This window comes from Vigna angularis, chromosome 6 (genome assembly GCF_016808095.1).
Source record: "Vigna angularis cultivar LongXiaoDou No.4 chromosome 6, ASM1680809v1, whole genome shotgun sequence".
Taxonomy (NCBI): Eukaryota; Viridiplantae; Streptophyta; class Magnoliopsida; order Fabales; family Fabaceae; genus Vigna; species Vigna angularis.
This window is the reverse complement of record NC_068975.1, coordinates 19,613,066-19,685,154: the sequence shown is the minus strand read 5'-3', so window position 1 is coordinate 19,685,154 and position 72,089 is coordinate 19,613,066. Positions and strand designations below refer to the sequence as shown.

The 72,089-nt window shown below is 36.6% G+C and overlaps 4 protein-coding genes across 6 annotated transcripts; 1 reads left to right on the top strand and 3 right to left on the bottom strand.

The window, feature by feature from the left end:
• Positions 1–25,486: 25,486 nt before the first annotated feature.
• On the top strand, positions 25,487–37,146 carry LOC108341243 (disease resistance protein RPM1). Of its 3 annotated transcripts, none has more exons than XR_008249797.1 (5): positions 25,487–26,045; positions 26,560–26,678; positions 33,949–36,134; positions 36,297–36,423; positions 36,668–37,146. XR_008249797.1 is itself a non-coding variant. In XM_052878786.1 (4 exons), exons 1-3 carry the CDS (start codon positions 25,609–25,611, stop codon positions 36,105–36,107), a joined length of 2,715 nt encoding a protein of 904 aa, XP_052734746.1. In that variant the 5' UTR covers positions 25,487–25,608; the 3' UTR covers positions 36,108–36,134; positions 36,297–37,146. The 3 variants fall into 3 exon arrangements, 1 of the variants encoding a protein (XP_052734746.1); XR_001833296.2 differs by having other exon boundaries at positions 36,673–37,144; XM_052878786.1 differs by having other exon boundaries at positions 36,297–37,146.
• A 7,425-nt stretch (positions 37,147–44,571) lies between these two features.
• Positions 44,572–49,317, bottom strand: LOC108341433 (uncharacterized). The gene is made up of 3 exons (XM_052879585.1): positions 48,191–49,317; positions 45,828–48,016; positions 44,572–45,773 (listed from the first exon to the last, which is right to left on the bottom strand). The coding sequence occupies exons 1-3, from the start codon at positions 49,315–49,317 to the stop codon at positions 44,572–44,574; spliced, it is 4,518 nt and encodes a 1,505-aa protein (XP_052735545.1).
• A 9-nt stretch (positions 49,318–49,326) lies between these two features.
• On the bottom strand, positions 49,327–59,696 carry LOC128197529 (uncharacterized). Its single transcript, XM_052879584.1, has 2 exons — positions 59,071–59,696; positions 49,327–50,077 (listed from the first exon to the last, which is right to left on the bottom strand). Exons 1-2 carry the CDS (start codon positions 59,694–59,696, stop codon positions 49,327–49,329), a joined length of 1,377 nt encoding a protein of 458 aa, XP_052735544.1.
• A 51-nt stretch (positions 59,697–59,747) lies between these two features.
• Positions 59,748–60,581, bottom strand: LOC128197528 (uncharacterized). The gene has a single exon (XM_052879583.1). It carries the CDS (start codon positions 60,579–60,581, stop codon positions 59,748–59,750), a length of 834 nt encoding a protein of 277 aa, XP_052735543.1.
• Between the last annotated feature and the right edge of the window lie 11,508 nt (positions 60,582–72,089).

Genomic DNA, 72,089 nt, shown 5'->3' with positions numbered 1-72,089 from the left:
CCGGATTGACCAATAGATTTATTTTATTTTTCATCATGAGGGTCAAATAAAAATTAAAAAAAAAAGTAAAAAAACAAATAATAAAAAATAAAAATGAAAATAAAAAATAAAAGAGCGTTCGTCCTCTGACGTTCGGCTCCTTCCCCTCCGTGCAAAACCGTTCGTCCATGACAACCATCCCAACTACACTTCCATTTCACCCGTGACTACCTCCAACAGCCTATCATCTTCATCTTACACTTCTATCATCTTCAACACCTCTGACCATTCTCCATCACCTCCAACATCCATCTCTTCATCCCTACGCCCACTGCTACTAGTAACTGCCCATCCTTCATATTCACACACAGCCAACATCATCACCTTCATCTCCAACACACCTCCGACCACCGTGAACCACTAAACCTGCAAGAAATCTAAGAAACAACCCAACCCATCCCCAAATCACTATCAATAGCCGCCGCCACCACCATCGTCATCGGTGAATCCTCTAATCTGAAGCGGCAGCTCCTGGAGTCAATCGCGGAAAAGAAGCCTCCGTTAGATGACTCGCGGTGGCTGTTCCAGCGGCTGTGGATCGACGAGGATGAGATCGAGCTTCTTCAAGGGTTCCTGGACTACACCTCTCAGAGAGGATCCTCTCACCACTTTCAACATCCATCACGCGAGAACGGAAGAGGGAAAGAGCTGGAGCAGGCGGTCGACGATGGGCTCGATAGTGGGCGTTAAAGCTGACGACGGTCCGGACGACAGCGCGCAGTGGTCGTTTCTGGCTGGAGCGGCGGCAGGAGAAAGAGAGTTTGGATCTCTGGCACCAAGTATGAGTGTTTGGAATGAAGGGGGAGAAGCTAAACCCCTAGGGAACTCTAGGTAAAAAAAACAGGCCAATACTAGGTCAAGCCCAAAACAAAAAAAAAATAAAAATAAAAATAAATAAATAACAAAAATCATAAAAATTAATAAATTAAAAAATAAAAATAAATAAGAGAAAAACAATTATTGTTCTGCACCCCTTTATTCATATTCTGCACCCCATCCTCCTTAGGCTTTGGCCCATGATTTTGAACGCCCCTATTTTCCCATTCACACCCCTTCCATTTGGGTGAAGCCCATTTTGTTTCTGCAAACAAAGGGGAATTGGACTCAACCAGCAAATACTCAATGACACCTCCAGTTTCATCCTTTCAATCCTGACAAGCAAAAAGGTATTTGCCCAAACAAAGGAGCCTTAATTTCACGCCACACCTCTCGTTTTCATCTCTGTACCTATATTCTTATTGGTTTATTTTTCTCGCTTTTATTTCTCTACTTTTATTATTTGTTTGGTTATTAGTTTTTTTTTTACATACAACCCCTTGTATGATAATCCCACACCCCTTTTGTTTTATATCAATTGGACTTATTTGTTTGGCTTTTTCATAAAAATCATTAAAAAAAAGAAGAAAAATATAAAATTAAAAGATAAATTAAAAATTACAAAAATATTTTAAAGGGTTAAGCATATGTGTGATCGCACGCATCGTCCTTGTGCTAGAAACCTTTTCTCTTTCTTTCATAAAAATAATAACAAAAAACCAAAAAATATTTTAATGGTCAAGCACATGTGTGATCGCTCGCACCGTTCTTGTGTTATATACCTTTTCTTTTTTTTATGAAAAATACCAAAAATATTAAGCACATGTGTGATCGCACACATTATCCTTGTGCTAAAACTTTGTTCTGTTTATTTTATAAAAATATCAAAAATATTAAGCACATGTGTGATCGCACACATCGTCCTTGTGCTGAAAACCTTTTCTGTTTATTTTACAAAAATACCAAAAAAATACAAAATCTTCCAAAACCCAAAAACATCAACAATTTCAAACAACAATCAATATCGCCTAGCCAGAACTACGTGATCCTTGATTCTTCATCAAAAGTGGAGATACGTAGGAGCAAGGCCAGTCCTTGTCAGGTTCATTTCCCCAAAAATCCAAATCATTTCAAAACAAATTTTCAAACAAATCTCTCAAACAATTTTCTCAAGCAGTTTTTAAAAGAACTACGTACCCCTGATTTCTCACATGAGAATACGTAGGAGCAAGGTCAATCCTTGTCGGGCTTCCTAAAAAATAAAAAATATATTTTTCTTTGCATCGTCTTGTAATCTTATATTCGGGGAATAATAATCATTTTGAAAACCACATCGACTTTGCACGTTTAATTAAAGGTACTGCCTTCAGACAGGCGTTGTAGGGTGCTAATACCTTCCCTACGCGTAACCGACTCCCGAACCAAGAATTTCATTTTCGCATACCATGCTTTATCACTTTATGGTTTTTCCGTAGTTTTCCAGAATAAACTATGGTGGCGACTCCAAAATCTCTTTTTCAAAAACGCGTTATTTTATTTTTCGGATCGTCGTCCCGTCGCGATTCCGGTTGCGACAGATGGCGACTCCACTGGGGACGTCAAAGAGTCAGGCCATTTAATTATAAGCGAATTCGATGTGGTTTTTCTTTGTGTTTTTATTCCCTTTGTCCTTATCTATGTTTAATATTTGGAATAATTGCATGTGAGTTTCTTTTACTTTTTATTTATGTTTGAAATAATTGTTCCTACTTATTTGTGTTTACTTTTTGCAATTGTTATTTTACATTATAATCTCCCTCTACACATTATGCATATCATGAGTGGGGCCCTATACCCGGGTCTGAGCGCAACTTAGAAATAGAGGGGTTGTGTAGCGGTGTCACTCTGGGATGTACTTCCTGTCTGGCTATCGTGAGAACTCCAGCTAGAGTCTGTTCTCTTCATTTGTGTCTCCACATCTAGTTGATTACTCTGACTGTTGTGGAGAAACAATGAAAAGAGCTATAGCTCTAGTGGCCTTGATTTAAGGATTAGGAAGCTATCCTTGTGAGTGAATATATTTGGCCTTAGAACTTTAGTCACTCAACCTTTGATAAGGCACAAAAGGGAGATTAATTGTTCAAGTTTGTCTGTCAGTCTTTTTCTTTCTATAATTGTGTCATGTTTCTTTTGATAAAAAAAAGGAAAAGAGGAGAAAAAATTGATAAATAAATAAATAAAATTTGAATTCATAATTAATTTTGTCTCGGAATCATTCTACAAAAAAAAAAACGAAAATGAAAAATTACACTTTCTTAATTTTTGGGGCAATGCCTTTCTTGCTTGTGTATGGGATGGAAGCGGTATTTCCATTTGGGGTTCAATAAGAGGAAGAGGAGTGAGTTCAAGCCCGATTAAATTAACTCGATTTCATAAAAAAGAAAAGAAAGAAAAAAGGGGGTTAACGGCAGTGTGCCAGGGGCAATTGTACTAAGAACAAATCGCAAGAATGAAAAAAAGAATGAATCAAAATTGTAAATATTTTGGGACATGAAAAATCTTTTAAAAAAAATAAATAATAAATTGTATATATTTTGGGGGCAATATTCTTTCAAATTTCTGGACATCATTTCTCATACAACTAAAATGCGATTTGTTATCCTTTTTTTTAAAAAAATAAAAATCTTTTTGATGAAATATTTTGTTTCAAGCATGCAATATCTTTCCTTTCAATTTAAATTTAGTTGTTCTGGGATGTACATATGTTTATTTTTCATAATTTAAAAAAAAAAAATTTTAACTCAAAAAAAAAATAATGAAACCATTTTTTTAAGCTTTGAGAATAATTCTTGGGTTTGTGCATGCATTTGTTTAAGTCCGATTTTTAAAAAAAACTGGGTCATCAAAATTTGAATTGTTCAATATTATTTTTCGTAGTTCATGATTTCATTGGTCTTCATTTTCGTCAGAGACTTACCTTGAGCCCATTTTTTTAATTCAAGTAACTCATCGAAACTTTTGTTTATCATTTTTCCTTCAGATTTTATTTTGAAGTCAATTTGCCTTATTTTTTTTATTTCTTTTTGATCCCATTTTTTTTTTATCATTTCATACAGATATTTGATTTGCAAATTTTGTTAGATTAAAGAAGGACATAAGATTTAATTCATTTCATTCACCAGAACAAAATTTACAGTAAAAGACAGAGGAAAGAATTTTGAACAAGGATACCAATTTTAATACATCGAAACGGTCTTACACTTGTGATAAATAAAACCTATCTTACATAATAAAAAAAAATATAAAAACAGCAAAAAAATTTACAATTGCAGTCTCTTTGAGGAGACTATTCATCAACAGAAAAAAACATAAAAAAGAGAAAACATAACAAAAAAAAAACGAACATAAAAAATAAAAGATGTGCAGAGTCGATCGATAATGATCGTTAAGGTTACAGTCCTTCAAAAAAAAACACAAAAAAAAAAAACAAAAACAAACATAATAATATCAAGATAAGGATGTTCATGGTTCGATCACTGGTGATCGTTAAGCTTACAGTCCAAAATAAAAAACAAAAAAATAATAATAATAAAAAAAACTTTAAAATGGAAAGCGGTTACTGGGTGGCGATCTTAAGGTAAGTTCCGTCGAGGGAGCTCTGGTTCGGAATGCAGGAGGCATAGGTGGAGGGATTTGTCGTTCATCACTTTCGTCGTCGATGATGATCGGAATGGGGAACAGATCCATCAGCCTCGGTGCCCTCATAACTACCCAGTCGTTTTCTTTCAACAAAAATTTGTATGTCAATAATAGAAGAGGAAGAGAAAAATTCAAAAAAAAAAAAGAGATATGATCATTCTTACCATACATGTATCGCGGCAGCAAAGAAAAGATGGTGCTAGTGGGGTCTATATCCGCTTGCAGGCGCCTGACCCGATTGCCATTGTTGTTGAACCAGCATTGCACGTTATATTCGCCGGCTTCTCTGAAGGTCCTTAGTCGAGACGCGATCTCGAAGACTTGGGCTCTGCTTGGGTGTGTGACCCCATAATTGTATATAATGGTCATCATCTTGATCTGATCATTAGTAAGACGCCACCGCTGACTGGTGGATCTCTCCATTTCCATCTCACTCATCCTTCCTCTCGAAGTATTCTAAAACATAATTTTTTAAAAAAAAAAATTAAAATAAAAAGAACAAAAAGCATAACAAAAAAAATATTAGATTATTAGTTCAGTGTTTTCTTTATTTGTTTTTGTTTCCTTTTAGGTTTATTTTGTCCAGTCGGTCTTTGATGTTTCAGTGTCTAGTCTCAGATCTGTTTCACGGTCCTTGCAAAAGGGTCCTAAACAGATCTATGTCTAGTTGTCCTTGTCCATGTTGTTCATGTAAATTAAGTTTGTGTGTTTATTTAGTTTTAAGTGGGGTACGTGGCGTTGTTCTACCCGATTGTCTCTGTCATACCTTTAATCGAAGGGAGATTAACGTTTGGTTTCCAGCCTATATACCCCTTAAGTTTTAAGACAGTTGTGTTTTAAGTGTTTTAAGTTTAGAAAATTAAAAAATTTGAGGAGGGGAAGAAAAACAGAGAAGGCGAGCAGGAAAGAAAAGTAGAAAGGAAGGCAAGAGAGAAAAACAGAAGAAAGAAGAAAGAAAAAGTAGAGAAAGCATCAAAGGGCAGATAAACAGGAAAGCGTAAAGGGAAGAGGAAAAGAAGAATGAAAAAAACTTAAGGGAAGGAAAGGGAGATTAAGAACTCAGAAGACTTACCCGGGGAGGAAGAGATTACAGAAGCTCGTTGTGGGACTCGGACGCCTTCGAAGGCTGGGACGGAGGCTCCTCGCAGAACTCAAACGCTCTCGAAGGACGCTCAGGGAAGAGAGAAGTAGAGAGAGTGGGCAGGTCGGGAAATGTCGCTCGGACGACGAAGAATGACCTATTTATAGAGAAAATGTTTCCACTATAGCTACAGTTCCGGTCGTCGCCACCGTCTGAGGCACAGTGTCGGTCATCCCTTTCCCAAAATTTTTTTTTTTTAATTAAAACGTAAAAAAAAATTTTAAATAAAAACAAATAAAAAAAATCAAAATTTCAAAAGAAAAATGAAAAAAATGTTCAAACAATTTTTAAACCCAATTGGGCCCAGTTACGTACATAATTTTCATCAAATTCTATTTCTAAAAAAAAAAAAAGAGTTTTTCTTCTAAATATTTTTCCACATTTTTGCAAATAAATTTAAAAATGATGAAATAAAAAAAAAACATTTTGTTTTTCTCATATCAGTTTTTTTGGCCCCCAAAGCCCATTTCCCATACTGGCCTGCAAAGCCCAGTTTCCATGTTGGCCCACAAGGCCTTATTTCCATTGGCCGAGAAATCCCCATTTCCACAATGGCCCACAAAGCCCATTTTCCATACTGGCCCGCAAAGCCTAGTTTCCATGCTGGTCCGCAAAGCCCAGTTTCCGCATGGGCCGAAAAACACCAATTTTCGCACCGGCTTACAAAGCCCATTTTCCATACTGGCCCGCAAAGCCCAGTTTCCATGCTGGCCCGCAAAGCCCAGTTTTTGCATTGGCCGAGAAATCCCAATTTCCACGATGGCTCAAAAAGCCCGTTTTCCATACTGGCCCGCAAAGCCCAGTTTCAACACCGGCCCACAAAGCAAAGCTTGACTGGCCACCAAACCCAATTTTCTATAAGAAAAAAATCTGTTTTTAGCTAGTATCATCATTTTACATTTCTTCATTCATAAAACTCAAAAAGAATATGCATATCATATCAAATGTTGAGTCAATTATTTTCGATACAAATCATCAACTTTATGACATTTCATGAAAAATGTGATGGATGTCAGAATCTTCTATAGTCAAATGATTAAATCGCATTTCCTTAAGGAATATTTGTGTCTGCATTGCTTGAAAACATTATCCTTCAACCTCCACTAAACCAAAGATTGACCCCAATCATGTTCTTGAGCCCTAATAAACACAAAGCTTTACACTGGGGCAGATTTTCCGCATTCATTTGGAAGATCCTTAAATCCGTTGGGACACAAAAATTAAAAAAAAAATGACTCTTGTTGAGATCATTTAGTTTTGTCTCCTAATTAATCTTGTGAAAATAAATCAAATCAAAATTTGAAATGATGTGTGGCCATCTTTCTTTATCCAAAAACAAAAAAAAAAGATATATCCTTTGATACCAAATTTGAGCCAATACGATATTTCTTTTCAAAAATTTACCTAAACAAGGGTTACCATCAGCATAGAAGTCAATTGAAATTGCAAACAATGAAAAAACACACTTAGTGATCAAGTGAAGAGAGTTCATCAAAAGTAAAACAAAAATAGAAAGAATCACAAATTGATGACAAACAAAGAGTGAATTTTACAAATTAGCAGAGAAAGTCAAAACAGATTTGACGAATAGCTGATACAAAGTGTAGATGGTAACTCTTGTTCAATAAAAAAATCCCCAAACTTTTATTTGAGCCTTTATATCCTTTCTTTTAATACCCTTCAGCCCAAGCCACATTACAAGCCCAATAAAAGTCCCACAGATTGAATAATGGTTGCTTAAATTTTCATAAAGTTTAATTTTGAGACAAGACAAAATGGCTAACAATGGAGTTGTAAAAAAAAAATGAAAAAAAAAACAACAAATGTCCTCGGAAGAAGGGAACTCCCTATTTGATTAGGATTATATGAAGGAAAATCAAGCCAATTAGGGCAATCCTTTCAAGCCAATCTTTTCCATATCCATCACAAATTCATATCCCATTCAAACTCTTCCCCCGATTCCCAAACTAGGGGGCAACATTGTAAGTGTTACATAACCTTTCCGCCCATTCTTCAAAACTAAGGCAATTTTGTGAGTTTCATGTGTTTTTGGCCCATTCAAAATATTGGGCAACTTTGTTAATCTCACATTTGTTTCATCTGTATATTCAAAGTTCGTACCAAGACCGGGGCATCCCTTGTTGGGCCTCTCAGATTTGTCCGCACTAAAATTCATAGATCCACCCTCAAAACAGGGGCAGCCACTTTGGGGCTTTGTATGATTTTGAGTCCATCTTATCATTCGTAAACCCAAAGTGGGGGGCAACCTCTTTTTGAACCTCGCTTAATTGACTCATACCCAAAACTAGGGACAACTCTATGAGTTTCATGTGTTTTGACCCATTCAAAATATTGGGCGTCTTTGTTAATCTTTCATCTGAATATTCAAAGCTCATACAAAGACTGAGGCATCCCTTGTTGGGCATCGCATGATCTTGGTTTGCCCCGAACTTCAAAAATCCATCACCACCAAAATTGGGGCAATTTGTAAATCTCACACTCCCTGATTCATGACTTATTCCCTCACAATTCATAGATACATTTGTCCATACCTATCTTTTTACCATGCCCCCAAACTAGGGCAACTTTTGAGTATCTATGACTTCACATTTGCATTTGTAATTGTTTTGAGGAGTAAGAGGCTCGAGTGGCCCACCCGGTACTCTCCAAATCCTTCCAATCATCCTCCACATTTTTTGTCCCAACCCTTGATATCAAGCATATACACACTAGTATCTCGTCAAGAAATGTGTAGCACACAAGCTTCATTTTGAACAGTTGACTTTAGAATTGGACATCCATTGAAAAAAAGAAATTGGAAGTCTAGATCGTCATAAATTTGATGATTTCAAAGAAAGCAAATTGACTCAGTAAAAAAAAATGTCATAGTTTCATAATCTTCCAATACATCATGTACATATTTTCAAAAACTTTGAATTTGTTTTCGTGAATATTCATCAAATCTCATTCTTTCAAAAAAACAAAAAAAATCAACATGCATCAAAGCTTTCTCCTGTAATTTCCCAATTTACATCAACCATGTTTCTCATTTCAAAAAAATAAAAATGGACACTCATTTCTATCTCAAGAAAAAAAAAATCAAAAGAATCAAAAAAAATTTCAACATCTCAAAATTTCAAAACAAAAATAAAACAAATGCAAAAATTTCAAATTCAAAACAATCAAACAATTTTACTTTCTGTCATTGGTAACTCGGCCCTCTGTAGAACAATGGTCGAACCCAATTTTACTTTCTGCCATTGGTATCTCGACCTTCTGCAAGGTAATAGTCCAGCCCAATTTTACTTTCTGCCATTGGTATCTCGGCCCTCTGTAAGACAATGGTCGAATCCAATTTTACCTTCTACCATTGGTATCTCGAACCTCTGCAAGGCAATAGTCGAGCCCAACTTTACTTTCTGCTATTGGTATCTCGACCCTCTGCAAGGCAATGGTCGAGCCCAGCAATCAAACCCAAATCATTCACTTCCATAGGGTTGGTACACCCTCCACGAGGTTTCTACACCTCATCAACTTCATCCATAGGGTTGGTACACCCTCCGCGATGTTAGTACACCTCATTCACTTCCAAAGGGTTGGTACACCCTCCACGAGGTTTCTACACCTCATCAACTTCATCCATAGGGTTACGACACCCTCCACGAGGTTTGCACACCTCATTCATTCATCATTAGGGTTACGACACCCTCCACGAGGTTTGTACACCTCATTCATTCACTAATCCATAGGGTTATGACACCCTCCACGAGGTTTGCACACCTCATTCACTTCATCCATAGGGTTACGACACCCTCCACGAGGTTTGTACACCTCATTCATTCACTAATCCATAGGGTTACGACACCCTCCACGAGGTTTGCACACCTCATTCACTTCATCCATAGGGTTACCACACCCTCCACAAGGTTTGTACACCTCATTCATTCACTCGTCCATAAGGTTACAACACCCTCCACGAGGTTTGAACACCTCATTCATTCACTCGTCCATAGGGTTACGACACCCTCCACGAGGTTTTTACACCTCATCAACTTCATCCATAGGGTTACGACACCCTCCACGAGGTTTGCACACTTCATTCACTTCATCCATAGGGTTACGACACCCTCCACGAGGTTTGTACACCTCATTCATTCACTCGTCCACAGGGTTATGACACCCTCCACGAGGTTTGTACACCTCATTCACTTATCCATAGGGTTGCGACACCCTCCACGAGGTTTGGACACCTCATTCACTTCATCCATAGGGTTACGACACCCTCCACGAGGTTTGTACACCTCATTCATTCACTAATCCATAGGGTTGCGACACCCTCCACGAGGTTTGGACACCTCATTCACTTCATCCATAGGGTTGCGACACCCTCCACGAGGTTTGTACACCTCATTCACTTATCCATAGGGTTGCGACACCCTCCACGAGGTTTCTACACCTCATCAACTTCTTCCATAGGGTTGGTACACTCTTCACGAGGTGTGTACACCTCATTCACTTCATCCATAGGGTTGTGACACCCTCCACGAGGTTTGTACACCTCATCCATAGGGTTGATACACCCTCCATAATGTCTACACACCTCAATTCTTTTAGCCTTGTTCATATTTGTTTTAAATTCTCCTGTTGTTCATTGTCCATTTTGAAATCCAGACGAAATTAGTGTTTCTTTCTTTACTTAGCTTTTACTCCAATAATACGAAAATTCAAAATTTTCATATTATTCACCAATATCTAAGTAAAGAGGAGCAGCTATCAACACCCAATTTCGTCCGGATTGACCAATAGATTTATTTTATTTTTCATCATGAGTGTAAAATAAAAATTAAAATAAAAGTAAAAAAACAAATAATAAAAAATAAAAATGAAAATAAAAAATAAAAGAGCGTTCGTCCTCTGACGTTCGGCTCCTTCCCCTCCGTGCAAAACCGTTCGTCCATGACAACCATCCCAACTACACTTCCATTTCACCCGTGATCACCTCCAACAGCCTATCATCTTCATTTTACACTTCAATCATCTTCAACACCTTTGACCATTCTCCATCACCTCCAACATCCATCTCTTCATCCCTGCGCCTACTGCTACTAGTAACTGCCCATCCTCCATATTCACACACAGCCAACATCATCACCTTCATCTCCAACACACCTCCGACCACCGTGAACCACTAAACCTGCAAGAAATCTAAGAAACAACCCAACCCATCCCCAAATCACTATCAATAGCCGCCGCCACCACCATCGTCATCGGTGAATCCTCTAATCCGAAGCGGCAGCGCCTGGAGTCAACCGCGGAAAAGAAGCCTCCGTTAGATGACTCGCGGTGGCTGTTCCAGCGGCTGTGGATCGACGAGGATGAGATCGAGCTTCTTCAAGGGTTCATGGACTACACCTCTCAGAGAGGATCCTCTCACCACTTTCAAGATCCATCACGCGAGAACGGAAGAGGGAAAGAGCTGGAGCAGGCGACCGGCGATGGGCTCGACAGTGGGCGTTAAAGCTGACGACGATCCGGACGACAGCGCGCGGTGGTCGTTTCTGGCTGGAGCGGCGACAGGAGAAAGAGAGTTTGGATCTCTGGCACCAAGTATGAGTGTTTGGAATGAAGGGGGAGAAGCTAAACCCCTAGGGAACTCTAGGTAAAAAAAACAGGCCAATACTAGGTCAAGCCCAAAACAAAAAAAAAATAAAAATAAAAATAAATAAATAACAAAAATCATAAAAATTAATAAATTAAAAAATAAAAATAAATAACAGAAAAACAATTATTGTTCTGCACCCCTTTATTCATATTCTGCACCCCATCCTCCTTAGGCTTTGGCCCATGATTTTGAACGCCCCTATTTTCCCATTCACACCCCTTCCATTTGGGTGAAGCCCATTTTGTTTCTGCAAACAAAGGGGAATTGGACTCAACCAGCAAATACTCAATGACACCTCCAGTTTCATCCTTTCAATCCTGACAAGCAAAAAGGTATTTGCCCAAACAAAGGAGCCTTAATTTCACGCCACACCTCTCGTTTTCATCTCTGTACCTATATTCTTATTGGTTTATTTTTCTCGCTTTTATTTCTCTACTTTTATTATTTGTTTGGTTATTAGTTTTTTTTTTTACATACAACCCCTTGTATGATAATCCCACACCCCTTTTGTTTTATATCAATTGGACTTATTTGTTTGGCTTTTTCATAAAAATCATTAAAAAAAAGAAGAAAAATATAAAATTAAAAGATAAATTAAAAATTACAAAAATATTTTAAAGGGTTAAGCATATGTGTGATCGCACGCATCGTCCTTGTGCTAGAAACCTTTTCTCTTTCTTTCATAAAAATAATAACAAAAAACCAAAAAATATTTTAATGGTCAAGCACATGTGTGATCGCTCGCACCGTTCTTGTGTTATATACCTTTTCTTTTTTTATGAAAAATACCAAAAATATTAAGCACATGTGTGATCGCACACATCATCCTTGTGCTAAAACTTTGTTCTGTTTATTTTATAAAAATATCAAAAATATTAAGCACATGTGTGATCGCACACATCGTCCTTGTGCTGAAAACATTTTCTGTTTATTTTACAAAAATACCAAAAAAATACAAAATCTTCCAAAACCCAAAAACATCAACAATTTCAAACAACAATCAATATCGCCTAGCCAGAACTACGTGATCCTTGATTCTTCATCAAAAGTGGAGATACGTAGGAGCAAGGCCAGTCCTTGTCAGGTTCATTTCCCCAAAAATCCAAATCATTTCAAAACAAATTTTCAAACAAATCTCTCAAACAATTTTCTCAAGCAGTTTTTAAAAGAACTACGTACCCCTGATTTCTCACATGAGAATACGTAGGAGCAAGGTCAATCCTTGTCGGGCTTCCTAAAAAATAAAAAATATATTTTTCTTTGCATCGTCTTGTAATCTTATATTCGGGGAATAATAATCATTTTGAAAACCACATCGACTTTGCACGTTTAATTAAAGGTACTGCCTTCAGACAGGCGTTGTAGGGTGCTAATACCTTCCCTACGCGTAACCGACTCCCGAACCAAGAATTTCATTTTCGCATACCATGCTTTATCACTTTATGGTTTTTCCGTAGTTTTCCAGAATAAACTATGGTGGCGACTCCAAAATCTCTTTTTCAAAAACGCGTTATTTTATTTTTCGGATCGTCGTCCCGTCGCGATCTCTTTTTCAAATATATGATTCTTTTTTATTTTTCGGATCGTCGTCCCGTCGCGATTCCGGTTGCGACAGATGGCGACTCCACTGGGGACGTCAAAGAGTCAGGCCATTTAATTATAAGCGAATTCGATGTGGTTTTTCTTTGTGTTTTTATTCCCTTTGTCCTTATCTATGTTTAATATTTGGAATAATTGCATGTGAGTTTCTTTTACTTTTTATTTATGTTTGAAATAATTGTTCCTACTTATTTGTGTTTACTTTTTGCAATTGTTATTTTACATTATAATCTCCCTCTACACATTATGCATATCATGAGTGGGGCCCTATACCCGGGTCTGAGCGCAACTTAGAAATAGAGGGGTTGTGTAGCGGTGTCACTCTGGGATGTACTTCCTGTCTGGCTATCGTGAGAACTCCAGCTAGAGTCTGTTCTCTTCATTTGTGTCTCCACATCTAGTTGATTACTCTGACTGTTGTGGAGAAACAATGAAAAGAGCTATAGCTCTAGTGGCCTTGATTTAAGGATTAGGAAGCTATCCTTGTGAGTGAATATATTTGGCCTTAGAACTTTAGTCACTCAACCTTTGATAAGGCACAAAAGGGAGATTAATTGTTCAAGTTTGTCTGTCAGTCTTTTTCTTTCTATAATTGTGTCATGTTTCTTTTGATAAAAAAAAGGAAAAGAGGAGAAAAAATTGATAAATAAATAAATAAAATTTGAATTCATAATTAATTTTGTCTCGGAATCATTCTACAAAAAAAAAACGAAAATGAAAAATTACACTTTCTTAATTTTTGGGGCAATGCCTTTCTTGCTTGTGTATGGGATGGAAGCGGTATTTCCATTTGGGGTTCAATAAGAGGAAGAGGAGTGAGTTCAAGCCCGATTAAATTAACTCGATTTCATAAAAAAGAAAAGAAAGAAAAAAGGGGGTTAACGGCAGTGTGCCAGGGGCAATTGTACTAAGAACAAATCGCAAGAATGAAAAAAAGAATGAATCAAAATTGTAAATATTTTGGGACATGAAAAATCTTTTAAAAAAAATAAATAATAAATTGTATATATTTTGGGGGCAATATTCTTTCAAATTTCTGGACATCATTTCTCATACAACTAAAATGCGATTTGTTATCCTTTTTTTAAAACAAAATAAAAATCTTTTTGATGAAATATTTTTTTTCAAGCGTGCAATATCTTTCCTTTCAATTTAAATTTAGTTGTTCTCGGATGTACATATGTTTATTTTTCATAATTTAAAAAAAAAATTAACTCAAAAAAAAAATAATGAAACCATTTTTTTAAGCTTTGAGAATAATTCTTGGGTTCGTGCATGCTTTTGTTTAAGTCCGATTTAAAAAAAAACTGGGTCATCAAAATTTGAATTGTTCAATATTATTTTTCGTAGTTCATGATTTCATTGGTCTTCATTTTCGTCAGACACTTACCTTGAGCCCATTTTTTTTATTCAAGTAACTCATCGAAACTTTTGTTTATCATTTTTCCTTCAGATTTTATTTTGAAGTCAATTTGCCTTATTTTTTTTATTTCCTTTTGATCCCATTTTTTTTTTATCATTTCATACAGATATTTATTTGCAAATTTTGTTAGATTAAAGAAGGACATAAGATTTAATCCATTTCATTCACTAGAACAAAATTTACAGTAAAAGACAGAGGAAAGAATTTTGAACAAGGATAACACCGAAACGGTCTTACACTTGTGATAAATAAAACCTATCTTACATAATAAAAAAAAATATAAAAACAACAAAAAAATTACAATTGCAGTCTCTTTGAGGAGACTATTCATCAACAGAAAAAAACATAAAAAAGAGAAAAAAAAACGAACATAAAAAATAAAAGATGTGCAGAGTCGATCAATAATGATCGTTAAGGTTACAGTCCTCCAAAAAAAAAAACACAAAAACAAAAACAAAAACAAAAACAAACATAATAATAACAAGATAAGGATGTTCATGGTTCGATCACTAGTGATCGTTAAGCTTACAGTCCAAAATAAAAAACAAAAAAATAAAAATAAAAAAAAAACTTTAAAATGGAAAGCGGTTACTGGATGGCGATCTTAAGGTAAGTTCCGTCGAGGGAGCTCTGGTTCAGAATGCAGGAGGCATAGGTGGAGGGATTTGTCGTTCATCACTTTCGTCGTCGATGATGATCGGAATGGGGAACAGATCCAGCAGCCTCGGTGCCCTCATAACTACCCAGTCGTTTTCTTTCAACAAAAATTTGTATGTCAATAATAGAAGAGGAAGAGAAAAATTCAAAAAAACAAAAAGAGATATGATCAGAGTTCTTACCATACATGTATCGCGGCAGCAAAGAAAAGATGGTGCTAGTGGGGTCTATATCCGCTTGCAGGCGCCTGACCCGATTGCCATGGTTGTTGAACCAGCATTCACGTTATATTCGCCGGCTTCTCCGAAGGTCCTTAGTCGAGACGCGATCTCGAAGACTTGGGCTCTGCTTGGGTGTGTGACCCCATAATTGTATATGTTGGTCATCATCTTGATCTGATCATCAGTAGGATGCCACCGTTGACTGGTGGATCTCTCCATTTCCATCTCACTCATCCTTCCTCTTGAAGTATTCTAAAACATAATTTAAAAAAAAAATTAAAATAAAAAGAACAAAAAGCATAACAAAAAAAAAATATTAGATTCTTAGTTCAGTGTTTTCTTTATTTGTTTTTGTTTCCTTTTAGGTTTATTTTGTCCAGTCGGTCTTTGATGTTTCAGTGTCTAGTCTCAGATCTGTTTCACGGTCCTTGCAAAAGGGTCCTAAACGGATCTATGTCCAGTTGTCCTTGTCTATGTTGTTCATATAAATTAAGTTTGTGTGTTTTTTTAGTTTTAAGTGGGGTATGTGGCGTTGTTCTACCTGATTGTCTCTGTCATACCTTCAATCGAAGGGAGATTAACGTCTGGTTTCCAGCCTATATACCCCTTAAGTTTTAAGACAGTTGTGTTTTAAGTGTTTTAAGTTTAGAAAATTAAAAAATTTGAGGAGGGGAAGAAAAACAGAGAAAGGCGAGCAGGAAAGAAAAGCAGAAAGGAAGGCAAGAGAGAAAAACAGAAGAAAGAAGAAAGAAAAAGTAGAGAAAGCATCAAAGGGCAGAGAAACAGGAAAGCGTAAAGGGAAGAGGAAAAGAAGAACGAAAAAAACTTAAGGGAAGGAAAGGGAGATTAAGAACTCAGAAGACTTACCCGGGGAGGAAGAGATTACAGAAGCTCGTTGTGGGACTCGGACGCCTTCGAAGGCGGGGACAGAGGCTCCTCGCGGAACTCAAACGCTCTTGAAGGACGCTCAGGGAAGAGAGAAGAGAGAAGTAGAGAGAGAGTGGGCAGGTCGGGAAATGCCGCTCGGACGACGAAGAATGGCCTATTTATAGAGAAAATGTTTCCACTGTATAGCTACAGTTTCGGTCGTCGCCACCGTCTGAGGCACAGTGTCGGTCATCCCTTTCCAAAAAAAAAAATTTTTTTTTAATAAAAACGTAAAAAAAAAATTTTAAATAAAAACAAATAAAAAGATCAAAATTTCAAAAGAAAAATGAAAAAAATGTTCAAACAATTTTTAAACCCAATTAGGCCCAGTTACGTACATAATTTTCATCAAATTCTATTTCTAAAAAAAATAAAAAAAGAGTTTTTCTTCTAAATATTTTTCCACATTTTTGCAAATAAATTTAAAAATGATGAAATAAAAAAAAAAACATTTTGTTTTTCAAATATTTTTTAAAAAAAAAAAATCAAACTTTCTCATATGAGTTTTTTTGGCCCCCAAAGCCCATTTCCCATACTGGCCTGCATAGCCAAGTTTCCATGTTGGCCCGCAAGGCCCAATTTCCATTGGCCGAGAAATTCCCATTTCCACAATGGCCCACAAAGCCCATTTTCCATACTGGCCCGCAAAGCCTAGTTTCCATACTGGCCCGCAAAGCCCAGTTTCCGCATGGGCCGAAAAACCCCAATTTTTGCACCGGCTCACAAAGCCCATTTTCCATACTGGCCCGCAAAGCCCAGTTTCCATGCTGGCCCACAAAGCCCAGTTTTTGCATTGGCCGAGAAATCCCAATTTCCACGATGGCTCAAAAAGCCCGTTTTCCATACTGGCCCACAAAGCCCAGTTTCAACACCGGCCCACAAAGCAAAGCTTGACTGGCCACCAAACCCAATTTTCTATAAAAAAAATCTGTTTTTAGCTAGTATCATCATTTTACATTTCTTCATTCATAAAACCCAAAAAGAATATGCATATCATATCAAATGTTGAGTCAATTATTTTCGATACAAATCATCAACTTTATGACATTTCATGAAAACATGTGATGGATGTCAGAATCTTCTATAGTCAAATGATTAAATCGCATTTCCTTAAGGAATATTTGTGTCTGCATTGCTTGAAAACATTATCCTTCAACCTCCACTAAACCAAAGATTGACCCCAATCATGTTCTTGAGCCCTAATAAACACAAAGCTTTACACTGGGGCAGATTTTCCGCATTCATTTGGAAGATCCTTAAATCCGTTGGGACACAAAAATTAAAAAAAAAATGACTCTTGTTGAGATCATTTAGTTTTGTCTCCTAATTAATCTTGTGAAAATAAATCAATCAAAATTTGAAATGATGTGTGGCCATCTTTCTTTATCCAAAAACAAAAAAAAAAGATATATCCTTTGATACCAAATTTGAGCAATTACGATATTTCTTTTCAAAAATTTACCTAAACAAGGGTTACCATCAGCATAGAAGTCAACTGAAATTGCAAACAATGAAAAAACACACTTAGTGATCAAGTGAAGAGAGTTCATCAAAAGTAAAACAAAAATAGAAAGAATCACAAATTGATGACAAACAAAGAGTGAATTTTACAAATTAGTAGAGAAAGTCAAAACAGATTTGACGAATAGCTGATACAAAGTGTAGATGGTAACTCTTGTTCAAAAAAAAAATCCACAAACTTTTATTTGAGCCTTTATATCCTTTCTTTTAATACCCTTCAGCCCAAGCCACATTACAAGCCCAATAAAAGTCCACACAAATTGAATAATGGTTGCTTAAATTTTCATAAAGTTTAATTTTTGAGACAAGACAAAATGGCAAACAATGGAGTTGTAAAAAGAAAAAATGAAAAAAAAAACAACAAATGTCCTCGGAAGAAGGGAACTCCCTATTTGATTAGGATTATATGAAGGAAAATCAAGCCAATTGGGGCAATCCTTTCAAGCCAATCTTTTCCATATCCATCACAAATTCATATCCCATTCAAACTCTTCCCCCGATTCCCAAACTAGGGGGCAACATTGTAAGTGTTACATAACCTTTCCGCCCATTCTTCAAAACTAAGGCAATTTTGTGAGTTTCATGTGTTTTTGGCCCATTCAAAATATTGGGCAACTTTGTTAATCTCACATTTGTTTCATCTGTATATTCAAAGTTCGTACCAAGACCGGGGCATCCCTTGTTGGGCCTCTCAGATTTGTCCGCACTAAAATTCATAGATCCACCCTCAAAACAGGGGCAGACACTTTGGGGCTTTGTATGATTTTGAGTCCATCTTATCATTCGTAAACCCAAAGTGGGGGCAACCTCTTTTTGAACCTCGCTTAATTGACTCATACCCAAAACTAGGGACAACTCTATGAGTTTCATGTGTTTTGACCCATTCAAAATATTGGGCGTCTTTGTTAATCTTTCATCTGAATATTCAAAGCTCATACAAAGACTGAGGCATCCCTTGTTGGGCATCGCATGATCTTGGTTTGCCCCGAACTTCAAAAATCCATCACCACCAAAATTGGGGCAATTTGTAAATCTCACACTCCCTGATTCATGACTTATTCCCTCACAATTCACAGATACATTTGTCCATACCTATCTTTTTACCATGCCCCCAAACTAGGGCAACTTTTGAGTATCTATGACTTCACATTGGCATTTGTAATTGTTTTGAGGAGTAAGAGGCTCGAGTGGCCCACCCGGTACTCTCCAAATCCTTCCAATCATCCTCCACATTTTTTGTCCCAACCATTGATATCAAGCATATACACACTAGTATCTCGTCAAGAAATGTGTAGCACACAAGCTTCATTTTGAACAGTTGACTTTAGAATTGGACATCCATTGAAAAAAAGAAATTGGAAGTCTAGATCGTCATAAATTTGATGATTTCAAAGAAAGCAAATTGACTCAGTAAAAAAAATGTCATAGTTTCATAATCTTCCAATACATCATGTACATATTTTCAGAAACTTTGAATTTGTTTTCGTGAATATTCATCAAATCTCATTCTTTCAAAAAGACAAAAAAAATCAACATGCATCAAAGCTTTCTCCTGTAATTTCCAAATTTACATCAACCATGTTTCTCATTTCAAAAAAATAAAAATGGACACTCATTTCTATCTCAAGAAAAAAAAAATCAAAAAAAATTTCAACATCTCAAAATTTCAAAACAAAAAAAAACAAATGCAAAAATTTCAAATTCAAAACAATCAAACAATTTTACTTTCTGTCATTGGTATCTCGGCCCTCTGTAAGACAATGGTCGAACCCAATTTTACTTTCTGCCATTGGTATCTCGACCTTCTGCAAGGCAATAGTCGAGCCCAATTTTACTTTCTGTCATTGGTATCTCGGCCATCTGTAAGACAATGGTCGAACCCAATTTTACCTTCTGTCATTGGTATCTCGACCCTCTGCAAGGCAATAGTCGAGCCCAAATTTACTTTCTGCTATTGGTATCTCGGCCCTCTCCAAGGCAATGGTCGAGCCCAGCAATCAAACCCAAATCATTCACTTCCATAGGGTTGGTACACCCTCCACGAGGTTTCTACACCTCATCAACTTCATCCATAGGGTTGGTACACCCTCCGCGATGTTAGTACACCTCATTCACTTCCAAAGGGTTGGTACACCCTCCACGAGGTTTCTACACCTCATCAACTTCATCCATAGGGTTACGACACCCTCCACGAGGTTTGCACACCTCATTCATTCATCATTAGGGTTACGACACCCTCCACGAGGTTTGTACACCTCATTCATTCACTAATCCATAGGGTTACGACACCCTCCACGAGGTTTGCACACCTCATTCACTTCATCCATAGGGTTACGACACCCTCCACGAGGTTTGTACACCTCATTCACTCACTAATCCATAGGGTTACGACACCCTCCACGAGGTTTGCACACCTCATTCACTTCATCCATAGGGTTACGACACCCTCCACAAGGTTTGTACACCTCATTCATTCACTCGTCCATAGGGTTACGACACCCTCCACGAGGTTTGAACACCTCATTCATTCACTCGTCCATAGGGTTACGACACCCTCCACGAGGTTTTTACACCTCATCAACTTCATCCATAGGGTTACGACACCCTCCACGAGGTTTGTACACCTCATTCATTCACTAATCCATAGGGTTACGACACCCTCCACGAGGTTTGCACACCTCATTCACTTCATCCATAGGGTTACGACACCCTCCACGAGGTTTGTACACCTCATTCATTCACTCGTCCACAGGGTTACGACACCCTCCACGAGGTTTGTACACCTCATTCACTTATCCATAGGGTTGCGACACCCTCCACGAGGTTTGGACACCTCATTCACGTCATCCATAAGGTTACGACACCCTCCACGAGGTTTGTACACCTCATTCATTCACTAATCCATAGGGTTGCGACACCCTCCACGAGGTTTGGACACCTCATTCACTTCATCCATAGGGTTGTGACACCCTCCACGAGGTTTGTACCCCTCATTCATTCATCCATAGGGTTGCGACACCCTCGACGAGGTTTCTACACCTCATCAACTTCTTCCATAGGGTTGGTACACCCTCCACGAGGTTTGTACACCTCATCCATAGGGTTGTTACACCCTCCACAATGTCTACACACCTCAATTCTGTTAGCCTTGTTCATATTTGTTTTAAATTCTCGTGTTGTTCATTGTCCATTTTGAAATCCAGACGAAATTAGTATTTCTTTCTTTACTTAGCTTTTACTCCAATAATACGAAAATTCAAAATTTTCATCTTATTCACCGATATCTAAGTAAAGAGGGGCAGCTGTCAACACCCAATTTCGTCCGGATTGACCAATAGATTTATTTTATTTTTCATCATGAGTGTCAAATAAAAATTAAAAAAAAAAGTAAAAAAACAAATAATAAAAAATAAAAAATAAAAGAGCGTTCGTCCTCTGACGTTCGGCTCCTTCCCCTCCGTGCAAAACCGTTCGTCCATGACAACCATCCCAACTACACTTCCATTTCACCCGTGATCACCTCCAACAGCCTATCATCTTCATCTTACACTTCAATCATCTTCAACACCTTTGACCATTCTCCATCACCTCCAACATCCATCTCTTCATCCCTACGCCCACTGCTACTATTAACTGCCCATCCTCCATATTCACACACAACCAACATCATCACCTTCATCTCTAACACACCTCCGACCACCGTGAACCACTAAACCTGCAAGAAATCTAAGAAACAACCCAACCCATCCCCAAATCACTATCAATAGTCATCGGTGACTCCTCCAATCCGAAGCGGCAGCGCTTGGAGTCAATCGCGGAAAAGAAGCCTCCGTTAGATGACTCGCGGTGGCTGTTCCAGCGGCTGTGGATCGACAAGGATGAGATCGAGCTTCTTCAAGGGTTCCTGGACTACACCTCTCAGAGAGGATCCTCTCACCACTTTCAACATCCATCACGCGAGAATGGAAGAGGGAAAGAGCTGGAGCAGGCGGCCGACGATGGGCTCGACAGTGGGCGTTAAAATTGACGACGGTCCGGACGACAGCGCGCGGTGGTCGTTTCTGGCTGGAGCGACGGCAGGAGAAAGAGAGTTTGGATCTCTAGCACCAAGTATGAGTGTTTGGAATGAAGGGGGAGAAGCTGAACCCCTAGGGAACTCTAGGTAAAAAAAAAACGGGCCAATACTAGGCCAAGCCCAAAACAAAAAAAAATAAAAATAGAAAAAAAAAATAATAAATAACAAAAATAAAAAAAAAATAAAAAAAAATAACAGAAAAACAATTATTTTTCTGCACCCCTTTATTCATATTCTGCACCCCATCCTCCTTAGGCTTTGGCCCATGATTTTGAACGCCCCTATTTTCCCATTCACACCCCTTCCATTTGGGCTGAAGCCCATTTTGTTTCTGCAAACAAAGGGGAATTGGACTCGACCAGCAAATACTCAATGACACCTCCAGTTTCATCCTTTCACTCCTGACAAGCAAAAAGGTATTTGGCCCAAACAAAGGAGCCTCAATTTCACTCCACACCTCTCGTTTTCATCTCTGTACCTCTATTCTTATTGGTTTATTTTTCTCGCTTTTATTTCTCTACTTTTATTATTTGTTTGGTTATTAGTTTTTTTTTTTACATACAACCCCTTGTATGATAATCCCACACCCGTTTTGTTTTATATCAATTGGACTTATTTGTTTGGCTTTTTCATAAAAATCATAAAAAAAAAGAAGAAAAATATAAAATTAAAAGATAAATTAAAAATTACAAAAATATTTTAAAGGGTTAAGCATATGTGTGATCGCACGCATCGTCCTTGTGCTAGAAACCTTTTCTCTTTCTTTCATAAAAATAATAACAAAAAACCAAAAAATATTTTAAAGGTCAAGCACATGTGTGATCGCTCGCACCGTTCTTGTGTTATATACCTTTTCTTTTTTATGAAAAATACCAAAAATATTAAGCACATGTGTGATCGCACGCATCGTCCTTGTGCTAAAACTCTTTTCTGTTTATTTTATAAAAATATAAAAAATATTAAGCACATGTGTAATCGCACACATCGTCCTTGTGCTGAAAACATTTTCTGTTTATTTTACAAAAATACCAAAAAAATACAAAATCTTCCAAAACCTAAAAACATCAACAATTTCAAACAACAATCAATATCGCCTAGCCAGAACTACGTGATCCTTGATTCTTCATCAAAAGTGGAGATACGTAGGAGCAAGGCCAGTCCTTGTCAGGTTCATTTCCCCAAAAATCCAAATCATTTCAAAACAAATTTTCAAACAAATCTCTCAAACAATTTTCTCAAGCAGTTTTTAAAAGAACTACGTACCCCTGATTTCTCACATGAGAATACGTAGGAGCAAGGTCAATCCTTGTCGGGCTTCCTAAAAAATAAAATATATATTTTTCTTTGCATCGTCTTGTAATCTTATATTCGGGGAATAATAATCATTTTGAAAACCACATCGACTTTGCACGTTTAATTAAAGGTACTGCCTTCAGACAGGCGGTGTAGGGTGCTAATACCTTCCCTATGCATAACCGACTCCCGAACCAAGAATCTCATTTTCGCAGACCATGCTTTATCATTTTATGGTTTTTCCGTAGTTTTCCAGAATAAACTATGGTGGCGACTCCAAAATCTCTTTTTCAAAAACGCGTTATTTTATTTTTCGGATCGTCGTCCCGTCGCGATTCCGGTTGCGACACTTATGACAGATTACCCTCATCCAATATGATCACAATATCATTTCACCAAAATTAATTCAGTTCAACATCATCATCTTCACAATTTCAATTCTAGAAATCACATTACATAGAACACAATATCACTCAAATATCTAAATTCAGTTCAATCACAATTATATCACAAACTGCATCACACATACATACTAAAATACTAATCAAAAACATAAATCTAGCTTCCCTTACCTCAGAGAAGTACCACTGAACTCTAGAAACTCTGAAACGGTACTTGCACCACAAGGTAACTCTAGGAAACCCTACAAATCACCAATTGGTGATCAAGAACAACTCTTAGAGCTAGAATTTGACAGAGAATGGACGAGAAAACGCACAAGACACATGCAACCAGCGAGATTGCATGGTCTAGGTTCAAAAATAGTGGAAAAAAAGGGAAGAACAGCTTACCCGCTAGAATCGAGAAATTGATCGGTCAGTTATGAAGCCCTCTACGTCGTGGACGTCTGGGCACCTCCTGATCGTCAATCCGACAACTCAGTAAGAAGGAAAGCTAGAGAGAAGACAGAAAACGAGTAGAGAACAAAAGTTTTAGAGAGATGAAGTGATTTAGATAATGAACCGAGCTTTAGTAAGTTATATCTATATACAGTTATTTTAAAAGTAAGACGCTCGTCTCATTATTTTAATTCACTTATCTACTCTATTACTCTATTTTCTAGGTTCTTACATATAATTTTTTTAATCAAACAATATTAATTTTTTAAAATATTAAGTGATTTTTCATACATTTAAATTGTCATTTCACACATTTTAACTCAAATGTTAGTCAAAAGTACTTTAAAAAAATTGTCTTATGTTAAAGAAAAGACTATATTAATTCATTTTTAGCATAAACATAAAATATATAAAAGTTTGGAATTTACATAAGATTAAAAACATATTTAATTTAAAATTTAATAAGAACTTAATCCAAATTTACCATAGACTTAATTTTTTTAATAAAATTATAAGTTTAAGAATTACAAAGTTATATGAAACTTAAAATTTAGTTAAGAAAAACTACATTTATTGAAAATCAAATTTTACTCATAATTGATTTTGTCATCCCTCATAAGAAAAGGTCTTGGTCCACTGGAAAAGACAAACAAGCTGACCCAATTAAGTAACATGTTTTGGATGATAGGAAAAAGAAGCTCCACTTGCTTTCTTGTTTTACGGAATCCTATGTATAATAAATGCAAAAAATAGACATAAATATATAAGAAGAGAAAAGAAAATATAAATTTAATGCATATAACATAATACGAGAACACAGAAATATAATCATAAATTTATAATCTATATTTTACCATCATCATCATCATTATTATTATTATTATTATTATTATTATTATTATTATTATTATTATTTTTATTATAAATTGATATGGATTTAATTATTTTAAACATGGTCATAAATTTAAGTGTTACGAAATAAAAAAAAAACTATCATTAAAAGAGGAGACTACACAATTGCAACTTGCATTATACACCAAAATTGACTTTTCTATTTGACATTTAAATATCTTTTAGTCTATGATTTTTATAATTCTAATAATTTTATATAACTACATACAACTATGTACTACAATTTTATTAAATGATCAAACGACAACTATCTTTTTTTTAATACTGTATATTGAATTGAGATATTCAATTAAAGTGAAAACTAAATTATTGAATATAAATTAGTAAAATAAGTTGGAAGATAGTTGTATAAAAATCAAGTTGTGAAAATCACTAACTTTTTTCAGTCAAGAATCTCTACAATAATATTATTTTTCTTAATGAATTCTAAGATATATTTTATAATCTAGAATCTCTTCAATATTTTTAATTTCAATATATTTTTTAAAAATATGATAGTTAAAATAATTTTATATGGTCAAGCTGAAATTTTTTAAAAATAATTGTATATGGTGGAGCTTAAATATAACGAATTTTTTCTATCCACAAATTTGAGTTGGAAATCATAATTAAGAGAACACGACCGTGTTTGCTAACTAAAAGAAACTTCCGAGAATTTTAACGTTTGACTTATTTTCTTTATATGTTTTGGTCCACACAAGGTTTTTGGTATAATGCTAAATCATCGTGAAAACCATTAACAGAACTTACGGTAAGGTACAATCTTTTATACAACACATCACACATAGAGAAAATTAGAAGAGTAATGGCTGAAAGTGCAGTGACCCTTCTGGCCGTTCTAGCTGAAAAATTGTTGACGTTACTGAAGGAAGAAGGAAAAACATTAAGCGGGGTTCACAAAGATGTTGAACGAATCAAGAATCTGGTAAAAAATATCAAGCCTTTCATGAAGAATGCAGAGGAGAAGGTACTGATTGAAGAGAGCGTGAAAAATTGGATGAATGGGTTGAGGGAAGTGATGTTTCGCATGGAGGATGTGGTTGATCTGTATTTGTTCAAAGTGGCAAAACGTGATGGAGTTCGTTATGGAATGAGAAAGAAGATCAAAAGTATAAAACATCGTCATCGTATATCATCTGAGATTAAAGATATCAGACAAACCCTAGATGATCTCTTCAGTATCAGAACAAGACTACAACTCCTATCCTCTCATGGAGACACTCTTCCCAATACAATTCCAAGGTGCTATCTACCTCTACTTAATCTGCAATTTATGTATTTTCTTTCACTTTTCATTATAAAATTACTAATTTTGTAATCATTTTTTTTAAGTAAATAAACTTTGCCTTCGATTTAATAAAGTGGAGTTTAAATTCACTTATTTCTTATCATCACTCAATATGAGTTGATTTAAAAGTTATCAGAATAACTCAATATAAGTTTGTTATGAGAAAGTTATTTTTTGTCGGTGTGAATTTTATTGTGTTTTAATTTTTATTTGTAAACTTTTATTTGAAAAAAAATGTTTCTATTACGAAATTTCCAATGGTTATATAGTACCTTGGACATACTGTTTCTATAAACAACAGTAAATATGAACACAAAAACGAGTTTCAGTGTTTTAGTTTTTAAAAAATTATAAAATTTTAGTCCGTCTAGTTTTTGTTATCACCATCTTTTGGTATGCTGCAACTTTAAGAACAAAAGTAATTAGTGTTTATAATTTTAGAGGCTAACCTAATATATACCTCCTCAGGGCTCATTTTGTGAAGGAATCTCAACTTGTTGGTATTGAACATAACATGCAAAAATTCAGAGATTGGCTGGCAAAAGCTAGTAGTCCACTGTTGGTGGTGGTAGGCCCAGCGGGAATAGGTAATATAAATTGTGTTTCTACCAATTATTGTTCATCTAATTTATTTATTTTTCTTTTATCATATAAATAAAAAAAATTCTTTAACATTCTTTTCACAGAGTTTTAAGAAAATAATAAGGTTTAAGAAGATTCTGAGTAAGCAAACGCATCGTTAGATCTATAAGTTTTCATTAAGAGGATGATTTATTAGATAACAGAAAGAAATTGTATAAATATATATGAATTAAATATGTTTGTAGTATTGAATTTCATTTTTGTTTCAAACTTTAAATTATATTATTTTAAATTATATTATTTTAAATTATATTCTTATATGTTTGTCCATATAACATGTGAATACATATATATAGGAATGTTAGTAGATATTCACACATAAAATTTGGGTAAATAGTTGGCACAAAATTTGGGTAAATAGTTGGCACGTGAATAGCGGGTATTTAAGTATCTATTCATGGTCAGATGTATAAGTATATGATAAAAAATTAAAATTAAAAATTAATTTATATTTTATTAAGTTAAATTTAGTTAAAATTAAAATTTAATTTATATTTTAATAGATTAAATTAAATTTATATTTAATTTAATTTATATATATATATATATATAATTTATTTAGATTTTTTTTAAAAATTATAAAATATCATTTTTTTAAATATTCGTGGCTAACCACATATACCTGTATTTTAAAACACCTACGAGTATTTTAAACGGTATTCGACAAGTAATGAGTTTGATTTTTTTGTTAGGAAATGAGTAGTGGGTAGACCCTATATGTATTCAACCTGTCTAGTTATTATCTTCACACACATGTAACAATTTTATTTGTCACATCAATAAATCTTTAATGTTGCTTGATCATGAAACATCTAAGTTTGGTGATGAAGATGCACTACAACAAAAACATCAATTAACATCTCAGTAAAACCCTTGAAAATAAAAATATGGATGCTAATATGTCAGATTTGCGTGGGAAACAACTCACTCTTTGAGCGTAAAAGCTAATGTGTTTTAGCGAGGACCACTAAAACTGACTAAAAAAACTACTGTCAAACCAATATTATTTCCACATTTCTCCCCTACATCCCCCAGATTTTTTTTTTAAATCTCAAGAATATTCCCTACATTTTAAAAAACCTTACATCTTACTTTTTTCCTTTAACGGATTTCGAAATTCGTTGAATTTTTTTTCTTTAATAGATTTTGAAATCTATTGAAGGATTTTTTGAATGTTTCAACGAATTTTGAAATTCGTTAAAGAAAGTTATTTTTGAAATGTGAGAGATACAAAGAAAAATGTGGAGAGGTGCATGGGAAATACTCATACTATTTTCGCCAACATCCACCTCGTTAAAATTTTATTTTAAAAAAAATATTAGTAGTAGTGTGGGCTAAGCCCTTAATAACATTGAGAGTTACTCCTTCCACCACCACACTATGTTTCCTACACCTCCTTCTTCTTTTTTTATTATTCAATAATATTTCAGTAATATTTAAAAGGATGTAAATATATGTTGAATTATTAAACTATTAAACAGATGTCAACATCCGTGTACGGATATTGACATCTGTTCAAGACCAAACAGATGTGCCACATTCGTTTCCTATAGCGTCAAGACACTCATATTCTAAGCTGCCCATAATGTTATTTGAAAATACATGGTATGAACTCAACAAAAAAGATGTATAACTAATGTTAATTTCATGACTTTGATACGTTTGTTCAACTTTTATATGTCATATTCTGATTAAGAAAACTAAAATACCAGGACTTGAAAAGATAAAAATTGAGGCATAAGAATTGAAGATTTTTACTTATAGGCTTTCAATTAACCTGAAATTTACAGAATTTAAATTTGTTAAAAAATCTAAACTACTGAGATTTTATTAGGATTATTGTCTAACTAAAACAAAAGTAAATAGCAAAATTTGTTGCAACAGCAAAAACTAAGTCTATCTCATTCAGGCAAATTCTTACATTTTCAAGAAACATCTAGAGTACCTTAATTCAATATAAATTTTGTCTTACAATCCAAAACAGCCTCATAGACCTCCTTTTCATCAGCAAGAGTTTCAAATACACTTTACTTTTGCATGCATCTCTTAGTCCACGGGATAAGTTTTGGATACACTGCCTCCACTTTGAAATTGCAGAAAGAAATGAGAGCTATAAAAAATTGGTTGTAAACAACTGGAGAGAAATAGGGAAAAATGAGAGTTGGGGGTGGGACTGCTGTGAGAGTAAAAATCAGAGTTGGGGGTAGGGCTATCGTGAGAGTGGAAATGAGAGGTAGAGATTTAGGGTTTTCTTAGAAAAGTAAAAATGTAAAAAAGTAAAAGATTAAAGTAAAAAAGATAGTTTTGTAATTAAAGTATTTTTGTGGAAGTGTAGGAAGCTCAGTAACGTTTTACTTTTCAAAAAAATATTGTTATTGTTGTTTACTACAAAAAAGAAGGGCATTACCGAAGGCTAGAAGCCCTCAGAAACAACTCAAAACCGTCGGTAAAAGATAATTACCGAAGGCTTATCGACGGCCAAAGAGCCCTCGGTAAATCCCTTGTCGCTAACATTTACCGAGGGCTTTTGCCCTTCGGTAATTACCGAGGGCCAGTAATTACCGAAGGACAAAAGCCTTCGGTAATTACCGAATAGCTGAAAAAAAAAGTATAAACTCAATTTTCGCACAGTGCTGCGTGAATGTTGTGTCAACTTGTGTGTCTTCGTTCGAGTTCAATGCAACTTTTTTTCATAGTTTCGTATAGATGTCTATTTTAATGTATAGTTTTTATTTTGCTCAAATTTCTTCTGTGTTGTTCCCAGAAGAAGCTACAAAGTGCTGAATTTTATTCAAAGTTTCACAGCTGCAACTCCAACTCCTTTCTTTCAGAATTTTGCAAAGGACAAAGCTAAACACATGGAACAAAAGTTGGGGCCACCACATTCTATTGTTGGCTGGAAACGTGGTTTTCAATTGGTTTGGGAGAAAGCATTTCATTCTCTTTGGTGCTCTTACGAAAAGAGAAAAAGCTGCCACATCCTTCTTTGCTGGAACAAAATTAAATAAATGGCAGCAGAGAGCACATCCAGCTTGGTTAAAGACGGTCCAACACCTTGCAAGAAGCAGCTAGCTGCGTGAAGAGAAGCCACTTGCAGCGTGAATGAAGTGAAGACAATTCCACCAGCAGCTGCAGCTACCTACATGGTCCAGTTTGCAGTAATCCAGCCACGTAGAGAAGCTTCACTCACGGCCTTTGAAGGAGGGGAAACATGTCCAGCAGCTGTAGCTACCATCACATCCAGTTGGGAAGAAGAAGGAAGCTCACGGTTTCTTTGAGAAGCATGGCAACAACTCACGTTCAAAAGAAAGGCTTCTATGGAGTGGAAGAGCTAAGAGAGAAAAGGAGATGAGTTCACGGCTGAATGGAGTTGGACGTGTGAAAGAAGAGGAATAGGGAAGGAAAGTCCAGCCACCACTCATGGTTGGCAAAGCTCCGGCTGCAACTCATTACTTTCAAAGTGAAGAATTTTGCAAGTTGGACAACACAAGGGCCACCACTTAGTTTGGCAAAGCTAACGTCCATGGCAGGAATTCCAAATTAGTGAAAGTGTTGACATGGCCTACATAGAAAAGAGCTACCACCTAGCATTAGATAATTTTTCTTTGGCCTAAGAAAAGTAAAACCGTAAAGTTGGATGGAGAAAGGGCCACCACATTTTATTTTTGGCTGGAAACGTGATTTAAAGAAAGCAGCAAATGGAGATGGAGAAGCCACATTCAATACGTAAAGAAGCAAGCTTCGGAGTTGAAATGAAGAAAGCACCACGCCCACATGAGAAGCAAATCACACGGTCCAGCAAGAGGGAGAGAGGTGGACAACAACGTATGCATCCAGCACATGTTTTGGAATAAAAGAGGGAGCTCACGGCTGAAGAAAAATCAAGTGGTTCATTGGCTGGAAAGAAGAGTAGCTCACGGCCATGGCAGCAGAGGAGGTGCTCACGGTGCAGCACCTTGAAGAAGAAGAAGTCCAGCAGTTTGGAGCAGCCACCATTCATGGTTTTCTTTGAAGAACATCCAGCTGCACACGGCCTATTCATTTTTCATTCACACGTCCAAGAAGAATCCAGCTGCTGGTCCAAGTAGAGAAGAAGAAAGTTTGAGGTGTTGTCACTTCTGGAGAAGAATCTTCACGGTCCAGCATGTAGAAGAGGGTGTCTCGGCCTAGGCAACGAAATTAAAACAGCCACCAACTTGTTTTGGAGAGTGAGGACCAGACGTGAGAAGGTAGCAGCAGAGAAAAAATTATTAGGATTTAGAATTAGATTAGGAGTAGTTAGTACCACTCACGGCTTGGAAGAGGCTTCTGCCTCTTCCTTTTTCCTTTCCCACTACCAAGCTCTCTTAGTTTCCATTTTCAACAGTGCAAAATATAGTGTTTTAAAATGCATTAGCAATCAAAATGCCAACTTTGAACAATTTTTGTATAACAAATCATATTGCACAAACTAATTCAGAGCATACATTGAACAAAGTCACAACAAAGGGCTTCTTAGCTTTTATACTTCATCAATGAAAATAACAACTTACCTCGACCGTAGCCCCTTCAATAGCCTCTGAAGCAGTACTGGAAGACCTTGCCACGCAGCGACACTGCCCTAGTTACGCCGCCTCGTCTATTCCGCATCGTCCAATATCCTCCCTCGACAATGGTAGCCTTCAACTCAGCCACCCACCACCTTCCTCAGCTCACAACACTGGAAAACGCTACAAGAAAAAAAGTTTCACCATTGACGGGTAATCGAAAACAATAACAGGAAAACAGAATGAGATGGGAGAATGGGACACTTCACCTATAATGGAGGAGTGGGGAAGAAGCGTATCCCGATTGTGGTGAGGGTGGGAAGCAATCTGCAGAAGCTAGCCAGTGAGTTCGTCGATGAAGTTAGGACAGAGAATGTGAAGATTGGGGAAGAATGAGTTTTCGCGAAATGAGGGCTTCGGAAATATCTCACTTTCTAATTTCATATACATTATTCACTTACCGACGGTCCTTTGCCTTCGGTAACCACTCATGTCCATTACAGACGGCCATCAGCCTTCGATAAAGTCATGTTACACAATCCTTCGGAAAAGCCTTCGGTAAATCTAATTTACCGAAGGCCAAAAGGCCTTTGGTAATAAGCCGCCGGTAATAAATGTTTGGTTTAATAGGTTCGGAGGTCCCTATATTTGTGGGTTCGTTTCAATTGGGTCCTCCAATTTTGAAAGTGATCAATTTGATCCCTAATTTAACAAAATTGAGTCAATAATATCCTTTCCGTTAAATGCAATGGACGTCATTAACTTTTTAAACATGTGGTATGTTGAAGCATCCTTCAAATAAAACTGTGCCACCTGCAAATAAAAGGATGCCTCAACATGCCACATGTTTAAAAAGTTAACGCCGTCCATTATATTTAACGGAAATGGTATTATTGACTCAATTTTGTTAAATTAGGGACTATTGATCACTTTCAAAATTGGAGGATCCAATTGAAACGAATCCACAAATATAAGGAACTCCGAACCTATTAAACCTAAATGTTTTTCCTGTATATGGGCTAAGCCCTTACTAATGTTTTATTTTTTTAAAGAAATACTATTACTTGCGTGGGCTAAGTAGTGTGGACTAAACCCTCACTAATGTTTTAGTTTTTAAAAAATATTTTTACTTGCGTGGGCTTAGCTCTTGCTATAAAGTTTTATTTTTAAAAAAAGAATATTCTTACTTACTTATGGCTAAGCCCTCGCTAACATTTTATTTTATTTTTTAGAAAATATTGTTACTTGTTTGGGTTAATTAAGCCCTCATTACATATTTAATTTTTAATATTAAGCAAAGGTACTTTATACTTCATCTCCCTCCTAGAACCTTTGAAAATGCTTCTTTCATCTCTTTACAGCAGGTTATCATTCTTGTCCATCTCCCTCTTCTTGTCTCTATCACCCACACTACCAAAAAAATTTGGTATTACCAATAGCTAGCTAGGATTCGTTTGTAACAAGTAAAATCCATTGTTAACTCTTATTTTCCAATAGAATATCAACGACATAAAATTTTTTAATAATTTACTCGTTTGTAAAAATTACAGACAGATTTAAAAAAACCTTGTGTACCATCGATAATAACCAAATTTAAAAAAATGACTGTATTATATACAACAAGTATAGAGATTTATATTCTCTGCACCCAAACAAAACCTGCCAAAATTATATACAATACTAAACAAGAAAGGGATAAACTATAAACTATTGAAGTATTAATATTATGTAATGAAAACTCATATACAATGAAAAGTCCTACATAATCAAAACTCTTAATTATATAAACTCTTAATTATGAAAACTCCTAACAGTTAAAACTTCTACCACTACTAAGATATAATTGGTTTTTCTATTTTAAACTAGAACAATCTTAGACATTAATTGCATGCTAGGAGGATACTCTACCAATCTCAAACACATTCATGGTCTTACTTTCCCAACCTTGAGTGCTAAGAACTCATGAAACTATCACGATACGAAGAAAAAAAACTAAGATCTCTCAATCTACATCTAAGCAACAAGGACTACGAAAATATCAACAACAAATATCATATTAATTATTATACATTACAAAATTATGTTAATTATAGTTTCAACAAATATCACCTTGTGGTTCCTGGTCAAAAAAGCAAATTGGCCCTTATAAGTAAGGAGGAGGTAGGGAAATACCACGTTGTGAAAACAAGTATAAATCAATAAAACCTAAATGTAAAAGAGGACAAGCAATAAATAAGAAAATAATTGAAAGTGATACACAAACAAAACCTAAGGAATAAGTCTAGAACATAATGATAAAATTATTTAATAAAATAAAAGACATAAAGCAAGTTGAATATACCATCAAATTGGTAAAATCATTTCAAATTTGTTTCCAAAAATTAACATGCATATACATTCATCCAAACCAACTTTTATTATTTAATATTGCAATAGACTAATAGCCCTAATAGCTTTTAATTTAAACATTCATTCAACTTTAAAAAAAATCCTATAAGTGACATAAATCATATAGCAGATTTGTTGTTTAAATAAATGATTAAAATAACCCCTACTTGAAATTTAATTGAAATCCAAGTAAAATTTAATAGTTGAAAATTCTTGTTAAAAATGTTTAAAATATTGTAATTGTGGTATACAAGTAAATTATATTGCCTAATAACATTTATATTTTGTGATATTTTTTAAGGTAAAACTTCAATAGTGAAGAATGTGTATAACAAGCAAACAAAATTGAACCAGCCGAAGAAAAAGAAGGATTTCGACTTTTGTGTATGGATAACCATGACTCAAGCTGATTCTTGGTACCCAATAATGCAAATTAAAGAAGAAATACTTATGGCAGATCCTCGTGGATCATCTTCATTGAGGAGTGCAACAAGGGAGAATCTTACAGAAAAATTGGGAGAATACTTCATAGATAAGAGATGCCTCATCGTGTTAGATGATGTGAAGGAACTAAAAGTTTGGGACGTTATCCAATTTGCCATACCTCAACATCGGGTTATTATCACTACACAACGTGATGATTTTCCAAATAATATTGGAAGTGATGATACATCTGTTGAAAAAATCAAGTTAGAACCTTTGTCTTTAGAAGATGCTTTGAAGCTCTTTCACCAGAAGGTTAAGCATGTGCAATTCCCTGAGTTAAGTCAATTGTCCAAAGAATTCATGGAAAAATGCAATGGGGTGCCTCTAGCCATTGTGGCCATTTCTAGTCTCCTTTCCACTATGAAATCTGCCATTGAATGGCGAAGGGTACGTGATGATCTTGGTTCATTATTGCGAAGTCACCATCATCTTGAAACGGTCCGACATGTATTGTTGCAAAGTTACCAAGAACTTCCTTATCGCCTCAAACAATGCTTCTTATACTTTGGCCATTTCCCTCAAGGCTATTCCATTAGTCGCAAGAGGCTTATTCGCTTGTGGATAGCAGAGGATTTTGTAGAAGGAGATACCCAGAACAAATCAATGGAGGAACTTGGAGGTGAATACCTGGCTGAACTAATCTGTAGAGGCTTGGTTCATGCTTCACGAGTTGATTTTGATGGAATACCTAGAAGCTGTCATGTGTATAACCTCATGCATGAGATCATATCTAGTATTTGTAAAGACCAAATGTTTTGTCATGTAATGGAAGATGTAAGCACACCAGTGAACTCCAACATGGATTTCATTCATAGGCGTTTATCAATTATAAAGAAGACTGATTCTGCTACTATGGAAAGAGACCAAAAGTGGGGAAAAGTTAGGTCTTGTTTTGTTTTCGATGATGCTAAGAAGTGGCAGGTGAACAACCATTTTTTCTCTAGTTTTGAGTTTCTGATTCGATTAGACTTGTCTGATGCATGTCTATCTGTCGATGTTCTTCCTGAACAAGTTGGTAATCTATTAAACTTGAAATACTTGAGCCTAAGGAACACCAACATCATGTCACTTCCAGAGTCCATTGGAAACCTAGTGAATCTGCAGACTCTAGACCTAAAACAAACTAAATTGCATGAAGTGAAGATCGATAAGCTTGTCAAATTACGCCATCTCCTAGCTTACTATGTCAGTGATCAAAGTTCAGAATTCTACTGTTTAGAAGGACTAAGGTTAAGTGAAGGAGTTCAAAATCTAGAATCATTGCAGAATCTATCATATTTAGATGTAACTGGTGGTAGAATAATAAAGGGACTGCAAAAACTAACGAAGTTAAGGAAGCTGGGAATTATAAAGCTAGAAACAACACATGGTGAAGCACTGTGCAATTCTATAGAGCACATGATCAATCTATGTTCTCTAAGCATTGGGGCTTTAGGAAAACAAGACATGCTAAAGTTACAATCTTTAAATCCTCCATTGTCCCTTAAACGCCTTTACCTATATGGGCGTTTAGGAGAACTTCCTACTTGGATATCAACTGTTCCAAACCTTATCAGATTGTACTTGAAGTGGTCTGATCTAAAGCAAGATCCATTACATTACCTTAAGGACCTGCCACAATTGTTGTACCTTGAGTTATATGATGCATATAAAGGTGAACGGTTGGATTTCGGTAATGGATGGTTGAAACTGAAGGTTTTGTACTTAGGATTGTTGCCAAACTTGAAGACCATAGAGATTGGTAAGGGAAAAGTTCCTTGTCTTGAAATATTGAAGATAGGGAGATGCCATCAAATGATAAGGCTCCCCAAAGATATACAAAACTTGAAGCATCTTGAAAAGCTTTATCTTTATGATATGCATGAACAGTTTATAAAAAGATTATGTGATGAGCGAAGTGAAGACTATTGGATTATTAACAAAATACCGCTCGTGGAATACTCCAACAACGACCATTTTGCCTCTTTTTCATGATATTCATTCTTGAAGATATATCCACAGGTAACTAGTAAATCTTCAAGTACAATGTTATCGTTTATATATATATATATATATATATATATATATATATATATATATATATATATATATATATATATATATATATATATATTTATTGTTTGAATTGTCACCATTTTATACTTCAATTTTGAAATGGAACAGGGATATTAAACCAAGTTGTTATGTTTTTCTGAAGAACTCAAAGGCTTGTGTTTAGGATATTATTTTCTTGGCCTTCAATGTTCCGCGGGCAAGAACAATTACATGATCTTTCTATTTAGAGAAAATGGTAAGTTCACATCATAATTGATTTATATTTCATGGTAAGGTGATAAAATCGTGTGGCTGGGTTCATTTTATGAGTGACAACTAAGACTAAGTTCACCATCAAACCAATAAAATCATAAAGACTCTTCTTTTGGCTTAGATTGTAATAAAGTCACTTTGTATTCATTACTTAATTTAACAAGGGGATAAACATCTTTGGTTTAAACAATTGTCTTCATTTGTAACTATTCTTCCTTGTTTGTAAGGTCAGGTAACAAAGGACTATTCATTGATCTAATAAGGAGAAGGAGTAAATGGTATGAATTTAAGGACAAATTCTTTAAAAAAGGGATGATATGATAGATGACTATCTCATTGGAATTCAAAGGATATGAAGACATGAAGATCATGACTTGGAACACAATTATAGAATAAGTTTTAAGCATTTAAAGCGTATGTAATTTATTTTAATTTTGAAAGTTCGCTACGTGAATCGCATATATAGTTGGGCGAGAATGTCGAGTAGTCACTAGACAAGAAAGGTGTTTTGTTGGCGAACAATTTGTTTCTGTTTTTAAATTTTCAAGTTATTTTTGGGTCTGATGTCTTTGGTCTTTTTTTTATTAATTTTTAGGTGACTTAAACATTTTTGCCCATATGTAGGAGCACCAAATACATATGTAGATACATTTGATGATCATTATATGAAAATTGATTTTTCATTAAGAGAGAATTTTATTGGTTCTTAGATTAGAACTCTGGTTCTTATCAAAGATTGAATTCTTTGTGACGAATCTTCCTTGACTTGTCAATATGTTAGATTAAGGCTCCAAACTTTGGTTCTTATCAGAGATCTTTGTGGCGAATCTTCATTGACTCATCAATTTTATAGATTGTGGCATCCTCATCTCTATCTTAATTATGTATTCTTCTATGATTTTCTTTATTTAGGCATATGGAAGAGTCAAATTCAGAAACATTATACTATTTTATGGATAAGATCGTATCATCTAGTATCTAGAGCAAAGTTCTAATTTGAATTTTCTCTTTGTCGCAACCGGAATCGCGACGGGACGACGATCCAAAAAGAAACGGGCTTCGAAAAGAGATTTGGAGTCGCCACCATAGTTTATTCTGGAAAACTACGGAAAAACCATAAAATAATAAGACACGGTCCACGAAAACCATATTCTGGGTTCGGGAGTCGGTTACGCGTAGGGAAGGTGTTAGCACCCTACAACGCCTGCCCTAAGGCAGTACCTTTAACTAAATGTACGAATATGATGTGGTTTTCAAAATGTTTAACTATCCCTTAAAATAAAATTCTAAATAAACAAAATATTTTTTTAGTTTTTTGGGCCCGACAAGGATTGACCTTGCTCCTACGTATTCTCATTCAAAATGAGAAATCAGGGTTACGTAGTTCTTTCTGAAAGACTGTTTGTTGTTTGGAAAAGTAGATGTTTTTAATTTTTGGAGATTTTATGTTTTTAATATTTTCGAGAAAAAGAAGGTAATGAGTACTAGGCCGACGCGAACGGTCGCACGAGTACTCATACCTTTTTAAAATGATATTTAAATATTTTTAATTATTTTTGAAAAGAGAGATAATGATATTAAGCACTAGGACGATGCGAACGATCACACGAGCACTCATACCGTTATCTACTTATTTAGGAAGACTTGAGAGTATTGAGTGCTAGGCTGATGCGGACGATCGCACGAGCACTCATACCCTCTTCTAATATTACGTAAATAAGAGAGAAATGTATTGAACACTAGGACGATGCGAGCGATCACACGAGTGTTCAACCTTTAAAACATATTTTTGAAATTTTATTTAAGAAAAGAAGAAAAGATTTTTAGCACAAGGACGACGCGAGCGGTCACACGTGTGCCTAACCTTCAAAACGTATTTTTTGTAAATTTATTTAAGGAAGAAGAAAAGGTTTTTAGCACAAGGACGACGCGAGCGGTCACACGTGTGCCTAACCTTCAAAACGTATTTTTTTGTAAATTTATTTAAGGAAGAAGAAAAGGTTTTTAGCACAAGGACGACGCGAGCGGTCACACGTGCACTTAAACCTTTAAATATTTTTTGTAAATTCTTTTTTATTTAAACTACAAATATTGTATTATTAAATATATATTTTAAGATAAGTAGATGTTTAAAATAAATAGATAGAACAAAATAAAATAAGACAATAAAAGAAAATAAACTAAACAAACAAAAGAAATGGAAATGGCTGAACGGACGTTAGGACAGTATTCAGAATAGCGAGCGCTCGTTGGGGAGAGGACGAACGTCCGTTGGGAAATATAACGGACGGACGTTTAGAAATGTGAGCTGAATGACGAGCGTTCGTCAAGAGATATGACGAACGGACGTTGAGAACGAAGGCTGACTGACAAACGCTCGTTGAAGAGATGACGAACGAACGTTGAGAAATTGGGGCTGAATGATGAGCGTTCACTGGGAAGATGACGAACGGACGCTCAAAAATGGAAGCTTAAGGACAAACGTTCGTTATTGAAATAGCGAACGGACGTAAAGGCTTAAGGCTAACGAACGCTCATTCGTTTAGCTAACGAGCGCTCATTCGTTTGGATAACGAACGCTCGTTAGGGAGAAGGCTGAGCGAACGGTCGTAAAGGCTTAAGTTTTAACGAGCGCTCGTTTATTTGGAAAACGAGCGTTCGTTGTGGGGAAATGGCGAACGGACGCCAAATAACGAGCGCTCCAAAAGAGGCCTAATGTTCCGGACGTACGCTCATTTCTGGGCTTGGCCCAGTCCAATGCTCTCTAACCTAGAATTTTCTAGGGGTTCAGGAGGTTCACCCTCATTCCCACTCTCCAGCTCATGTCTTCTCTGACCCAAGGTCTCCAGCTCTACACCACGAACTCACCACCACCTCTGCCATAACCGACCACCGTCGCCTCAAACAGAACGCGCCTTGGCCTCGCCGGCGACCCCTCGCACCACCAGAACCACCGTCAGCCAAGACACCACCGTCTCCACTCCTCTCTCTTCGAAAACCAGCGATTCTCAGGGATGGTTTTCCTCCATCTGCATCTCCGATCCGCTCGTGCCATCATCATCCATCAACATCAACTTCACCATTGCTAAAACCTCCACGACGAACACGACCACTGTCACGATAATGTCCCTCCCCATGCTTATACTCGTCCACCTCCTCGGCCACCTACACGGTCACCATCACCTAGCAGGACGACCTTAGCGACGCCACTGCCACCACCACACAGCAGACTACTACTTCCAAACCGCCAACCACGAAACAATCAACCACTCTCTTCCTCCCCATTCGAGGATTTTCTCGAATGCCGAATGCCCCCCTGCAACACCATTTTTCCCTCTCTGCCTCCCCTAATTTTTTAATGTTTACTGATTGGTTTAATGTTGGTTGAACCTCGTTAATTTGGTATTGGAAGAGATGAGTGTGTTGTGTGCATATGAGCGTGAAGGGGATAGATGATTCTGATAATGGTGCATGGGCTGACGAGATAAGGGTGAATGGAGCTTATGCAGTAAGCATACATGATGAGTCTGGATGTACAGGTGAAACAGAGACTTACCTGCTGTTATGGTTGCTGCTATCGTTCGCTGCGTAGCCGGTGATCTCTTCTCACCGGTGCCGGTGCCAATGCTGATTCTGGATGATGATTCCAGATGATCCTTTCTCGTGTGCCCTCTTTTCCCCTTTTTCTCTCTCTGATCCAACAAAATCCTCCCCCCCCCCCCCCCCAAAATCTTGGAAAAAATTCTCTTGTAACCACCTGGTCCCCTCTCCTCAGACATGCTTCCCATACGCCTTTTCCACGTTTTCTATTTTTTTATTTTTTTACTTTTATTACTTTTTTTTGTTTCAATTATACTTTATTTATTTTCATTATTTTTATTTTTCAATTTTTTTTAACTACTTTGATTAATTGACTTTATTAAAACAAATTGCAAATAAGAAAAATAGAAATTGAATTAAAAGCAAAAATCTAAATACATAAAAAGAATAAAATAAAAGAAAAATAATAAAAACAATAAAAACATATTTTTTACAAACCCGGACAAAATTGAGTGTTGACAGCTGCCCCTCTTTACTTAGATATTACTAAATAATATGAAAATTTAATCTTTTCGTATTATTTAAGTAAAGCTAAGTAAAGATAAAGACACTAATTTTGTCCGGGTTTAAATCATGAAAGAAAATGACCAAAGTCAAATAAAGTATCAGTAACAAAAAACTAAAACCTGGATTTGACCATTGCCTCGCAGAGGGCCAAACTCACAGAACAAAAACTTAAATCCGACCATTGCCATGCAGAGGGTTGATAACAGAAAACTAAAACCTGGATTTGATCATTGCCTCGCAGAGGGCCAAACTCATAGAACAAAAATTTAAATCCGACCATTGCCATGCAGAGGGCCGATAACAGAAAAATAAAACCTGGATTTGACCATTGCCTCGCAGAGGGCCAAACTCACAGAACAAAAATTTAAATCCGACCATTGCCATGCAGAGGGCCGATAATAGAAAACTAAAACCTGGATTTGACCATTGCCTCGCAGAGGGCCAAACTCACAAAACAGAAATTTAAATCCGACCATTGCCATGCAGAGGGCCGATAACAGAAAAATAAAACCTGGATTTGACCATTGCCTCGCAGAGGGCCAAACTCACAGAACAGAAATTTAAATCCGACCATTGCCATGTAGAGGGCCGATAACAGAAAAATAAAACCTGGATTTGACCATTGCCTCGCAGAGGGCCAAACTCACAGAACAAAAATTTAAATCCGACCATTGCCATGCAGAGGGTTAATAACAGAAAACTAAAACCTGGATTTGATCATTGCCTCGCAGAGGGCCAAACTCACAGAACAGAAATTTAAATCCGACCATTGCCATGCAGAGGGCCGATAATAGAAAAATAAAACCTGGATTTGACCATTGCCTCGCAGAGGGCCAAACTCACAGAACAGAAATTTAAATCCGACCATTGCCATGCAGAGGGCCGATAATAGAAAACTAAAACCTGGATTTGACCATTGCCTCGCAGAGGGCCAAACTCACAAAACAGAAATTTAAATCCGACCATTGCCATGCAGAGGGCCGATAACAGAAAAATAAAACCTGGATTTGACCATTGCCTCGCAGAGGGCCAAACTCACAGAACAGAAATTTAAATCCGACCATTGCCATGCAGAGGGCCGATAACAGAAAAATAAAACCTGGATTTTACCATTGCCTCGCAGAGGGCCAAACTCACAGAACAGAAATTTAAATCCGACCATTGCCATGCAGAGGGCTGATAACAGAAAACTAAAACCTGGATTTGATCATTGCCTCGCAGAGGGCCAAACTCACAGAACAGAAATTTAAATCCGACCATTGCCATGCAGAGGGCCGATAACAGAAAAATAAAACCTGGATTTGACCATTGCCTCGCAGAGGGCCAAACTCACAGAACAGAAATTTAAATCCGACCATTGCCATGCAGAGGGCCGATAACAGAAAAATAAAACCTGGATTTGACCATTGCCTCGCAGAGGGCCAAACTCACAGAACAGAAATTTAAATCCGACCATTGCCATGCAGAGGGCCGATAACAGAAAACTAAAACCTGGATTTGACCATTGCCTCGCAGAGGGCCAAACTCACAGAACAGAAATTTAAATCCGACCATTGCCATGCAGAGGGCCGATAACAGATAAATAAAACCTGGATTTGACCATTGCCTCGCAGAGGGCCAAACTCACAGAACAAAAATTTAAATCCGACCATTGCCATGCAGAGGGTCGATAACAGAAAATTAAAACTTGGATTTGACCATTGCCTCGCAGAGGGCCAAACTCACAAAACAGAAATTTAAATCCGACCATTGCCATGCAGAGGGCCGATAACAGAAAAATAAAACCTGGATTTTACCATTGCCTCGCAGAGGGCCAAACTCACAGAACAGAAATTTAAATCCGACCATTGCCATGCAGAGGGCCGATAACAGAAAACTAAAACCTGGATTTGACCATTGCCTCGCAGAGGGCCAAACTCACAGAACAGAAATTTAAATCCGACCATTGCCATGCAGAGGGCCGATAACAGATAAATAAAACCTGGATTTGACCATTGCCTCGCAGAGGGCCAAACTCACAGAACAAAAATTTAAATCCGACCATTGCCATGCAGAGGGTCGATAACAGAAAATTAAAACTTGGATTTGACCATTGCCTCGCAGAGGGCCAAACTCACAGAACAGAAATTTAAATCCGACCATTGCCATGCAGAAGGCCGATAACAGAAAAATAAAACCTGGATTTTACCATTGCCTCGCAGAGGGCCAAACTCACAGAACAGAAATTTAAATCCGACCATTGCCATGCAGAGGGTCGATAACAGAAAATTAAAACCTGACTTGCAACTTTGAAAAGTTGATAAATGCCGAGTAAAACATGAAGATTTTGCAAACAATTTTCCTCGCTTCCTCTGAGATGATGATGCATGGATGCATAGACACATGAGACCTTCCTTTTTTTTCATTTTTTTTTTGCTTGGAATCCATTGTTAATATTGTCATCAAACACAATGTATGTATAAAACGCATTCCTTAAGAACAACGTTGATAGGTATAGAACCCTTTAATGAGCAGGAAGAAAGTGTAACCCTGAGTTAAAATTCTTTTTATCGCTTTTCGCGATCCAAATTAACTTGAACCCTGTGTGATGTGGAAGAATGGTTATGACAAAAAAATGAATAATGATTTTCTGTGATCAAAAATTTACGTATGTATGTCCCTCATTTGGGGGAAAATGATATAAACATGTTGTGCTCCCATACTGCCCCAATTTTGTACAATGGAAAAGTGAAAAGATTTGGGTATGAAGGATTCCCCCCAAATTGGATGCTCTTCGATTGACAGGGAGACTTTTTTTTTTTTTTTTTTAAGATTTTCTGAAAATAACACTGAATTGCGTCGTTCACCACATTATTCTGTTTCAAAGTTAAATTCGTGAGAAAGATTAGGACCAACAGTCTTCAGTCAGCGTGGACTTTTATTGGCTTGTACCGTGGCTAAAGGTCAAAGGGTTTTGAAAGAAAGGATAATGAAGGCCCAAATAATTGTTTGACGGTTAAAGTCTTTAGACAAGAATCGTTTGCAAGGTGCCCAGTCAAATGTCTTTAGGGATTTGAACTTCAGACATATTTATTGTTGTTTTTTCTTTCTTTCCCTTTGGATCATTCTTTTCGTTGCTCCTGTCGTGATCCTTTATGATACTTTCCTTTTCATTCCTTTTTTCTCATCTTTGGATGCTTATGATGTACCCTTTTAAATTGACGTCGACGTGCTAATGATTCTTGTCTAGGGTGATGAAAACAATTATGCATTTTGGCTCAAAAGGGGTGCAATTGGATGAACTACTTTTGACGATTGGATAACGAAAAATGGCCACACGTCACTCCGAATCTTATTTGTCTGACTTTCTCTTGAATTTAAACCTGAAACGAAACTTTGTAGTGCCTGACACATCAACTTCATTTTTCCTTTGTTTTGTTTCCTTTGTTTTCTCCTTCTTCTTCTTTTTTTTTTTACTTTTATACATATCTCCCTGATCAACGGATTATCGGTGATATGTAACATGATGAAAACTGCCCTAATATTAGACGTATGGCGAAATCCTTCGTCTTACGGGAAATGAAAAAATTAGGGTTCAAGTAATGTGAATGTAGATGCTTTATCAAGAGAAGAACACCGGTTACACCCAAAACCTTGAATTAGGGAAGTACTTACCAACGGTATTTTTCAAAACTTTTTTTTTCGAAAATACTATGTCCTTGACAACTTTATTAACAACAAACTCAACATGTGATCTTTCTTTTTTTTTTCTTTTTCGTTTTTCCTTTTTCGACATCCTCCAGGACCAAGCTCACCAACCTGATATACCTGTGATGCTTTTATCAACAAGCGTTTACTTATTTTCATTTTCGTTTTTTCTTGACTACTTAACAACTCAGCGTGACATGCAATATTTCAGGTGGAATGAAAACAACCAAAATATGAATGAATTCGCGAACTTCATTTATTAAAAAAAACACAGAGTACAATAATCTTTAACGATAATATCAACATCCCCTTAATGGCAACCATTATCACGGAATCATCATGCGTAAAACTTTTTTACTGCATCAGAATTAACTGGCAATGGTAACTCCTCTCCATCCATTCTCGTGAGAATTAGTGCCCCACCAGAAAATGCTTTCTTTACTACAAATGGCCCTTCATAATTCGGAGTCCATTTGCCTCTATGATCTTTTTGTATAGGTAGAATCTTCTTCAACACCAGCTCACCTTCATGAAATTCTCTTGGATGTACCTTTTTGTCAAATGCCTTCTTCATTCTTCTTTGGTACAATTGTCCATGGCATACTGCTGTTAATCTTTTCTCATCAATGAGATTGAGCTGGTCGAAACGAGCTTGAACCCACTCAGCCTCTTCTAATTGGGTTTCCATTAAAACTCGTAAAGACGGAATTTCCACTTCAAACGGAAGTACTGCTTCCATTCCATATACAAGCGAGAAAGGCGTTGCCCCAGTCGATGTTCGTACCGAAGTGCGATAACCATGTAAAGCAAAAGGAAGCATTTCATGCCAATCCTTATATGTGACCACCATTTTCTGCACAATCTTCTTGATATTTTTGTTAGCAGCTTCTACTGCCCCATTCATCTTTGGACGATAAGGAGAAGAATTAAGATGATGAATTTTGAACTCCTCACATAACTCTGTCATCATCTGGTTGTTCAAGTTAGTGGCATTATCAGTGATGATCCTATTAGGGAGCCCATATCTGCAAATCAACTCCCTTTTTATGAACTTGGTCACCACCTTTCTAGTCACATTAGCATAAGAAGCAGCCTCAACCCACTTGGTGAAGTAGTCGATTGCGACTAATATGAAACGGTGTCCATTTGACGCCTTTGGCTCTATAGCTCCGATGACATCTATTCCCCACATCGAAAAGGGCCATGGCGCAGACAACACATTCAAGGTCGTGGGCGGCACATTGATACTATTTGCGTACACCTGGCATTTCTCACACTTTCTCACATGTGTACAACAATCATTTTCCATAGTCAACCAAAAATACCCTGCTCTCAATATCTTCCTGGCCATTGAATGCCCATTCATGTGCGTGCCAAATGTACCCTCGTGCACTTCTTTTAGTATCAGTTCGGCTTCTTTTGCATCTACGCATCTAAGGAGAACCATGTCATGATTCCTCTTATATAAAATATCCCCACTCAAAATGAAGTTGCCAACCAACCTCCTTAACGCCCTTTTATCGTTTTCGGATGCCTTCTCTGGATATTCTCGAGTCTTAAGATAATGCTTGATATCAAAGTACCAAGGTTTACCATCTACTTCCTCCTCGATGAAATGACAATACGCTGGTTCCGCATGACTCTTCATTTCAATCATTGGCAATTCTGCATCTTGATCAACTTCAAACATCGATGACAAGGTAGCCAACGCGTCTGCTAATTGATTATCTTCTCGTGGTATATGATTAAACGTGATGGAATCGAAATACTCAATTAATCCCCTGATGTAAGCTTGGTATGGAATTAATTTTGTATCCCTAGTCTCCCATTCTCCCTTCAATTGATGGATGACCAAAGCTGAATCTCCATATACATCCAGAATTTTTGCTTTAGACTCTATTGCTGCTCGAATACCCATAGCACAGGCTTCATATTCTACGATATTATTCGTGCAATTAAAACACAACCTTGCCGTCATTGGAATGTATTGATTTTTAGGAGAGATAAGCATTGCCCCTATTCCATGCCCCATTACATTCGAGGCCCCATCGAATAATACCGTCCAGGCTTTTTCATTTTTGTCCTCTTTGTTCTCAACAAATAAAGCCATGATATCTTCATCAGGAAACTCAGGTTGCATTGGCTGATAGTCATTAATGGGTTGATGGGCTAAAAATTCTGCTAAAGCGCTACCCTTGATAGATTTCTGAGTAACATATACAATGTCGTACTCCGATAGTAGCATCTGCCATCGAGCTATCCTTCCAGTGAGAGCGGGCTTTTCGAAAATGTACTTGATAGGATCCATTTTAGATATCAACCAAGTAGAGTGACTCAACATGTATTGCCTTAAACGATGAGCAGCCCACGCCAGTGCACAACAAGTTCGCTCTAACGACGAATATCGTTGTTCGCAATCTGTGAATCTCTTGCTCAAGTAATATATAGTATGCTCTCTTTTTCCGTCTTCATCATGCTGACCCAATACACAACCCATTGAATTGTCCAATACGGTCAAATACAAAATGAGCGGTCTTCCTAGCATAGGTGGACGCAATACAGGAGGGTCTTGCAGGTATTGTTTGACCTTTTCAAAAGCAACTTGACAATCTTCATTCCAGACTACGGCCTGATTTTTCCGTAGTAACTTGAACATTGGTTCACAAGTAGCAGTTAATTGGGAGATGAACCTAGCAATGTAGTTCAATCTTCCCAAAAAACCTCGAACCTCCTTTTCTGTTCTGGGCGCAGGCATTTCCGTTATCGCTCTTACTTTGTCAGGATCAACTTCTATCCCTCTTTGGCTGACAATAAAGCCCAACAATTTTCCAGACTTTACTCCAAACGTGCATTTGGCAGGATTTAACCTGAGTTTGTACTTTCTCAGTCTCTCAAATAATTTCCTTAGATTGAAAATATGCTCCTCTTCTGATTCCGACTTTGCAATCATGTCATCCACATAAACTTCAATTTCCTTATGCATCATATCATGAAAAAGTGTCATCATTGCCCTTTGGTATGTTGCCCCAGCATTCTTGAGTCTGAAAGACATCACCTTATAACAGAATGTTCCCCATAACGTGATAAAGGTCATTTTTTCCATATCTTCCGGTGCCATTTTAATTTGATTATATCCCGAGAATCCATCAATGAACGAAAATAACGAAAATTTGGCCGTATTATCAACCAGAGTATCGATGTGTGGTAACGGGAAATTATCTTTCGGACTTGCACGATTCAAATCACGATAATCAACACACATCCGAACTTTCCCGTCCTTCTTAGGCACTGGTACCACATTCGCTACCCATTGTGGGTATCTTGCCACAGCCAAAAATCCTGCGTCAAATTGCTTTTGGACCTCTTCTTTAATTTTTAGGGACATTTCTGGCTTCATTCTTCTCAGTTTTTGCTTGACTGGAGGGCATTCCGGCTTGAGTGGGAGCCTATGCTGCACAATATTGGTATCTAGACCTGGCATGTCATTGTAAGACCACGCGAACACATCTTTAAACTCCTTCAACAGGACACGCAATCTTTCCCTCACTTCCGTTTTCATACTAGTACCGATTTTCACCTCCTTTATCTCATCCTTCTCTCCCAAGTTGAGTATTTCAATCTCCTCCTGATGGGGTTTTATCTCCTTAGATACTTGTTCCACTAATCTCAACAATTCCGGAGAGGGTTCCACATTATCTTCGAAATCATCTTCCGTATTATTGATAGGGTGCTCAAAATTAGGAACATTGATATCGTTATTTTCAAAACAATCATTGTCACATCTGCATCATTTAAATTTATGAAAAAGTATAAATAAATAAGATAAACAAAGAAAAATGCCAAATGATGATGAAATGCAACTTTATTGTCACGCTGAGTGAAAAGTAAAAAGTCTATCCGCAAAACTTTAGTTCTAAAGCCCCAATCGAAACTATAAGCTTAATTAAAACTATTACATTTTGTTCACATTAAGCATCACAGGTAAATCAAGTGTTTCCCAATTGTTGAGTTGAGTATCAGGGGAGCAAGCCCACACAAAGCTCAAACTTTGAGGCCCTTCTTCATCCTCCACAGCTGCTATCTGGTCAGCATTGATCCACCCAGCACTGCGGAAGCTTTCCTTGATGTCAACAATGTGAATTTTGCTCTCTCTGGGCCCTCGTCTTTCTACACGGGCCAGACTGCGCTCTTTTCTTTCTTCAATCATCCTTTTCCGGTCTTCCTTGGTAGGTTTGTACCCCAAGCCATATCTGTTCTTGTTTTCAACGATTTCAAGAGGGAATGCTCGCCCCTGCCGATATTTTCCCAAACCTTCCCCATATACATAGCCCTCTTTTATCATAATCTTGGCCATCATAATAGAAGCACATGATAGACGAGGATTTATTGGAAACGGTTCCACACAAGCATTTCCCACGATTTCCAACGATTGTAAGGCTGTCTCGAGAGCCTCTTCAGCCGCCTCGATGTAGCGCGTGGATGATGGTCCACTCACAAGAAGATCCTCTTCTCCTGATACTATCACCAGCTTATCTCCCGTCACATACTTCAACTTCTGGTGTAGTGTAGAAGGCATAACTCCAGCCGAATGGATCCATGGGCGCCCCAGCAGACAACTATAAGCTGGCAGGATATCCATAACTTGGAATGTTATTTGAAAGACACACGGGCAAACTTGTATTGGTAATTCCACCTCTCCCATCACTTCTCGTTTGCTACCATCAAACGCCCTCACAATCATTGAACTAGGCCTCATATGCATTCCTTCGCAAGGTAGGTTTTCTAGAGTTGCTTTCGGCATGACATTCAAGGAGGACCCATTGTCCACTAAAACACGCGCAATAACATGATCCAGGCATTTCACAGAGACGTGAAGAGCCTTGTTATGCCTTCTTCCCTCAGCTGGTATCTCATCATCCGTAAAGGTAAGATAATTATTAGCAACAATATTGCCAACAATACCCTCGAATTTATTCAACGAAATACCTTGCTCCACGTGAGCCTCACTGAGTATCTTCATTAGCAACTTTCTGTGTGATGCCGAATGCATGAGCAAGTCTAACAAGGATATACGAGCAGGCATACGGTTTAACTATTCCACCACCTTATACTCACTTTGTTGTATGAATTTTAAAAATTCACAAGCCTCCTCTTCAGAAACTTCTCTCCTCTCTTCCTTGTCGGGGATCTCCTCTGTCTGTGCACCCTTCCCCTTTAAGAATTCTTTTGCCTTCGCGGCCATCGTTGCTTCCTTATCATTAACTCTTTCTCGTGCCAACTCTGATGATGTGAAAATTCGACCACTCCTAGTCATTCCACCTATCCCTGATATGTTTTTGACGGCAGGGTCAACGCTTTGTTCTTCGCTTGACGCGTGTGTCCCATATCTCCATGGGACGACTTTTTCGTTCTTGTAAGGAAAAAGAGCTGGTACACGGATAACAACGGGCGACCTTCCTTGAGTTGGTGGGATAGAGGTAGTCTTAGTGAAACGAATCACCAATGGTTCTGGTAAAATCATGCCGGATTCATCACTAGTTTGTGCAAATACATCTCCCTCCTCCCTCTTGTAACATACCTGCATCATACCACGATCTAGCAGGTCTTGTAGAATTTCCTCAAACTTAACACACTCCTCAATAGAGTGCTCAGCATCTGGGTGGAGCGCGCATGCCATACTCTCATCATAATCACCCTTCAAGATACCCACTTTCAGCAATACCTCCAAAATAAACCTCCTAGAGTTCCTGACTTTTTTCACATTTCTCACCAGCTCATGCTCTTTTACTTCGACAGCATTCGTCGAAGCACTTCCATGCCCCAATAAAGGATTGGCCTCAATACTGTTAGCAAATTGATAAAGATGAAGTTTTGATGATGTCCAAATCAAGTCAAGAACAAACAAGACTCATGAAGAATGATCTTTGAAGACTTGTAATCTTTTGTAATAATTGTATGAACATAGGAAAATTAGTAGTTTTATGTATGCATTCAAAAGTGATGTAAAAATAAGCCATAAGCAAAATTCTGTGCAGTGCTAATCGATTAACAAGAGGTGCTAATCGATTAGCGTTAATCGATTAACAAGTGCTGTTAATCGATTGTTCCAGAGAGCCATGGAGAAGCGAGACAGTGCAGTGCTAATCGATTAACAGAGGGTGTTAATCGATTAGCGTTAATCGATTAACAAGGGCTGTTAATCGATTAACATAGTGAACGTTTGAAAAACTAGCCGTTTTTAGAGCCGTTAAAGTATCCGTTGGGTTGTTAATCGATTAACCACTGTAGCTAATCGATTAACACTGTCAGAAAGGTTGAAAATGAAAAATGGAGGAGCCTTTGGATGAGTCTATAAATAGACTCTCATTTTCTCTCAAGAAAACTACTACTCTTCCCTTGTGCTCAAATACTCTGAAACTCTTGAGAATTGTGTGCTCTTGCTCAGCTAAGGAAACTCTGTCTGTAGAGTTGGTGAAATACTGCTACGGTGATAGAGGAATAGCTGGTTCATCCTTGGTGCATCTAAGGAAGTGTTTGGAAGAGGAATTCATCCTTCGTGAAGTATTCGGAGGAAGTGTTTCATCCTTTGTGAAGATTCAAAGGAGGTGTTGTTTCATCTCTTGTGGCTTCAAGAGAGGTGTTTTCTAAACTTTTACAAATTGTATCTGTGTGATTGTAGTTTGTAATAGTTTTGTGATTAGTGAAGTGTTTATCTTGTTTTGAGATAAGCGACTGGACGTAGGATTGGTAAGATCCGAACCAGGATAAAATCATCTGTGCAAATTTCTCTCAACCTTACTCTACTTTATTGTCTTTATTATCTGGTAAGTAAGTTTAATTGAGTAGAAATTTTTAAGGCACACGTTTTTAGTAAGAACCAATTCACCCCCCCTCTTGGTTTATTATTCCACGCTAACCATTCCGCTGCAGCCGCTCTGACAATTGGTATCAGAGCTTGCTTTGATAGTCATTCAAATGGCGGGATCACATCAAACCTTTGTAGAGGGTGCTTCTATCAATAGACCACCACTATTCACAGGTGAAAATTACGCATTCTGGAAGGTAAGAATGCAAATTTTTATGGAATCTATTGATATAGATATTTGGGATGCTGTTGCATCTGGTCCTTTTGTTCCAACTAACAATATGCAGGAACCAAAGCCCCGTGACCAATGGACTGCTGAAGAAAAGAGAAAATTTGGTAATGATGTAAAAGATCGTAATATTATTTCATCTGCTTTAACTGTTGACGAGTTTTACAGGATTTCTATTTGTAAAACTGCACAAGAAATGTGGGAAGTGCTTAGAGTAACCCACGAAGGTACAGATGATGTTAAGAGAGCAAGAAAGAATACATTAAACCAGGAATACGAAATGTTCAGGATGAAGCAAGGGGAAACAATAGTAGATGTTCAGAAACGCTTCACCAACATCGTAAATCATCTTATTGGATTAGGTAAGTCTTTCGATACTGATGAGCTTAATATTAAAATTTTGAAATCTTTAGACAGGTCTTGGCAACCAAAAGTGACTGCAATTTCTGAGTCACAAAATCTCAACACAATGACAATGGCTGCATTATTTGGAAAGTTGAGAGAGCATGAACTTGACCTCGGAAGACTAGATGGAGAAGAAGCAAAAACTAAGAAAAAGACTCTAGCCTTCAAATCTGAGGTAGAAAAGAACAAAAGCAAAATGGAAAATGAAGACTCAGAAGAAGATGAAAATTTGAGTTTACTCATCAAGAGGTTCAATAGATTCATGAAATCAAAAGGTAAAGGGAGATTCAGAAATGAAAAGAGAGAAAATCAAGGATCTTCCTCAAACTATAGATGCTATGGTTGTGGAGAAAAAGGACACTTAAAAGCAGACTGCCCAAATCAAAAGAAGGGTGAAGAAAAGAAAGAAAAGAAGTTCTTCAAGAAAAAGAAAGCATACATCGCATGGGACGATGACAACGAATCAATTTCTGACTCGAGCAGTTCTGATGAAGAAGCAAACATATGTCTAATGGCGGATGACGATGACTCTGGAAGCCAAGTAAGTACATCTAACGATTCAGATAATTCTAGTCAATATGATAGTGAAACTGAATTGCATGATACTTATGCTGCTTTATTAGTAGAATCCGAAAAATTAGATATAGCTCATAAGAAATTGAAAAAGGATTTCAAAGAGGTAAAATTAAATTTTGAAAATGTTCTTGAAGAAAATAAAAATTTGAAAATTACTTCTGAAAATTTCTCTAAAATAAATGATAATTTGAAAACTGAATTTACAAATTTATCTGAAGAAAACAGAAGTTTGAAAAATAAATTTTTATATCAAGCGGAAGAAATTAGAAATTTAAAAAGTAAAATTTTATATTATGAAAAAGAAAAATATGTTGCTAATAATGAATGTGAATCTTGCATAAAATTCAAATATTTTTCTGAAAATACAACCACTGGAGAATGTAGTAAAACTAATGAAAATAAGGTTGTTAAAAATAAGTATGTTCCTAAAATTAAACATAATCATAGAACCCGTAGAACTTGGGTACAAAAAGGAACAACTTATAGGAACACAAATGTTGCATCATGCTTTTATTGTATGAAAAAGGGTCATACATCAAACAAATGTAAAATTAAGCATTATGGTGTTCCAAGTGGTAGATATGCTTGGGTTGTAAAATGATTTTAATCTTCTTAAATCTAACCCAAAGGACCCATACAAAGTAGTTGGGTACCTAAATAGCTTGTTCTTTTTATGTTGTAGGAATTATCAAAACCAAGGAAGTATATGTGGTGTCTTGACAGTGGATGTTCAAAACACATGACTGGAGATAAAAAGAAATTTACAAGCTTCCGGAAAAAGGAACGAGGCTTTGTCACCTATGCTGATAACAACAAAGGAAAAATCCTTGGAATTGGAGATATTGGAAGTGAAGATACCTTGATGATCAAAGACGTGCTATATGTGGAAGGATTAAAGCATAACTTAATTAGCATTAGTCAATTATGCGATAAAGGATTCAAGGTAACCTTCGAACAAAATTCTTGCACTATTTATAAAAATGATTCTTCTGAAATTGCTTTGAAAGGAATTAGGCATAACAATATTTATTTGATTGATTTAGAAAATGCATCAAATAGGAATATTTCATGTTTAGTAGTAAAAGAAGAAAATCCATGGTTATGGCATAAAAGAGCTGCACATATTCATATGCAACAATTGAATAAACTCATTTCTAAAGACTTAGTAATTGGTTTACCAAAACTAAAATATGTGAAAAATAAATTGTGTGATGCATGTCAAAAGGGAAAACAAGTGAAATCATCTTTCCATTCGAAAAATGTTGTTTCTAGTTTAAAACCCTTAGAACTTTTGCACATGGATTTATTTGGTCCCTCTAGGATAAAAAGTTTTGGAGGAAATTATTATGCTTTAGTTATTGTGGATGATTATTCAAGATATACTTGGACTTTCTTTCTTACTCTTAAAAGTGAAGCTTTCAAAGAATTTAAAAAATTTGCAAATTTAGTTCAAAATGAAAAGGACTTGAAAATAAAGGCTATTAGAAGTGACCATGGAGGTGAATTTCAAAATGAATCTTTTGAAACTTTTTGTGAAGAATATGGCATTTCTCATAATTTTTCTGCACCTAGAACTCCTCAACAAAATGGAGTTGTAGAAAGAAAGAATAGATCCTTAGAGGAACTTGCTAGAACTATGTTAAATGAATATAGTGTTCCTAAACAATTTTGGGCTGATGCTGTGAGTACTGCATGTTATGTATTGAATAGAATGCTTATTAGACCAATTTTGAAATGTACTCCTTATGAACTTTTTAAAGGTAGGAAACCAAACGTTTCACATTTAAGAATTTTTGGATGCAAATGTTTTGTCTTAAATAATGGAAAACAAAATTTAGGAAAATTTGATTCCAAATCCGATGAAGCTATTTTTCTAGGATATTCTCTAACTAGCAAAGCTTATAGAGTTTTTAATCGGAAAACACTTGAAATAGAAGAATCTGTGCATGTTGTCTTTGATGAAATTGTGGACCTTGAGGTAAAACCTCTTGAGTCAGATGAATCAGATGCAGGTGAAAATGAAGACTTGCAAAAGACAACAAATGAAGAGAAAATGAATAATCCTCAAGATGATGAAGATCTAAACAAAATATGGCAACAACCTAGAGGATTATCATTGGACAATATCATTGGCGACATATCAAAAGGGGTAAACACTAGAAGAAATTTAGTTAATTTTTGTATGAATGTAGCTTTTATGTCGCAGATTGAACCTAAAAACATTAAGGAAGCTCTTCAAGATGAACAATGGTGTATAGCAATGCAAGAAGAACTCAACCAGTTTGAAAGAAATCAAGTTTGGGAATTGATTCCTAGGGAAGATACTCATCAAGTAATTGGAACTAAATGGGTATTCAGAAACAAACTTGATGAAGATGGAAACATCACCAAGAATAAAGCTAGGCTTGTGGCTCAAGGATATAGTCAAGAAGAAGGTATAGATTATGATGAGACATATGCTCCAGTTGCCAGGTTAGAGGCAATACGCCTACTTCTTGCTTATGCATCTATAATGAAATTTAAATTGTTTCAAATGGATGTTAAAAGTGCATTTCTAAATGGTTTTATAAAAGAAGATGTGTATGTTGAACAACCACCCGGTTTTGAAGATTTTAAATTTCCAAATCACATCTATAAGTTAAAGAAAGCACTTTATGGTTTAAAACAAGCACCTAGATCTTGGTATGAAAGGCTTAGCAATTTTCTTTTAGAAAATGGTTTTAATAGAGGAAAAGTTGATTCCACCTTGTTTATTAAAAGAGTCGGAAAACATATTTTGATTATTCAAGTATATGTTGATGATATTATTTTTGGATCAACTAATAAATCTCTTTGTGAGGAATTTGCTAAGACTATGCAGGGTGAATTTGAAATGTCTATGATGGGAGAATTAACATTCTTCCTTGGTCTTCAAATTAAGCAAATGAAATAAGGTACGTTCATTTCTCAAACTAAGTATTGTAGAGAAATTCTTAAGAAGTTTGAAATGGACAAAGCAAAGGAAGCATCTACACCTATGGGAACCTCTTGCTATCTTGACAAAGATGAGTCAGGTAAAGAGGTAAATCAAACTCAATATAGATGCATGATAGGTTCTTTGCTATACCTTACTGCTAGTAGACTGGATATTATGCAAAGTGTTTGTGTGTGTGCTAGGTATCAATCTAGTCCTAGAGAATCTCACATTACAGCAGTTAAAAGAATTTTGAAATATCTTAAGGGAACTGCATCATTTGGTTTATGGTATCCATCTGGAACGGAACCTAGTCTTGTAGGTTTTTCAGACGCACATTATGGAGGTTGTAAGATAGATAGCAAAAGCACTAGTGGAACATGTCATCTTCTAGGTAGTTCCTTAGTTTCTTGGCATTCTAAGAAACAAGCATGTGTAGCCTTATCTACTACTGAGGCTGAATATATTGCTGCAGGAAATTGTTGTGCGCAAATTTTATGGATGAAACAGCAATTAGAAGATTATGACATTCACTTAGATCATATACCACTTAAGTGTGATAATACAAGTGCAATAAATCTTACAAAGAATCCCATAATGCACTCTAGAACCAAGCACATTGAGATTAGGCATCACTTTCTTAGAGATCATGTATAAAAGGGAGATTGTGAGATAGAATATATTGATACACAACATCAATTAGCTGATATTTTCACCAAAGCATTGCCTAAGGATAGATTCTATGAGCTTAGAAGAGAGTTAGGAATATTAAAAACATCTTAAAAAGTGGAAATAAGTAATTTTTGTTGTTTTTCGGAAATCAGCGTCTGTTAATCGATTAACACACCCTGTTAATCGATTAACGCTAATCGATTAACACACCCTGTTAATCGATTAGCGACCGTTACAGGCAGTAAATACTGCAAAAACTAGCCGTTGTAACGGCTATAAACGGCTATTTTGAGATTTTTGCACGTTGGAGGATGGTTTTTAAGCCTATTTATACCTCTACAATCCCTCATTTTACCCACAAACATTACCATTCACTCTCCCACTCAAAATCTCTTCAATTTTCTTGCTGTCCAAATTTTGGTGCTGTCCAAAATTCTTTGCTGTCCAGTTTTTCTTGCTGTCCCAAAATTCTCTCTACTTATCATGGCTGAACCATCAAGAAGAAGAAGAAGAAGAAGCTATGGATCGGAAAGCACACCTATTGCACGTGGTCCAAATATTCAAGGGTGGATTTTCGATGATGGAAAGCATGAAGAATATCTACAAATGTGGAAAGAACGCAAGATTCTTCGTCAAAAATTTGTAGATCTCAATTGGTTTACCACACATCAATTTCAATTTTCTCAGCAATTGATTGAGCAAGGTGTCCAGCATCTACTGCAACTTCAAGGGAGTTACTATCCAGATTTGGTAAGAGTTTTCTACTACAATCTCAAATCCCAAAATGGTATTATTTACACTCGTGTAAAAGGGATAGATATCATTCTGGATAATGACATTTGGACAAATGTTGCTCATCTTCCCATCTTAGAAAATACCATGCATGTGCCAAATGACTTTGGTGATTTTAACAAAATTTTGGCATATCGCTCTTTCATGCGCAACCCTCAACAACCTCTACCAAATAGGAGATATCTTCTTGTAGGAAATCTTAGAATGGAGGAAAGGGTTCTTCATTATCTTATTGTATGGTTGCTTTGTCCAAGAGGCTCAAATTTAGCACAATGCTTTGAAATCGATCTCATGCTCATGTCTGCCATTACTCAAAATATCAAAATCAATTGGGCAGATCTCATCTCCGACACTATTGTCCGGGCAAAGAGGTATGATAGAAGTCATCTTCCATATCCCCTCCTTATTTCCTTAATTTGTGTTTATAAAGGAGTTGATGTTACGGGAGAGAAATCTCTCACCGTCTTAAGAAATCATGAAATTGAGGAATCAACATTGCATCAAATGGGGTTTATACGACAAGGAAATATGTTTGTCCGTGCTGAAGATGATATTGCACAAGAAGAGGACGCATCAGCTGAAGAAGATGAAGATATTCCTATGCCTCATCCAACAAATGTTGCTGGCCCATCCCATCCTCCACAAGAATATAGTCTAGAAAGTATATCTAGACAAATTGAAGCAATGGCTTCTATGCAACAAAGAAGGATGGATGATATGATGGCTTATCACACTCTTCGCTATGATGAAATTAATCATCATCTTAAGGAGATTGCTGACAAACTTGCAAAACTCTATGTTCCCGATAGTGATGATGAGTCTTAGGCAATTTATGTTTTTATGTTTTTCTTAGTATGTGAACTTTATATTTCCTTGTATGCTTGCCTATTTGCATTCAATAAAAAGTATGTTGTTATTCTTTGCATATATGCTTTTATTAAGGGGGAGTATAATTTCTCATACATTTAGGGGGAGATATTATTCATCACTTTTTAATAATGATCAAAAAGGGGGAGAAATATTTAAAGCCTTAAACTTATTTCTAAGCCTTAAACTTATTTCTAAGTACCCTAACAATTATTTCTTCCTTAAGTTGTGTTTCAAATACAGATTATTACCGAAAGCTTTAAATCAAGAAAGTTTTGATCATCATCAAAAAGGGGGAGATTGTTAGCAAATTGATAAAGATGAAGTTTTGATGATGTCCAAATCAAGTCAAGAACAAACAAGACTCATGAAGAATGATCTTTGAAGACTTGTAATCTTTTGTAATAATTGTATGAACATAGGAAAATTAGTAGTTTTATGTATGCATTCAAAAGTGATGTAAAAATAAGCCATAAGCAAAATTCTGTGCAGTGCTAATCGATTAACAAGAGGTGTTAATCGATTAGCGTTAATCGATTAACAAGGGCTGTTAATCGATTGTTCCAGAGAGCCATGGAGAAGCGAGACAGTGCAGTGCTAATCGATTAACAGAGGGTGTTAATCGATTAGCGTTAATCGATTAACAAGGGCTGTTAATCGATTAACATAGTGAACGTTTGAAAAACTAGCCGTTTTTAGAGCCGTTAAAGTATCCGTTGGGTTGTTAATCGATTAACCACTGTAGCTAATCGATTAACACTGTCAGAAAGGTTGAAAACGAAAAATGGAGGAGCCTTTGGATGAGTCTATAAATAGACTCTCATTTTCTCTCAAGAAAACTACTACTCTTCCCTTGTGCTCAAATACTCTGAAACTCTTGAGAATTGTGTGCTCTTGCTCAGCTAAGGAAACTCTGTCTGTAGAGTTGGTGAAATACTGCTACGGTGATAGAGGAATAGCTGGTTCATCCTTGGTGCATCTAAGGAAGTGTTTGGAAAAGGAATTCATCCTTCGTGAAGTATTCGGAGGAAGTGTTTCATCCTTTGTGAAGATTCAAAGGAGGTGTTGTTTCAACTCTTGTGGCTTCAAGAGAGGTGTTTTCTAAACTTTTACAAATTGTATCTGTGTGATTGTAGTTTGTAATAGTTTTGTGATTAGTGAAGTGTTTATCTTGTTTTGAGATAAGCGACTGGACGTAGGATTGGTAAGATCCGAACCAGGATAAAATCATCTGTGCAAATTTCTCTCAACCTTACTCTACTTTATTGTCTTTATTATCTGCTAAGTAAGTTTAATTGAGTAGAAATTTTTAAGGCACACGTTTTTAGTAAGAACCAATTCACCCCCCCTCTTGGTTTATTATTCCACGCTAACCATTCCGCTGCAGCCGCTCTGACAAATACTAGGCTTATCCTCTTGGAACTTTAACCACCCAGAATCAATTAGAGTCTGCACTTTATGCTTGAAAGCAAGACACCTCTCAGTGGAATGACCAGCGGCCCCTCCATGATAACTACATTTTGCCTCTGCATCAAAGCCTCTTGGGTACGGAGGCTGCAAAGGCTTCAGGGGACAAACGACAACCAGACCTTGTTTGATAAGATGAGGCAATAATTCCGTATAAGTGGTAGGAATTGGGGTAAAGTTAACATAATTTCTTTCTTGGTTCCTTCTTGGATAAGTATTTGGACCCACATTCATATTGGAACCTACGTTTGCCCCTCCCCTCCAATCATTCGTCGGAATGTATTGTGGTTGATAGTACCCTGGTTGTTGTTGAGGCCTAATTTGATGACCAAATGACGCGTTAGCTGCATGTGGATGTTGACCCCAGTATGGTCGATAGTTATGAGTGGGAGCCTGACCTCTCCACACGGGGGTTGCAGTTGTTGCATGCACATCTCCCTCTTTTCTTTTCCCTGAGTTGAAATTGGGTTTTTTGGAATTTGCAACCACCGACGAGCCATATGCAATCTTCCCATTTTTCAACCCGATCTCTATCCGCTCACCTATCACGATGATATCGGCAAAATTTGAAGATACATTTCCCACCATATGTTCATAAAATGGTGGTTGGAGCGTATTTACAAACATTGCCACCATTTCTTTATCATACAAAGGTGTCTCAACTTGTGCAGCCAATTCCCTCCACCGCTAAGCATACTCCTTAAAACTTTCGTTGTCTTTCTTCGACATGTTTTGCAGCTGTAAACGATCTGGCGCAACATGTGTATTGTATATATACTGCTTCACAAAAGCATCAGCCAAGTCCGCCCAACAACGAATTCGAGTCGGCTCCAAATGGGTATACCAGTTTAACGCCACTCCAGCCAAACTATCTTGAAAAACATGGATGAGCAGTTGCTCATCATAAGCATATGCAGCCATCTTTCTGCAAAACATAGTTAGATGGCTCTTTGGGCATGTATTTCCCTTATACTTCTCAAAATCTGGCGCTTTGAACTTATGTGGTATTTTGACGCCAGGAACCAAGCTCAATCTAGAAACATCCCCAAATCCATAACTTTCATACCCCTCAACAGCCCTCAATCTTGCCTCTAGGCTCTCCAGTTTATCCTTCGCCCCATCAACATTTCTAGTTACCCCCTGAAACGAAGTATATGGCGCAGCCTTTGTAGAAAAGCCCTCTCCGGTAATCACAGGTGGCACCGGGGTTACTCGTATTCCATCAGTCATGCCTGCATGCATCCCTTCATTTACCATAGGTGCAGACATTACAACAGGCCCCTGAGTACTGATTGGCGGTAGGTTAGCAGTGGTAGGGAAAGAGAATGAAGTCTGCTCTCCTTCTGTGTATTCTCCCACAGGTGGGGTGTAACCTGGAGGCAATCCATACATTGGGAATGAAACAGATTGGCTCCCAGCATTGAACAACGAAGGGTAATATTGAGCACTTCCCTCAACTTGCACAGGCGTCACCCCTCCCGTAGTCTTCAGGGCTTCGAGAACCGCCAAAATATGAGCCATCTGATCCTTCAACTGGCTGACATCAGCCTTAATAGATTCGTGTGACTGCTCTCAATCCTCCATGACCTTCGAATTAGCTCTGGTCCTGTACGGATGTCTTGGAAAACTTGTCGTTGTTCTCTCACTTGTACTTCCGATTATTTTTTATTAAATTAAATTAGATAAGGATGAAAAATGCAAAAAGAAAACATGATGCATGCTAGTGATAAGTGGAAATCACAGGATAACAATGACAATACTGATGGAAAAATTAACACAAGCCGATACCAAACAAACATCCCCTATCTTTCATTTAAAGAAAATTTGATCCATTACATCGTCTAAGGAACAAAACACATGATTCTGATGTACATCAATCCCGCGCCCGGGCAATGAAAGATTTCATCTCTCCCACCAACCATTTACAATGATTAATAAACAATTCTATTTCCGCTGGTGAATTACAAAAATGAGTGCTTGCTTCAGCATTCGACACCATCCTGGGGATGTCTTCAATTGCCCCGTTTGCCAAAGCAGCCAACTGAGAGAATCTTTCCTTCCAGTGTTTACAGCCATTTCTTGCTCGGCGATGTATTCTTCCATTCGCTTTATCAAGGCCTGATGCCTTTCTTCAAATTCTATCGACCTCCATCGCTCTTCCTGTTCCTCGATATATTCCTCCATTTGTTTTATCAGAGTTTGATGCTCTTCCTCTGCTTCTGTTAGCTTCCAACGCTCCCGATTCATATCCGCCTCAAACGACATGGCCATCTCTTTCATCTCATGCCCCGCTTTTTCTATCTGAATCTGCGCTTCTCTTAATCTCTTCAGGGCTTCTCGCTTATCTCTTTTGGCTTCTTCGTAGAGGTGCTTCCACTCCTTTCCCTCTTCTAAAGCCACCTTCTTCTCATTTACCCTCATGGATAATTCCTTACTCGCGGCCGCTAGATCCTGTTTCACTCGAAATGTATAATCCCTCTCAGCCTTCTGGCTTTTGACAAGGTTTTCATAAGCCCGTGACTTTTCTTCATTATCATTTTTCATATCCACAAGATCATTACGCGCCCTTTGTAATTCGTTTTCCAACCTAGCATTCCTCATTTTCAATTTCTCCATCTCAGCTTTTAATTGTAGCACCTCTTCACTTTCTGGAGCTTGGGATGGTCCTTCACTAGCTGATTGATCCTTGATTGGCTTGAAAGGCAGCTTGACTACTTTCACTCTCTCCAGAATCCAGGTGTGATAACTAACCCTGCTATCCACTACTCCATCCCTCAAGTCCTTCTCTGCTCGAACAACATTTTCCCAGGCGCTTTTAACCTTTCTTAGCAATTCGATGAAATGCCCGTCTTCGTAATAAATGAATAGGGTAGCAAGGTAATCTGATGAAGGTGCCCCTTTCATGAGATGCCCAAATTGTCTTTGCACCAAAAGGGGGTTGTAATTGATACAGTACCGGGCACCTATGAGAGGCACATTAGGAAAACTACCACAATGCTGGATAGCCAGTTTATTTCCGAGCCAAGGAAGGCGCCATTTTATACTTCTTTCGCTCAAGCCAGCAAGGAATCGGGCCCAATCGTTTCCTCCTTTACCTTTAAGCCCTTGGTGTGACAAAGTCTCCGATAGACTTTTGACATCGACTATCTCCTTAAACACGCGAGTTGTCATCCATGTATACAACGCCGGTAAGCAACAAAGAATCTTCTTTCCCTTTCTCTCATGGCAAAAACTCAAGGTCCCATAAACATCCGCAAGAACTGCTGTTACAGGATTCTCTGATCTAGTTTTACTCGCCACGAAGAGGTCTATCGCGGAATAATCCACGAATTCTTCTATTTTGGGAAACAAGATGATGCCATATATGGTGAGGGCTAATACATCCATGAAAGTTTCCCAATCCTCTTTATCAGCCAAGTGTTGTAAATACTGCTCTAGATATCCCTGTGATAACCCATGCACTTGATTCCTCATCATCATCCTGTCTTCAAGCTCCTTGGGATGTAATTTCATGATGGCAGCAATGGTGGGTATAGAGGCATGATGCTCTAAATGTTGATAGGGAATGGTGCCCTCCAGTGGCAAACCCAAGATATGCTCGAACTCCTCTATGGTTGGCGCCAACTGAAAGTCTTGAAAGGTGAAACATCGAAGCGGAGAATCATAATATTGTGCCAAGGCTGTGATAGCGGGTATTTGTACTTCAACCTCCATTAAATTCAACAAATTTCCAAATCTTCTTTGAAAGGTTTCTCTCTTTATAGTCTTAAGCCTTTTGCCCAAGTTTATCAGCCCGGTCAAGTTTCCAACATGAGTCCTTAGACTATACTTTTTTCTTAACTCGGAAGAGTCGGTGTGCCGTGTAGCATCGGATCTTGTGTTAACATCCATCTCGTATAAAGTCAAGTAGGTACCTGTGATTTCCTTTAAAATTAACATGTTACTAAATGATGTATGAATATGATGCATGATAATAAATCAACATGACGAAACAAAGCACATGCATGGTATGAAATGTAATATCACAAAAAAATGAACAGCGTGAGGGTTACAGAAGTACATATTCCTCCCATCGTGCCCTACCAAAGGTTCACTGCTTGGAGTTCAAGGTCAAGTATATGCAATCTCACAAGGATGATTCCCTGAGCCTAAAGGTCAAAGGTCACTAGAGCTATGGCCCCCTTCATAGCATCTCCACAACAGTCGAGTAATCAACTAGGTGTGGAAACACAATGAAGAGAACAGACTCTAGCTGGAGTTCTCACGATAGCCAAACAGGAAGTACATCCCAGAGTGACACCGCTACACAACTCCTTTAATTCTAAGCTACGCTCAGACCCGGGTATAGGGCCCCACTCATGATATGCTAGAAGTGTGTGTGTGAAGGGAGAACATTATGCATACCCAAACCCTCACCTGCAAAACAACCAGAAAAAATCCCCAGGCAAATATAAACATATTGTCTACCCTAGGGTTCAATATCCAACAGTTATTGCAGTTATTCCAAATATCAAGCACAAATAGAGAAAAGGGAAAGAAAAACACATAAGCAAAACCACATCGAATTCGCCCATTTAATTAAATGGCTCGACTCTCTAACCATCCCCAGCAGAGTCGCCATCTGTCGCAACCGGAATCGCGACGGGACGACGATCCAAAAAGAAACGGGCTTCGAAAAGAGATTCGGAGTCGCCACCATAGTTTATTCTGGAAAACTACGGAAAAACCATAAAATAATAAGACACGGTCCACGAAAACCATATTCTGGGTTCGGGAGTCGGTTACGCGTAGGGAAGGTGTTAGCACCCTACAACGCCTGCCCTAAGGCAGTACCTTTAACTAAATGCACGAATATGATGTGGTTTTCAAAATGTTTAACTATCCCTTAAAATAAAATTCTAAATAAACAAAATATATTTTTTAGTTTTTTGGGCCCGACAAGGATTGACCTTGCTCCTACGTATTCTCATTCAAAATGAGAAATCAGGGTTACGTAGTTCTTTCTGAAAGACTGTTTGTTGTTTGGAAAAGCAGATGTTTTTAATTTTTGGAGATTTTATGTTTTTAATATTTTCGAGAAAAAGAAGGTAATGAGTACTAGGCCGCGCGAACGGTCGCACGAGTACTCATACCTTTTGAAAATGATATTTAAATATTTTTAATTATTTTTGAAAAGATAGATAACGATATTAAGCACTAGGACGATGCGAACGATCACACGAGCACTCATACCGTTATCTACTTATTTAGGAAGACTTGAGAGTATTGAGTGCTAGGCTGATGCGGACGATCGCACGAGCACTCATACCCTCTTCTAATATTACGTAAATAAGAGAGAAAGGTATTGAACACTAGGACGATGCGAGCGATCACACGAGTGTTCAACCTTTAAAACATAATTTTGAAATTTTATTTAAGAAAAGAAGAAAAGGTTTTTAGCACAAGGACGACGCGAGCGGTCACACGTGTGCCTAACCTTCAAAACGTATTTTTTGTAAATTTATTTAAGGAAGAAGAAAAGGTTTTTAGCACAAGGACGACGCGAGCGGTCACACGTGTGCCTAACCTTCAAAACGTATTTTTTTGTAAATTTATTTAAGGAAGAAGAAAAGGTTTTTAGCACAAGGACGACGCGAGCGGTCACACGTGCGCTTAAACCTTTAAATATTTTTTGTAAATTCTTTTTTATTTAAACTACAAATATTGTATTATTAAATATATATTTTAAGATAAGTAGATGTTTAAAATAAATAGATAGAACAAAATAAAATAAGACAATAAAAGAAAATAAACTAAACAAACAAAAGAAATGGAAATGGCTGAACGGACGTTAGGACAGTATTCAGAATAGCGAGCGCTCGTTGGAGAGAGGACGAACGTCCGTTGGGGAATATAACGGACGGACGTTTAGAAATGTGAACTGAATGACGAGCGTTCGTCAAGAGATATGACGAACGGACGTTGAGAACGAAGGCTGACTGACAAACGCTCGTTGAAGAGATGACGAACGGACGTTGAGAAATTGGGGCTGAATGACGAGCGTTCACTGGGAAGATGACGAACGGACGCTCAAAAATGGAAGCTTAAGGACAAACGTTCGTTATTGAAATAGCGAACGGACGTAAAGGCTTAAGGCTAACGAACGCTCATTCGTTTAGCTAACGAGCGCTCATTCATTTGGATAACGAACGCTCGTTAGGGAGAAGGCTGAGCGAACGGTCGTAAAGGCTTAAGTTTTAACGAGCGCTCGTTTATTTGGAAAACGAGCGTTCGTTGTGGGGAAATGGCGAACGGACGCCAAATAACGAGCGCTCCAAAAGAGGCCTAATGTTCCGGACGTACGCTCATTTCTGGGCTTGGCCCAGTCCAATGCTCTCTAACCTAGAATTTTCTAGGGGTTCAGGAGGTTCACCCTCATTCCCACTCTCCAGCTCACGTCTTCTCTGACCCAAGGTCTCCAGCTCTACACCACGAACTCACCACCACCTCTGCCATAACCGGCCACCGTCGCCTCAAACAGAACGCGCCTTGGCCTCGCCGGCGACCCCTCGCACCACCAGAACCACCGTCAGCCAAGACACCACCGTCTCCACTCCTCTCTCTTCGAAAACCAGCGATTCTCAGGGATGGTTTTCCTCCATCTGCATCTCCGATCCGCTCGTGCCATCATCATCCATCAACATCAACTTCACCATTGCTAAAACCTCCACGACGAACACGACCACTGTCACGATAATGTCCCTCCCCGTGCCTATACTCGTCCACCTGCTCGGCCACCTACACGGTGACCATCACCTACCAGGACCTTAGCGACGCCACTGCCACCACCACACAGCAGACTACTACTTCCAAACCGCCAACCACGCAACAATCAACCACTCTCTTCCTCCCCATTCGAGGATTTTCTCGAATGCCGAATGCCCCCCTGCAACACCATTTTTCCCTCTCTGCCTCCCCTAATTTTTTAATGTTTACTGATTGGTTTAATGTTGGTTGAACCTCGTTAATTTGGTATTGGAAGAGATGAGTGTGTTGTGTGCATATGAGCGTGAAGGGGATAGATAATTCTGATAATGGTGCATGGGCTGACGAGATAAGGGTGAATGGAGCTTATGCAGTAAGCATACATGATGAGTCTGGATGTACAGGTGAAACAGAGACTTACCTGCTGTTATGGTTGCTGCTATCGTTCGCTGCGTAGCCGGTGATCTCTTCTCACCGGTGTCGGTGCCAATGCTGATTCTGGATGATGATTCCAGATGATCCTTTCTCGTGTGCCCTCTTTTCCCCTTTTTCTCTCTCTGATCCAACAAAATCCTCCCCCCCAAAATCTTGGAAAAAATTCTCTTGTAACCACCTGGTCCGCTCTCCTCAGACATGCTTCCCATACGCCTTTTCCACGTTTTCTATTTTTTTATTTTTTTACTTTTATTACTTTTTTTTGTTTCAATTATACTTTATTTATTTTCATTATTTTTATTTTTCAATTTTTTTTAACTACTTTGATTAATTGACTTTATTAAAACAAATTGCAAATAAGAAAAATAGAAATTGAATTAAAAGCAAAAATCTAAATACATAAAAAGAATAAAATAAAAGAAAAATAATAAAAACAATAAAAACACATTTTTTACAAACCCGGACAAAATTGAGTGTTGACACTCTTCTATTTACTTTTATTTGTCATATAAAGAAGAAACCCATTTTTCATTATTTTTGTGTTCAGTATTTTGTTTTAAGATCTTAGAATTTTGCAAAGAGTAAAACTCCTAAGTTTTTATCCAATTCCATTGAGTTTTTATTTTTTTTTTGTTTCTTCGTGTTCTTCGTTTATAATTGTGCATTTCTGCATTTGATTTATGAAAATTATCTTTTTTTTTGTTTTTATGTTAATTGTAGTTCTAATTAACCGTTTACTTTAATTTTATATGAGTTTTGGTGTTTGAAAGACAATATATTTAGTTTTCTTTGATTATATGTTGAACTTTAAAATTGAAAAGAAAAGTAGGAATAGTAGTGGATCCAAGATAAAAGAAAACAAATATATATTAAAAGAAAAGAAAAAGATAAAAGTAAGGATTCAAGAGTAAAAAAAATGGAGAGTTCAACACAAATTTTTGCTACAATTTTTTTTTTTGGTTTATTGATCTATTGAATTGCAATCAATATTTGTTTTAAAGTCTCTATATTATCTCATTTAACTCTTTTTTGTAGTCCTATCTATTTCTAGCTCTATTGAGGTTGTTTCTTTTAAAATTCCTTAAAATTTTGTGTAGAGTTTTATTTTTACCTTTGACCTCTTGAGTCAAGATTTAGATCTCACGATGTTTTTCACTCTTTGCTTAAGCTATTGTGGTTCTTTGCCAAGTGTTAAAGGGAATTTGAGTTAAAAAATGCAATAGTACTTTGAAAAGGACAACCTACAAGTGTGATACATAAGTAGATTTTTTTAGTGAAACACTTAGAAGAATGGTGATGTTTTAAATATATTTTATTGTTTTTTTTGTTTTACTAACCTTTCTTGTAGGATTTAGAAATATTGAGTACTATAACATGTTTTAACAAATGCATTCTTCTGGGAATGATTTTACAAATGGTTTAACCTATCTTACTCCTCATGAGTATCATTTGGCTAAAGGATTGAAAGTACAAAAAGAGTTGCACGAAGACATGTGGCCTTAGTGGAGGATGTCAATGAAATCGTGTCACGTATAGTACATCTAAATGGACAAATATGTGATCTTACAGGAAAACATAAACATGGTAGCAAATCATTGCCAAAGGCCAAAACACGCACTCTAAGATGCTCCAAATATGAAGGTTATGGGCATGAACTTGTCAATATCTAATCGGAATGAAAGTCCCATGACTAATGAAAACCTCAAGGACTACATTTTATACTTGAAAGAGAAGGAAGAAAGGGCATGACAAAGGCTAGAGGTGTTAAAAAGAGAAAAGAGAGCAAAAAAGGAAGAATATGAAAAGAAAGAAAGAGAGGAGAAAGAAAAGAAAGAAAATGAAGAAGATGAAAAGAAAGAGGGAGGAGAAAGAAAAGTGAGAGAAATAAGAGAGAGAGAGAGAGAGAGAGAGAGAGAAATACACTAGCTCAACTCCTTTTATTTTGTTTCCTAGGGAAGAATTGTTTATCAAAGAACAATGACGTCAATAATGGGAAGAAGAAAGAATGATATTACCTAAGGAGACTTATTCATTAAGGAGTGATGACATAAAACAAAAAGATTGAAAATATACACACATGAGTTAGTTTGTTTATTCATCCCTAATAAACCTATAGGTAAGGACACAAGCTTGAAAATATATGCACATGAGTTAGTTTGTGTGTCCAACACCAAAAAACCTATGGGCAGTTGATACGTTGTTATTGAAGCTATCAAATTAATACTATTTCATAAGGCAACTTCAATATTGCCAAGTTAGTAGTTAACAAACTAGATAGGGTTAAAGTAATCCCAAATCGTTTTTCAACAAATACAGAATGGGTTTTGAAATACTTGACTCTTATAAAAACTCTAGAAAGGTTAGTATTATGCAATGCAATTGTTAACGCCCAATTTTGTCTAAGTAATTAAAATTAAAAAAAATTATAAAATTATTAAGAAAAGTAAAATAAAAATTAAGAAAAAAATAAAATAATAAAATGAAAGAGAATTGTTGTTGTTACATACATTAATATATCTCATAGCCTAAAACGAAAAAAAAAAGAAACAAAACAATTAAAAATAAAAAAAATATTATTCATTTTACAATTTACATCCCTTATTTAGTTGTTTCAAAACCCTATTATTTAGTTTTCCATTTTTAACCCTCAACCTAATGGTCCAAAACAATCCAAAACTTTTTTTACTTTCTCATGACCCTATTTTTCTTTTCACACCTCACTCTCCATATTGCCTACCTTTTTCATCTATTATATTAATTTTTTCAAACTAACTTTTCTAATTTTTCCACTTACATTTTCAAATTATATTTTATACACCTAACTTCTCCACCTATTTTTTGTATTTTTTCTTTCACTTATTTTTCACCTTAACTTTATTATATTATTTTTTTCACTTATTTTCGACACTAACATTTTCTATTCACTTTTCTTATTATATTTTATTTCACCTAATTTTTTCACCCACTTTTTATATTATTTATTTCACTTATTTTGCACACTAACTTTTTCTATTCACTTTTTTTTATTATATTTTATTTCACCTAATTTCTTCACTCATTTTTTATATTATTTCTTTCACTTATTTTTTACACTAACTTTTACTATTTACTTTTTTAATTATATTTTATATCATCTAATTTTTCGACTCACTTTTTATATTATTTATTTCACCTATTTTCCACATTAATTTTTTCAATTAACTTTTTTTATTATATTTTATTTCACTTAATTTCTCCAGCAACTTTTTATATTATTTCTTTCATTTATTTTTCACACTAATTTTTACTACTTACTTTTTTTATTATATTATTTCATCTAATTTTTTAACCCACTTTTTATATTATTTTTTTAACATATTTTCCACATTAAATTTTTTTTCATCTAATTTTTTGACCCACACTTATTATATTATTTTTTTTCATCTATTTTTTCTATCTATAACTCTATAAATATCCACATACTCTACACTCCATTTTTTACACACACACACACATTCACAATACACATATCTTCTCCCACATACCACATCTTCACACACAACCCTTTCTTCTCTCCCACACATATACGCATATATTTATATACATACAACTCTTCTCCCATACACCATCAATCTACTCTAACAATATCTTATACAACCACATCACCATCTTCATCTCCAAAAAATTCATTTACACTTATATCTCGGTTAGACTATCCTTGATTTTTCCATTCAAGTTCCTTTACCTCCCCTTCTTTAGTTTGAATTATCTTGTTTAACTTTGTTTTTATTTTTCCATAATTTTTTTACTGTTTTGATTCTATATTTTCATTTATTGGCCATTTTGTTTTAATAAAAATCATAAATATTTTGTCATGTCAAGTCTCGTATTTGTTTGATAATGTAATTTTTTATAATGATTAAAAATATTTATTATCATGTCAAATATCTTATTTGCTTGATAATTAAATATAAAAAAATTGTTTTATTTCAAATAAGTGTAAATATTTGTGTGATTGTTTTCTATCATCTTAGTTTTTCTTAATCATGTCAATCATGTTAAAAATCATAAAAAATACAAATTTTTTTCAAAAATCACAAAAATAATTTTATCTTTCACTTGTTTTGTATGTAACCCATTGTCCATGTTGTGACATTTTTCAATATAATTTAAAAATATCAAAGAAATCATAAAATCCCTAAAAATAAAAAGTATCAAAATTCTCAAAATGAAAAGCCAAAACTACGTGATCCTTGATTCTCCATAATAAGTGAAAAATACGTAAGAGCAAGGCTAGTCCTTGTTAGGTTCACTTCTCTAAAATCAAAATCATTTTTCAAAAATAAATTTCAATGAATAGTTTCAATGAAGAATTTTGTCCAGAACTACGTAATCCTTGAGTTTTTATCATAAATGGAAATACGTAGGAGTGAGGTAAATCCTTGTCGGGTTCACACACTTCACATGATAGGTTGTTACATTTATTTTGATATTGGGCCCTATACCCGGGTTTAAGTGAGCTTTAAGGAGTGAATGTCCAACGATTTTCATGTGAGAGTTGCTCCCTCCACCACCCCAAATGCTTCCTACACCTCTCCATTATTTTTTTTCTTCCAAAATAATCCTAGGTTAATTTACCTTTTACCATTTAATTTTATTTACCTTTTTTAAAACCCTAAATCTCCCTACGCCCCTTCACTTTTATCTTTTATCTTATTGCATACTATTGTTTTGTTAATTAAATTCAATATATGAAATACGACCCACATTTTCTGCATTACTTTTTTTAATTAATCAATTCAAACAAAAATTCAATACAACGCACAAAAATCAAGCTACAAATCAAAATAAACTAATATAGGAAGGATAGGCGAGGGTTGAAAGCAATACATATTATACAACTATAATTCAGTGACTAAGATCAATCAATGAAAAACAGTTAGAAAGCATATCAATAAGGCACCACAAAAATAGATTTGGAAGTTTAAAACATCCATAACATCCGACCATTACCAAGTTAACTGTAACGTATTAATCAAAAAATGAGAAGCTTAAGCCTCATGGATGACTAAGGCATAAGTAAAACGCAGAAAGAGGCAAGACAATTAATTATATGTAAATAGAAGAAATATTACATATTGCTAACAATAAACATCTCTTTATATTGGTTCATTATAACATGGTCAAGGGGACAATATTTATCCCCTATTTTCTGATCGTGAACCACAGCATGCCGGTGACTAAAAGTTCATCTTTCAACATTCTGACCACTTAATCGGACATGGTTGCCTTCAATAAGCAAGGTGGCATAAACAAGTGCCTCAACAAATCCCCAATCAATATCTTCCCCAGTTTCAATCACTTGTGCTCGTTATTCATAAATCCTCTTCCAAGCTTTATGAGGTGTGAAATTTTCAAGGATGGTCGTGATTGCTTTCCCAACATTTTTCAAGATTTATGGTTTCACACTACATGGGACAACACAGCCTTCAACATTTTAGTTAAAATATAAAAAATATTAGAACATTAAGAATATAAATTTGTTGTACCCAATGTTTCAAATACGTGAAAGTTGTTCAGGGGACTTGAAACCAAGCCAATATGCTGAAAGCCAATCTCTCCTTTTTGGAATGTATTCTTTGCTAGCCAAAAATTCTTCATCTGGAATGGATGTGAGTTTCTTGTGTATCTTATCAATTTCTTCTTGCTATAGCTCCCCTGATTCCAAAAGCTTATTCTCATAGATATCAAGAGTTGATAGATGGCTTCCGATTACCTATAAACCCCAAAAAGTTGCAAAAGCATTAAACGGATGTCGACATCTGTTTGTCATTCAACGGTTGTCGATGTCCATGCACGGATGTTAACATC

Coding starts and splice junctions, on each gene's coding strand:
- LOC108341243 (XM_052878786.1), top strand. CDS start 25,609: ATGGCTGAAAGTGCAGTGACCCTTCTGGCCGTTCTAGCTGAAAAATTG. Junction 26,046..26,559: donor CTTCCCAATACAATTCCAAG/GTGCTATCTACC, acceptor ATACCTCCTCAG/GGCTCATTTTGTGAAGGAAT. Junction 26,679..33,948: donor GGTAGGCCCAGCGGGAATAG/GTAATATAAATT, acceptor ATATTTTTTAAG/GTAAAACTTCAATAGTGAAG.
- LOC108341433 (XM_052879585.1), bottom strand. CDS start 49,317: ATGCCTGCTCGTATATCCTTGTTAGACTTGCTCATGCATTCGGCATCA. Junction 48,017..48,190: donor ATGCTTAATGTGAACAAAAT/GTAATAGTTTTA, acceptor TAAATGATGCAG/ATGTGACAATGATTGTTTTG. Junction 45,774..45,827: donor CATCGAGGAGGAAGTAGATG/GTAAACCTTGGT, acceptor GAGAATATCCAG/AGAAGGCATCCGAAAACGAT.
- LOC128197529 (XM_052879584.1), bottom strand. CDS start 59,696: ATGGTGGCAATGTTTGTAAATACGCTCCAACCACCATTTTATGAACAT. Junction 50,078..59,070: donor GCTGGTCATTCCACTGAGAG/GTGTCTTGCTTT, acceptor ATTTGCTAACAG/TATTGAGGCCAATCCTTTAT.
- LOC128197528 (XM_052879583.1), bottom strand. CDS start 60,581: ATGGCTCATATTTTGGCGGTTCTCGAAGCCCTGAAGACTACGGGAGGG.